Here is a 72,089-nt window from a genome sequence, read left to right as displayed (position 1 = left end):
GATATTGTAATGAAATAAAATAAATAAATAAAGCCACTACGGCTACTGCCGCCACGGCTCGGCCCCCTTCTGGCATCGCCGGCCTCACGGGAGGAGAAAATAAAAGAAAAAAAAAAGAAGAAGAAAAGAAAAAGAAAAAAAAATATTGAGTGAGTGGCCAATAATCTGATCTTTATGATATTGATAGGTATCGTGGATTTAATTGTGTGTCGAAAAGATTTAACTGTGTGCCAGGTTAGATTAAGTGTTCAAACATTGATTATCTGCTTGCCAAGCTTACTTAAATGTGTGCCATGCTATATTACCTGTATACCAAGCTTACTAACCTAATTACAGAGAAGACTTAACTATGAGCAGGAAGATTTAAGTATGTTTCGGGCTAAATTAAGTGTGTTCCAAGATTTTGTGCCATGCTAGATTAAGTATGTTCCAAGCTTACTTACTGTGTGTCGAGATAACTTAACTATGTGAGCCAGGCTAGATTAAGTGTTTAACATTGATTAACTACGTGCCAAGCTTACTTAAATATGTGACATGCTATATTACCTATGCACCAAGCTTACTAACCTAATTGCAGAAAAGATTTAACTATGTGTAGGGAAGATTTAGTGTGTTTCGGGCTAAATTAAGTGTGTTCCAAGATTTTATGCCATGCTAGATTAAGTGTGTTCTAAGTTTACTTATGTGTGTTCGACAAACTTAATTGTGTGCGCCAGGCTAGATTAAGTATTCACTTAACATTGATTAACTGTGTGCTAAGGTTACTTTAATGTGTGTCATGCTATATTACCTATGTACCAAGCTTACTAGCCTAATTGCAATGGTGAGTTAACTATGTTCGAGGTTATATAAACGGAGTTTCAAGCTTAATCAATTAAAATGGTGACAAATTTACTGTACCTATCAATATCATAAAGATCAGATTATTTTCCACTCACTCATTATTTTCCTTTTTATTTATTTATTTAATTTATTATTTTATTTCATTGAAATATATTTATTTATTTATTTGTTCATTCATATATATATATATACACACACACATATATATATATATATATTTATGCATTTATTTTTTTATTTATTCTTTTTTCTTTTCTTTCCTTTTCTTTTTTTTCTTTTTTCTTCTCTTCTTCCCTACTTCTTTCTCCTTTCTTTTCCTTTCTTCTCCTCCCACGAGGCCGGCAGCATCAAAAGGGGGCAGAGCTGTGGCGGCCACAGGAGATGGCCTGGCCGTGGTCGGCGGCACCTACGACAGTCGCGGCCCGGCCTCCTTTCTTCATTTATTTATTATTTTATTTTATTAAAATATATTTATTTATTATCTTATTTATTTATTTATTTGTTCATATATATATATATATATATTTATTGTTTCTTTTCTTTTTTTCTTTTTTTTTCCTTTTCTTTTTTTTCTTCTTTTTTTCTTTTTTTTTTCTTTTTTCTTCTCTTCCTCCCTTCTTCTTCTTTCTTCTCCTTTCTTCTCCTCCTGCGAGGCCGGCCCGAAAGGGGGCTGGGCCATGGCGGCTGTGGGAGGATGCCGGGCCGCAGCCAGCAGCGGCTGGCTAGCAGAGAAGTCTTCTCCTTCCGTGAGGCCGGCGGCATCGGAAAGGGGCTGGGCCGCGGCGAACGCGGGAGGGGAACGAGCCGTGGCTGCCGCCAGCCACGACGGACGCAGGAGGGGGCCAGGCTGTGGCAGGCGCCGGCCGCAAGACGCGGGAGGCTGTCGGGAATGCCCCCGCCCCATGGTGGGGAGGTGCCGAGGTGGCCGCGGGAGGGGGTTCCGGAGGGTGCCGGGCCGTGGCCGACGGCGGCCGCGGTTGGCCGTTGCGACCCCCTTTTTCTTCTTCTTCTTCGGTGGAAATAGGAGATCAAGAGGGGCAGGGGCATTTTCGGTATTTTATTAAAAAATAAAAGGCTCTCAAGGATCAAAAATTAGTGAAATCATTAGACTAAAGATTTTAGAACCGGTCAACGGAAACTTTTTGTTATACCAGGTTCTTTCGGAGAGTGGGGAATTAATTTTGCCCCATACATTTAACATTACCGGAGTGACAGTTCAAAAAATGAGTATTGCTACGTGAAACAAGTTACAACAATGACAGCGTTGTACATCAAAGTTGGGGAAAAGTCAGCTTTAAGCCTGAGATGATGCGGCTGTGTTGCAGTTTTCTCTTTCCACCGTAACATATCTAGTTTGTATGTTGGAGTTTTCAGATCCTGTGTTTCTGGCTCTTAGAAATTAGAATTGCATCCAGTCTCTAATTTCAGGTTAAAGCCCATGCTTGTACCCAAAAAGAAAAGGAGGGGAACATGGCTGATTGGTTTATCTCTTTACATCTACTCTTCTTTATTTATTTATTCACCATTACATAGAGTTATTATATCTTATGGCTTCTATTAACTGATTGTGGTATCAGCATAATGTCTTCTAAAATCTCATTGTACTATGAGAAGCTCAGCTGGCAAATCAGTATGATGATCTAATCTTCTTTTCTTTTCTTTTTTTTCTTTTGTTTTTTTTTGGTACATCAGCGACTCACATACACCATGTGTGAGTATAGTCCATAAAGTCAAAATGCAAGAAAGATTGTACAGGGTCATGTCCCTCCCAGATGACATCACCGAAGTAGTGGGCCGCATAAAAAGCTACCCAATTCGTAGCACTGTTGGCCTCCCTATACACAGTAGAGGCCCGGAAGAAAATACATTCACCTAAAAGACGGCGAATGTCATGGAGCAGCCGCATCCTCCCAGCAGACTGCTTGGGATTTTGAATCCCCTCAATCACCGTGGCGGCATCCCTCTCAAGAATAATGTAGCCCGCACCAGCACTTGTTTTGCATTCAAAACGCCCTCCCAAGCAGCTCTAACCTCGGCCCTAGCAACAATTTGATCAAAGATGCGCCGCCCCCCGCCCGCCACTAATCTGGTCTGCTAATCTCTGATGACAAACCCAGCGTCGCAGCATCAACTTGCTGTGACATTATCGTCGAAGTTTATCTTGAAAAAACCAAGGGGTGGGAGCTCTCAGGAGATGAGAATAATCGTGAATGCTACATGAGCGGAGTGAAAGCCCCTGATTTTCCTAACCAACCCAAGAGACGCCGACACAGTGATGTCGAGGACCTCCGCCGCATGAAGTAAGGCCCTATCCACCCCCACTCTCGGATGTGTATCTCTATCCTCGAAGAGATTCTATCTAGACAGTAGTGTTAAGCTAGATAAGCTGCCGTAATCCCCTGCTCTTACTGGTCGGGCCTCCGAGAGGACTCTGCCAAGAAGATTAGAAAATCCTCAATCGATGCTCATCCCCGACACAAATCAAAAGAGGCCGAAGCACACTCCCAAATCTGAGCAGCACGCTGGCAACCGAACAAGACGTGGAGTATAGACTCCTTTGCCGCCTAGCAAACCCCACAATCTGGAGTGATGCTCACCCCCTCCGAGCCAACACTCTCCTGGTGGACAGACAATCGACTTTCTAAACAAACAATGCCACCGAGGGTGAATGCGCAGCCGTCAGATCTAACCTTTTTTAAAAAATCAATATATTAATTGTTGCTAGGAGCGAGACATGTCATACATTGAAAGCACTATTGTTCTTGATACCTTCAGTGCAGAAGAATTTAGTAGTATTACTCCTAACGTAGATGCTGTTGACATTGAAATTGGTAGAATTTTTACAATCTCTTTCTTCTTGTTGATGTTGAGAAACACTTTGTGAACTAAGAAAAATCAGTTTCTCTATTTTCTAATTTTGTTGGCCGCATTCACACCCGTAGTGTGTAAGCCGCTATTGCGTCAAAAAAAAAGAAACTAGTTTTGGTGAATCAAGGGGTTAAGGTTTGTTGGTGAGCCTGTAAAATCAATGGGGATGTTTGTGAGCCAGAAAAAACAAACGGAGCAGTTTTAGTCGGTGAGCCAGGAAAAACCGACCAGGTTCGTTGTGATACTGCGAAAACAATAAGTTGGGTTGTGAGCTTGTAAAACTACTGGGCTGTAATCTTGAGATTATAGTGAACTCCCAAGAGAAGCTTAGGGAGTGGATGTAGGAGCCAGGGTTGGCTCCGAACCACTGTAAAAACCTTATGTTTGTGTTGTGATCTATCTTGCTTTACTTCTTTACAGCTTTCTTATAGATTACTCAATTATATTTACTTAAAATCAAGAAAGCTTTCTTATAGATTACTTAATTACATTTGCTTAAAAGTTTGGAACAGCCAAACCACATAAGGAATCAAAATTAAACCCATACCCGGCCTTGTTACCCATATCGTCCATCCCTTGCAAATCAGTATCTTACTAGCTAAAGGGGTGTTGAAAAGCTTGACCGGATAATCTATATTGCAAGCATGCCTAAAGCTAGTAGGTGTACCCTTTCCCTTCAGGAAGCAAGTCTTCTATTCAAATATTGGGAGGTATCCCCAGCGGCTGACACAGGCAATTCTTCTATCAATTTTATGAAATAATCCTAAAGAGAAAACAGAGTAAGCTAACATTATTTATTACATCCTCAAAGCACTGCTGCTCATAACTGCTGTACTCATAATCCCTCAGCTGCATCCTCCGGCACCAAACCCAATCATTTCCCTGGCAACGTCATAAACCACGTCGAACGTCCTCTGCTGCATGTTCCCAACTATGGAAAGCCCATCCTCATCGACGCTGGCGAATGCGAGGCAACCCTGCGAGGGGCTCGCGAAAAGGAGGATCCCCGAGGCATCGACGTTAAACGTGACACCAGCACTGAACTGCAGAGCGTACCGCAGGCACTCTAATTCTGCTATACCCAGTGAAGTTGTAGCAGGTGTCCAGTATCTCAAACGCGGCCATTGGCGAATACTATCGACGTGTTGCATGAATCATATAAAGTTTTGTTTACCAAGTCAAATTTTGACGTGGAAGTTAATTTCTAGGAACTTGTAGACCCTTTGTCATGTAAAAGTGTTTTCACGAAGTGATTATTTTAAAAACCCTTCCGTGATGCTTTTTCTTTGATAATGATGCTGCACCTAACTTCATTTGCTCCGATGACTAGACGCATAGAACAGCCAAAACATCGAAACCAAATGAGGACGAGCTCAAATCAAGATCCAGTTTTTATCATGCCAAAGATAAATTAGCACGACTATAATCATGCTATTTTTTTCTTGAATAATTAAGTAGAGGCACCATTTCGTCCTACACTAGGCTGGTTCTCTTTTTGTTCTGTTTTCTTACCATGAACTCTTAATTTCTTTTTCTTCTCTCCAGCTTGCTTGATCAATCAGTTTATCTATCATGCTCCCAACCATTGTGTTCGACCAATTAACTACAAGCATTGCCGCCAAACCCAATTCTCATATTTGGAATGTCATAAACCACATTAAACCGCTTCTGCTGCGCGTTGCCGATGATGCCAAAGTCTCTCGGATCGCCATTGGGGGCGAACGCCAGGCACGCCTGCGACACGCTGGGCACGTACAGTATGCCGGAGAAGTCGACGTTAAGGGTAGTCCCGCCTCCAAACACCAGCGCCACCGTCGGCACCGTCACCGTGTCATAGCCGGTGAAATCATAGCATGTGTCCAGTATCGACAGACGCGGCGCCATCTTGTACCTGGTCATCTGCTTACGGAACGCCAACCGAAGGGCGGCGTAGGCCGATGGAGGCAATCTGTTGATCACCGTGCCGGAATCAAGCACCGTCCCGGCAGTAGAGAACAACTTCGAAGATATTGGAAGCTGCTTACCGCCGACTTTGATTGCCACGAGATCAAGGAAGTAGAATGAAGGCAAATTGGAGAATGTCCGCAACGGCGTGAACTGGACGTTCGACAGTGGACGACTGCCTAGTGTCAGATAGCCTGGCTTGCTCGATGTGGATGGAATGCAGTAAGAGAAGACACCGCCATACTTCGGCGACGACTGCGATACTAGCGATACTGGTCTACGCCCTAAACCGAGCAGACTGGCAGCCCTACCGAAGAGCCCCTTGCTCTGATCGCCGCAGCCGAACAAGAAATTCGGCAGCACGTCGGAGGGCGTCAGTGTGAGGGTGTCGCTGCCGAAGAAGCCCTTCGACTGGGATTTATCGCCGTATTCGATTTTGTAGCGGCACCTGCTGCCGGCCGAGCAGTTGCGAGAGTCGAGCTTTTTGCAACTGGGGGAGCTACAGGAGATGTTGGAATAGGTGGAGGATTGAGATGGGTCGAAGAGTGGATCCTGTTGGGGGTAGCAGTTACGACCACTGCACGGCTTGCACTGGATCCATGTGATGTCGCTGCCGGTGTCGAAGATCACCGTGAAGTCGTTCTTAGGGGTGCCGAAACCGACTTTGACGACGTAATTGCCGGTCCCGATCGAGCCGCCGGAGTTGGCGGGGATAGTTGCGGCGAGCGAGGCACGAGTGCCGTTGGAGGCGATGGAGATCTGGCGTTGGAGCCAGTTGACTCGATCTTGGTCCTGGTTTAGGAGTTTGACGTCGGCTGGCTTCCGGCTGGGGCTCAGCGGCGAGCATGGGCCGTGCCGGTGCACTACTCTCATCATGGACGGGTTTGAATCTGTGGAATTATAATTTTCAACAGATTTAGCAAAGAGACAATGTCATAGGCTAATGGAGCGCCTACAAAAGGTTTCCATATCCTTACGTCATCTACCTACCGTGACATGAAGATCTTCTATATACATTTATATATACTATGTGCGTTCTGAAACAGGGGACCGAGTGGCTTTGACTTGGTTGGTCAGGAACCACACAATCCCCAATCCCCTCCCATTCCCAAAAAAAGCAAATTAGGCATCAAGACCAGTGAAACTGGCATGTCCTTTCCGTCTTTTATCGAAGTATTTCAGAACATCAATTCTTTGTCGAGGAACTCTTTTGAGAAATTTTGAAACACAAAATGTGTATTAGTGTGTATAACCTGCAAATTATGTCTAAAGTACTTAATTTGAGCTAAAAGAATATGCAACCTCTTTATTTATTATGTTTTCTGAAGGAGGTGGCAGAACTGAATTTTCAACTGAAACTTTTGAGAAATTTTCAAAGGTCGGCCAGAATTCACCATCAGGGCACCAGGTACATGCCACGTTAATATCTTTGTCATGCATAAACGATACATTAGTATATTCTCCCCAGTCTTTTTGGGAAGAATGTGTTAAAACCATCTGTAAATAGGATCATGAACCAATCATGAAAGGGAAGCGTACCTGGATCCATGAGTAATCTGAACGATCAAAGCTTCCTTTGTTTCTCCCTCTTGGCCCCTGTTCAAACACCCGATGATGGAGACCGATTCCGTGTTTTCATTCTAGGCAGAGGGTGAGACCCGTTATGTTATCCTACCATCAAGGATAATGCTTCCACTTCTCAAGGAGACAGTTACGGTAATCCTCGTAACTGACCACGATGTGGTCATGTGGGTCAAAACCCAACATTCTCCCACTTGGCCCATATGACCATACTTTGGTTAGAATGATATAAATATTAGGCGCGCATCATTCTAATCCATAGTCAGTTGGGTCATCATAATACCATAATTAAACAACTTACTAATGCGAGTCAAGGCGGTTCCACATCAATATAATGACATAGTTCCTTCCAAGTACTACAACACTAGCAAATTATTTAACCACAGTCCATAAATGAGAAGTATCTTTAATGGTCAAATATTATGTCTTTGTCAGAGACAATTCCTGTAATCATACATTCAAACCCATACATGTACATATATTTGAAGAACAGGAAAATCAGAAACATAATCAATTATATCTAAGTGTCAAAGAAATAAACATAATACAATCCTCAATTAATATCATAGATTACAACTAAGACCCATTCTTTCAACATGCTCTTTAAAAGTCTTCGGTTGTAAACCTTTTGTCAAAGGATTGGCAATCATGAGCTCTGTCCTCATATTTTCTATAGACACATTTTATTTCTGAACTTCCTCCTTGACAACAAAATATTTAAGCTCAATGTGCTTGGCACCATTAGAATATTTGTCGTTTCTGGAGAAATGGACGGCTGCAGTATTATCACCAAAGATTCTCAGCGGCCTTGCAATAGAGTCAACAATCCCAAGTCCCGAGATAAAGTTACGCAGCCACAAACTATGAACCGTGGCCTTAAAGCATGCCACAAATTCTGCTTCCATGGTGGATGAAGCAGTGCTTGTCTGTTTGGCACTTTTTCATGAGATTGCTCCTCCAGCTAATAGGAACAAAAAACCAAATGTTGACTTTCTACTATCCACACATCCAGCAAAGTCTGAATCCGAATAGCCAATCACCTCAAGGTTATCTGACTTTCTATATGTAAGCATGTAATTCTTTGTTCCTTGCAAGTATCTCATCACCTTCTTTGCAGCTTTCCAGTGATCCATCCCTGGATTACTTTGGTATCTTCCTAGCATTCCAACTGCAAAACTGATGTCCGGTCTGGTACAGGTCTGAGCGTACATCAAGCTACCGACTGCAGAAGCATAAGGTATATTTTCCATCTGCTTACGTTCCAATTCATTCTGTGGGCATTGCATGAGACTAAATTTATCCCCTTTCTGAATTGGAACAACACTGGCTGAACAGTTCTCCATACCAAATCTCTCTAGAACTCTGTCTATATATGCCTTTTGAGACAACCCTAACAATCCACGTGATCGATCACGAAATATTTCAATGCCTATCACGTAGGTTGCCTCATTCATATCTTTCATTTCAAAGTTCCTTGAGAGAAAAACCTTAGTTTCATAAAATAAGCCAAGATCACTACTGGCAAGCAATATGTCATCAACATATAAGACCAAAAAGATAAACTTGCTCCCACTAACCTTCAGGTATATACACCGATCAACAGTATTTTCCTTAAAACCGAAGGAAGTGATGGTATCATTGAACTTGCGATACCATTGTCGGGAAGCTTGTTTAAGACCATATATTGACTTCTTTAATTTGCAAACCATGTGTTCTTTTTTCTTTAATGGGAAACCTTCGGGCTGGTCCATATAGACTTCTTCATCTAAACTCCCATTCAGAAAAGCAGTTTTTACATCCATTTGGTGCAACTCTAAATCATAATGTGCAACCAAAGCCATAATGATTCTAAATGAGTCTTTTTTAGATACAGGAGAAAAGGTCTCTTTATAATCAATGCCTCCTTTCTGAATGAAACCTTTGGCCACCAGTCTAGCTTTATGTCGTTCAACATTACCCTTTGAGTCGAGCTTGGTCTTAAAGACCTACTTACACCCAACTGTCTTACAACCTTCGGGCAAATCAATGACATCCCAGACTTCATTCTGATCCATTGATTTCAACTCATCTTTCATGGCATCGATCCATTTAGTAGAATCAATACTTTCTATGGCTTGTTTAAAAGAAACCGGATCTTTTCTTGTCCCTATATCAAAATCAAATTCTTGTAGATAAACCATATAATCATTTGGAATGGCAGATCTTCTTTCTCTTTGAGATCTCCTTAATGTCATCCCTTGTGGTTCTTCTACAACTTGTTCAGTGGTGATAACTTCATTATGGAGTGTTTGATCATTAATTTGTTGTTCATTGTTATTAAACTGTGTGACAACTGTAGGAATAACAATTTTCTTCGAAGTCATGGGTAAAGGGACTTGCACCCTAACTTCTTGAATTTTCACATTTTGTGGTTTATCACTCCCACTGGTTTCACCATTCTCAATGAATTTGACATTACCGGTCTCTATAATTCTTGTACTATGGTTAGGACAGTAAATCCTATACCCTTTGGATTTTTCGGGATAACCTATAAAGTATCCACTAATCGTTCTAAAATCCAATTTCTTTTCATGTGGATTATAAATTCTGGCCTCCGCTAGACAACCCCAAACATGCAGGTGTCTTAAACTCATTTTCCTTCCTGTCCATAACTCAAAGGGAGTTTTTGGAACTACCTTACTAGGAACCCGGTTTAATATGTATACAGCGGTCTTAAGGGCTTCCATCCACAATGATATGGGTAACGGAAAATTACTTAACATACTCCTAACCATATCCATAAGTGTACGATTACGCCTTTCAGCTACTCCATTCTGCTGTGGCGTTTCCGGCATAGTGTGTTGGGCACGTATACCATGCTTTTCTAAGAGTTTAGCAAATGGGCCAGGGTGTTGTCCTGTTTCATCATACCTACCATAATATTCACCACCTCTATCAGACCTGACAATTTTCACCTTTCTATCTAATTGTCTTTCAACCTCAGTAATGTATACCTCTAGGACATCCACTGCCTGAGATTTTTCATGCAACAAATAGACATAACCATAACGTGAAAAATCATCAATAAAGGTGATAAAATACTTCTCTCCACCAAATGATGGGGAGTCAAAAGGCCCACAAATGTCTGTATGGATAATTTCAAGAAGTTCTTTACTTCTTGTGGCAACTTTCTTTGTGTGTTTGGTTTGCTTTCCCTTAATGCAATCCACACACATACCGAGATCAGTAAAGTCTAAGTTTGACAAAATCCCATCCTTTACTAATCTCTCTAACCTTTCTTTGGATATATGACCCAATCTTTTATGCCACAAGTTAGAAGATTTTTCATTTATCAGGTTTCGTTTAATTCCAATATTACGATGCAAGGTCATAAGAGTTTCAGCAAAATGATTATCAAGATTTACTTTATATAAGCCATCACACAAAACACCAGAACCAAGGAAGATATTGTCTTTGAAAAGACGCAAACTACCATTCCCAGTTTTAAAGAAATATCCTTCAACATCAAGTTTAGAAACAGAAATTAAATCTCTAGAAATAGAAGGAACATAAAGAGTCTGAAGCAAATCTAAATGACAACCAGTATTTAAAAACAAACGATAGGTTCCAACAGCTGTTACAGGAACTCTAACCCCATTTTCCAAAACGATAAAACTCTCATTTGGATCTTGCATCTGGGTTGTAAGGAATCCCTGCATCGTATTTGAAACATGAACATTAGAACCTGAGTCAAACCACCAAGTATTAGAAGGAACTTCAGTAAGGTTTGATTCAAAATATACATAAGCCAAAAGCTCACCTTTCTTTTCAAACCATGCCTTGCATTTATGGCAGTCCTTCTGAAAGTGTCCCAATTTCTTGCAAAAATGGCATCTATCTTTGTTTTGTTTCTTCTTATGAACCTCGGTATCAAGATGAGGCTCTTTACCCTTGGATGGTCCACTCTTCATGCCCTTTCTTGGCTTCTTCCATTTTTTCTTGGCTCCATGACTTACAAGATTGACAGAATGATGTCCTTGTTGCTTAAGTCTTGTCTCCTCTTTAACAAGCATACTGGTCAATTCATTCACATTCCACTTATCCTTAATAGTGTTATAGTGAATTTGAAATGATCCAAATTGAGGAGGCAAGGAGTTCAAAATAAATTGAACTAAAAAGGATTCATTCACATCCATCCCAAGAGCCTTCAGCTTAGCAGCTATATTTGTCATTTCAAGGATATGCTCATGCATCCCACAAGTACCATCAAATTTCATGGTGGTAAGCTTAGCCATTAATGTCCCAACCAGAGACTTATCAGCAGATCGAAAATGTTCTTCCACAGTTTTCAATAATGCTTGAGCACTGTCACATTCAGGAAGCGTTGACTTGATATTATTCGCTATACTCATCCGCATAAACATAATGCTCAATCTGTTCGATCTTTTCCAAGTCTTATAAAAAGACCTTTCTTCCGAGCTGCTCAAATCAGTAATGTCAGCCGATTTCTCAAATCGGAGTGCTAAATTAAGATCCAGAACACCTAGGTGAAACTGGACTTGTTCATTCCACTCTGAGAAATTAGTTCCATTAAAGATCGTAACAGATGAAGCTTGTGAATGAAGCGAATCAGGAATAGATACTGCAATAAGAAAATTATCAATAAGAAAATGCTTACAACATTAACACTTTGAGTTAGCAATAATGATGAATAACATAAACAATATTACCATAATACACCTTTGGGTTGTAATTATGAAACACTAAATTACTATTATGGTGATTCCCAATTCACCTAGGAATAATTAATGATATAGGTCCAAAATTCAAATAGGTCTATTGCCTTTGAGCATCCAATACCTATTAAATCAAGGATACTCATTAATTATCCTAACTCAGCAAATCAATCATTTGAAAGTGGTGCACCTTTGGGCCAATCCATAATATCTCATGATTGAAAAACTGTAAGTCATAATTTGCAAAGTCATTATCTTAATACCTGGGATAAGAGTATTTGATAACTTGATGTCTATTAAACATTCTAGTTGGGTTACTTTGGTAACTACCAAACCATTTCATAATATAGACATCAAATTAAAATAATGACATTGCACATGATTGACAATTCATAATATGACATTAAAATAAAACTTGTATTTAAAATTTTACTAATCTACACAATTAGTACATGTGTCATATCATGCTATCAAGTATACAAAAAATGTAGAATAAAAGATAGAAAATTTTATCACATTACCCTACAAGGACCTCTGCATAAATAATATATTCTACAGGGACTACATTAACATATTTTGAGGACCTCTGCATAAATGATATGCTTTACAGGGACTAAATCAAAATATTTTGTTTCTTATAGCCCTGGAAGGATGTCTGCATAAATAAAATATTTTACAGGGTCTTAACAGAAACAATTTCATCTTTTAACAGCCCTCTAAGGACTTCAGTATAAATAAAATATTTGATAGGGACTTAATAGAAACATTTTTCATCTTTTAATAGCCCTCTAAGACTTCAGTATTAATAAAATGTTTCACAGGGACTTAACAGAAACATTTTCATTCTTTTAACATTCCCGGAAGGGCTGTATTCATAAATAAAATGTTTCACAGGGGCTTAACTGAAAATTTTCCTTTTATTGGCCAAACGAATTCGGGTTTCGGGTTGAAACCCAAAAACCCGGACCCGTTATGCCTGTTATGCCCCTTTTAAATGCAGCGGGTTAACGATTACGGGTTCGGGTCGAAACTCAAAACCCGGACCCGTTATGCATAAATTAATTTTTTTTTTTTAAAAGAACTGAAGACGGGTCGGGCCGACCCGTCTTCCTCCTCTTTTAGCGGCAGGCTAGGGTTCCGCCGAACCCAGCCCGCCTGCCTCCGGTCGCCGGGCGGCTAGCGCCCGCCTGCCTCCGGTGGACTCGCCGCCCGATGGCGAGCCCACCGGCGGTCGCACGCCAGCAGGAGCAACGCCGGCGGGTTGGGGTTCCGCCGAACCCAACCCGTCGGCCTTTAGGAGCGGCGATCGGCGTTCATGTCGCCTGCTGCCGGATGAACGCCGCCCGACGGCGACTACCCGGGCGATCGAGCCACCCGAGACTACCCTGCTGGAATCCGCCGCCCGACGGCGATCATCCCGTAAGAGTTTTTCTTTCCCTTTTTTTTTTTATTGGGTGGGAGTGAGGCCATGGCCGGCGGCTACGCCGGATTCTTTGTTGGCTCTCGGCGCCATATGCCGGCCAGATCCGGCATTGGGATGGGATGGAAACCATGGCCGAGAGTCGACGCGGATCCGGCATTGGCATTGATGGACTGTCACAAAGGGGCTTTTTTACCATGATCTTGTTCTACCCTATACTGTGATCTGGTTCTAGAATGAACCAGGCTCTGATACCACATGTTAAAACCATCTGTAAATAGGATCATGAACCAATCATGAAAGGGAAGCGTACCTGGATCCATGAGTAATCTGAACGATCAAAGCTTCCTTTGTTTCTCCCTTTTGGCCCCTGTTCAAACACCCGGTGATGGAGACCGATTCCGTGTTTTCATTCTAGGCAGAGGGTGAGACCCGTTATGTTATCCTACCATCAAGGATAATGCTTCCACTTCTCAAGGAGACAGTTACGGTAATCCTCGTAACTGACCACGATTGTGGTCATGTGGGTCAAAACCCAACAGAATGTTCTACCCAATCTTTCTCTTTAACAAGGAAAGCCAAGTGTAAATGATAAGATATATTTTACACCAACCTCTCGGTGAGGAGCAAACTGAGCTCGGCAGCAAAGAGCGAACACCAACCACGTATCGATTTTCCGTCTCCCTTCCATAGACTCGCGGCGCCTGGAGAAAAGTAAAAGCCAGAAGAAAAAAGGCACAACAAGAGCAGAGTGAGGAGTGGAGAAGAGCCACGACAGAGTTTATACTCTCTAAATTTGCTGCGCACTTGGAAGGAAGGATAGGACTGATTTATATAGATACAGATGCCCCCCTTTGCGCGTTAATTAACGCGTTAGGAGATTTGTGCAAGTCTCTCTTACGACCACACAAGTCTTTCGTTTTAAATGCTTCTGTACGCGTCCGCACTGGAGAACAGAAACAGAGCTGGCCACTTTGGCTCCCCAAAATGGTGGAAATTAAGGAGATGTTTTACGTCCTGGAACGCACCAGTTGGACGAGTAGTTGACGTACGAAATCAGTGGTGTTGACTGCAAGTCAAATATAATGATCCTTTGGGGAAGATAAGTTATTACCGTATTATATAATGGATTCGGTCACCAATCCTTGCAGAAATCTTAGCTTTGAATGGAAACTTTTTCTCAATTCAGACAACTTTAACGGTGAGGAATTTGCTGAATAGAAAAAGAACTAACTCTTCTATTTTTGAGCATGATGAATAGAAAGTAGGGGAAACTAATGACCGGTACATTTTTTGACTGGTCTCTAACATTTAATCTCTGTTGACTGGTTGTTTAACAACCAATCCAGCAATATTTCAATATTTCATTATAAGACGAAAATGCCCCCATCCTACCGATCTCTCATTCTCACCTCTTCCATTCCCACCAAAGAAGAGAAAAAAAAGGGGGTCGGGCCAGCCGTGGCCACCACCGGCTACGGCTCACCCCCTCCCAAGCCTTTTCCACGGTCGTGCTGCCGGGAATGCCTCCGCCTCCGCCCCCTCCCGTGGCCGCACCGCCAGAAATGCCCCCGCCCCCCACAAGCCCCATCCTGCGGCCGTTGCCGGCCTAGGCCCGCCCTCCTCCAGCGTCCTCCGTGGCCCGGTCTCTTTCCGGCGCCGCTAGCCTCGCAGGAGGAGACGTGTTCTTCGCTGGCCAGTCGCGGCCGCTGGCGGCGGCAGCCCAGCCTCCTCCTGGGCCCCCTCCCACGACCCGACCCCCTTCCGGCGCTGCCGGCTCGCGGGAGGAGAAGAAAGAAGAAGGGAAGAAGAGAAGAAAAAAAAGAAAAAGAAAAGAAAAAAAAGAAGAAAAGTAAAGAAAAAGAAGAAAAGAAAAAAAAGAAAAAGAAATATATATATATACACACACATACACGAATGAATGAATGAATAAATAAATAAATAATATACTATAATAAAAATATATATAAATAAATAAATAAAGCCACCATGGCTGCGGCCCCTCCTGCGGCCCCTCCTGCGGCCGCCACGGCCCGGCCCCTTTCTGGTGCCATCGGCTTGCGGGAGAACAAGAAAGAAAAAAGAAGAAGAAGGGAATAAGAGAAAAAAAAGAAAATGAAAAAAAGAAGAAAAGGAAAGAAAAAGAAGAAAAGAAAAAAAATGAAAAGAAAAAAAAAGAAAGAAAAGAAAAATAAATAAATAAATAAATGCATAAATAAATATGAATGAACGAATAAATAAATAAATAAATAATTTATGAATGAACAAATAAATAAATAAATAAATAATATTGTAATGAAATAAATAATTATAAATAAATAAATAAATAAGTAAAGCCGCCGGAGCCGGGCCCCCTCCCGTAGCCCCCTCCTGCAGCCGCCACGGCCCGAGCCCCTTCCGGCGCCGCCGGCTTGCAGGAGGAGCAGAAAGAAGAAAGAAGAAGAAGGAAAGAAGGGAAGAAAAAAAAAGAAGAAAAATGAAAGAAAAAGAAGAAAAAAAGAAAGAAAAGAAAAATAAATAAATAAATATTATATATATGAATAAATGAATAAATAAATAAATAATATATTTTAATGAAATAAAATAATATAAATAAATAACTAAATAAAGCTGCCGCGGTCGGGCCTCCTCCCGTGGTTGCCACGGCCCGGCTCCTTCTAGCGCTACCGGCCACACGGGAGGAGAAAATAGAAGAAAAGAAAAAAAAAGAAAGAAAAGAAAATAATAACTGAGTGGCAAATAATCTGATCTTTATGATATTGATAGGTACAGTGGATTTCTCACCATTATAATTAGTTAAGTAAGCTTGTAACTCAATTCATATAGCCTCGAATACAGTTAACTCACCGTTGCAATTAGGTTAGTAAACTTGGTATGCAAGTAATATAGCATGGCACATATTGAAGTAAGCTTGGCATCAGTTAATCAATGTTTGAATACTTAATTTAGCCTGGCACACAGTTAAATAAGTTTGGAACACACTTAATATAGCCTGGCATACAATTAAATCATCTTGAAACACAGTTAAATCTTTTTTGCACACAGTTAAGTGTTTTCTGCATACAATTAAGTTGTTTTGCCACACAGTTAAGTTAAGAAAGCTTAATATTGCAAAAAGATTTAACTGTGTGGAATATTATAAAGCAATTAAAATTCTTTTTCTCTGCCCAATGTGAAATGTATTTTCCTCGGTTCCTTTTTTTTGGATGGGATTCTCTCTCCCATTCTTCTACTGACAATAGAATAACAAGAAACCTGTGTACCTAAAGGAGAAATATGCTGTGAATTTACATCGAATAACTAATTAGAAAATTTTCTGGCTTCCATCTGATCTGCACATTATCTTTGATTTATCCTAACATATTTGCTCTCCATTTTGTGAAAATACCAGTAACAGAATATATGGTTAAATCTATGATACAAGTTCATCTAGAAATTAAGGAAAGAAACGTTAAAAGGCTTTTTATTTTCTTTTCTGTTTTAACAATAAAGCCTTTATCTTTGACTAGTTGGCGATGACGTTGCATGTGGTGATTTGCTCGACTGCTTTATTTATTTGAACACTATAAAAATCAGTATATTTGCTTATATTCTTAATTCATAAGAAATGAGAATACATAAAAAATCCTCGTGGCATGTATCAAGGATATTTTTTGTATTATATAATAAGTGATCTTGAATTCTCATGGCATAACAATTTACTCGTGGATACTCTAGGAACATACCAAGCATGGTAAACTTAGATCACCAAGGATTGGATTATCACAGGATAAAGATTACAGTGATCTTAGATCATCGTGGTAATCCTATTTGGGTCACCAAACACTCCATTTTAATGTATATAAAGTTCAAAACACACTTGCAGCAACCGAACACTCTCACGGCCTTCAAAAACAAAGCATGAAGATCCTTCTGCCCATTGTCCAACCTAAAGGAATTGTATAAATTTTATTATTATAAAACCTACTATGTGTTGTACAAGTTTCTAAATGACATGTAAGCATGAGTTCGGGAGAAGAAGCCATTCTTTAAACAATAAGATTTATTTAAAATAAAAGTAGATAAAACAAATTTAATTCCTCTAGTATATATTATATTGGCCTGCCGGCAATGTATAAAAAATTGATCTTGTAAGGGCCCAATGCCTAATAATCTCTCTCATAAGAAAGGAAAAGATACACAAATTAGGAGATGACGCACAACAAACGCACGACAATCATACTGTCACCCTTTTACTAGCATACGGGCCCACCCAGGAGTAAGGTGCAATCCAGGCATTCCCATAAATAGTTAAGCATAATGGTGAACATACTAATTTATTTTTAAGATTATGGGTCTTAATAAAGTGCTACCAGCCAATTTCAAAACTAAAATCACATTATTCCACCACAAGGAAATCAAGCATTGTGGACGCTTTTGTAAGTATATACTGATACTTATAAGCATCGGTATTTTTATTATCGACATTTTATAAAATGCCGCAAAAGCATCGGCAATGTAAGCGTCGAAATTTCTCTTGCCGACTCATTTTAAAAGCGTCGGTAATTGCCGATGCTTTGCTTATTAGCGTCATGCATTACCGATGCTTATTAGCGCCATGCATTACAGATGCTTTTATCTGTCGGAAAGGGGCTAGGCCGCGGCGAACGCGGGAGGGGAACGAGCCAAGGCTGGCGCCAGCCGCAACGGACGCAGGAGGGGGCCAGGCCGTGGCAGGCGCTGGCCGCAGGATGCGAGATGCTGTCGGAAATGCCCTCGCCCCATGGTGGGGAGGTGCTGCGGCGGCCGCGGGAGGGGGTTCGGGAGAGGGCCGGGCCGTGGCCGGCAGCGGCCGTGGTTGGCCGTTGCGACTCCCTTTTTCTTCTTCTTCTTCGGTGGACATAGGAGATCAGGAGGGGCAGGGGCATTTTTGGTATTTTATTAAAAAATAAAAGGCTCTCAAGGATCGGAAATTAGTGAAGTCATTGGACTAGGAAACTTTTTGTTACACCAGATTCTTTCGGAGAGTGGGGAATTAATTTCGCCCATACGGAGTGACAATTCAAAAAATGAGTATTGCTGCGTGAAACAAGTTACAACAATGACAGCGTTGTACATCAAAGTTGGGGAAAATTCAGCTTTAAGCCTGAGATGATGCGGCTGTGTTGCAGTTTTCTTTCCACCGTAACATATCTAGTTTGTATGTTGGAGTTTTCAGATCCTGTGTTTCTGGCTCTTAGAAATTAGAATTGCATCCAGACTCTAATTTCAGCTTAAAGCCCATCCTTGTACCCAAAAAGAAAAGGAGGGGAACATGGCTGATTGGTTTATCTCTTTACATATACTCTTCTTTATTTCTTTATTCACCATTACATAGAGTTATTATATCTTATGGCTTCTATTAACTGATGTTAGATATATGCCCTAGAAGCCAATCTGCCTGACACATTATTAATTCTAGGACATAATTTTATACTTGACTATTTATTATTGAATAAATAAAATGCATCTTTTTCATTCATATTGTTTATGTGTCTATGAATCGTCCAAGAATCGTCCAAGAATTAATAAGATAATGATGCATATTCTTAAGAGTAAGAATTTGAGCCATGAATCATTGATGATTAAATTGTGAATGCTCCTGATCAATGGATCATCACGAGGACTGTGATCGATCTGATGAGATCAGTGCACACATTGCTTTCCTTATGGATGGACGAGACTCGAGTCCACGGTGTGGCGACACTGAAGTAATAGTGCAGGTGCTTGTTAAGAACAAGGGTACTGAGCGTGACCAAGATAAGAAGTCACTTGGATGTCTATCCATCCGTCAGTGACTTGCTTGATGTTGCAGTAGTGTGACTGGTCCTTTGACCTGCGGTGCTTCGGCTACTCACAGAGATGTTATTGTAGTTTGACTGCACGTATATATGGTCTCTAGACATACGGGTCCATGCAGTGTAGATTGGCTGCAATAGGTTCACTGTAGGAGTAGGGTTTGCACCTATATGAAACCTATCGACCTTGATAGATAACGAGAGATTCTATGTGATTTATAAGACTGAGTTCGTAAGACCTCGGCCGGGGCAGTATGCATAGTGGAGAAAGAGTTCTCCACTCTCGAACTTAAGTCGAAAATCTTGACATATGACAGACGATGGGGTTTGACGAGTTGTCCATGACCTCCATCCTGTAGGGATCCATGATAGTAGGACTGTATCATACGATAACTGCATCTAGAGATTCATCATTCCATTCTGCTGGGTAGCCACTACATGCTGCTAGGTGTCACTGGTGGATGGTGAGACTCACAGAAAATATCTCGATGATCGATAAACCCTGATGAGTTGAGTTGGAACTGTTCCAACCCATTGAAAGGAGTTTTCAATGATATTATGATAGAGATCACAATATATCTCACTACCAGTCATAATAGAATCTATGGGGTCACACACACTAGAGGTATTGACTGCTCCGATGATTGAAAAGTGATTATGAATCACGAGTAATCAATTCGATTGATAATCAATAGAAGAAGGAACAATGGAAATTGATTAATTGGACTTAAATACAAATCCTACTTCGAGTAGGATTTCTAGAGTTCTAATTGGATTAGGACTGGGAGTCCTACTTCAAGTAGGATTCCTTCAATCCTAATTAGATTAGGATTTTGAATTCAATTTGGATTCTTATTTGGAATAGGATTCCTAGAAGTCCTAATTGGATTAGGACTACGGATTCAAAGTCGAGTCCTAATTGGATTAGGACTAAAATTAAATAGATCCTAATTGGATTAGGACTTCTTTAGTTCTAATTAATTATTAATCTAATGAACTATGATGACTCCTAATTTGATTAGGATTGAAGGGTTCAATTGACTCATGGTTCAATCAAATCCTAATTGGATTAGGATTTGAAGGGAAACAAGTGCACCCAATCCTCTTTAGAAGAGGATTGAACCACCTAGGGTTAGACCCCACGCCCCACTTGATTAGATCAAGTGGGGGCATGCGTGATGAAGGATTAGGAAGAGGTGTTGGCCGAAATCAAAGAGAAAAGAAGAGGGGCGTGCACCCCTCCTCTTGGTTCTTAAAAGGAAAATAATGAAGCTCCTAAAAGGTAGGAGCTCCATATGCCTTTATAAGGACCAAAAGGCCAAACCCTAGAGGCAATTCTTCCTCTCCTCTTCCTTGTTTCATGAGCCTCCCTCTCCCTTTTTCCTTGGTTCATCCGCAAGCAAGGAGAAGAAAAGAAGAAGGCCTTGGCGGCCTCCTCCTCCTCCTTTCCTCCTTCCAACGCAGGGAAAAGAAAGAAGGCTGCAGGGGCTTTGATCCTTCTCTAGTCTTCATCCTTCTTCTTCCTCCTCCCAAGCACAATCAAGGGTTGATTCAAAAGGAGGACATCAGCCATCTAAAGTAGTCTCTGCAAGGGAGCTAGTACCCTGGGGAGACAAGGAAGCTTTGATCGGATCTCTACTTCGTGTAGATATCCGTAGAGGCCGAATGTGTGAACGGCTTCAAGCAAACCTTCATCCTAAACCACGAACTTCAGTTTGCGGTGATCATCTACCCACACAAGGTGAAGATCTGATCTTCATAATTAGTTTAAAAGTTTTAATTCTAATCTATCTACGAACGGTTTTTGAATAACGTTCATATGATGAACGTCGATCCCGCTTGTGCCTCTTCCGCTGCCATCTGAATTTATTTAAATTTCTGCGGCATGGGCGGGTTCCCAATAGTGGTATCAGAGCCTAGGCTTCATAGATTAAGGTTAGAATTAATTATAAACGGGCATGATAGACCTGAAATTTAAAAGGATATGTATGCTGAAATTTTCTGCATGCAGAATTTTTCAGGATTGCTGATTTTTGCATGCTGATTTTTATGTGATAAATTAATGATTCTAATTGTATTGTTAATGGGATTACAAAGTTTAGAATCATGTTTAGCATGATCAGCAACCCATGTCAAAAGATAATCAATTAGATTTCAGATCTGAAAAGTATAATTGCTGCATGTGGTGATGATCATAGGATTCAAACCCTTTTGGTATCAAATGTAATGACCTGCGATGTGATCTGTAATGTTATGAAATTTTTTAGATGCTTGCATGCATCTTATTTGATGTTTTGAGAGGCCTGTATGCCTCCTAAAAGGGGATGTAATTTATTATTATTTTTATTTTATATCTGGTTGTATTTCTGTGATGTGATGTACGTCAACGATCAAGTCGAAGATAGTGCATGAGATGAACGGCGATCTGAGCGGTTGATGGCGATTGGATCAAGAGTTGATCAAAGATCAAATCAAGGAGGCTTGAAACCAATTCAAGAGTTGAAGAAAAGTTGATCGATTGACGTGCATATGCTTGTAATATGACCTAATTAGAATCCATGATCATCACCTATTTAAATTCAGTTTTTATTTATTGCTGCAATTATAACTGTCTGTGATGTGCTATTTGCATGTGATGCGAATGTGAGTGGGGTAGATAGGTTTACATATGATGCAAACTAGTAGAGCAATCCCAATGAGACCTAAACTAAAACCTTCTCAATCAAGTCGAGAGTAAACCAATATGAGCAAGTCATAATAGATTAATTGATCTAATTGGTGTCTAGGAAAGCATTAAAGGTAGTTACTTAATTAGGACCTTACTCTCTAAGTAAGGGGAGCCTCCCACCTGCTTACCTGGCTAATTGTTCGATTACCTTTTATGAAGAGCTCAAGTTGCAAACATTAAGACCTGATTAACCGATATTAAGTCGATAGGTCTTCCACCGTAGTAGAGTTGCTAAGGTCTTTCTAATGTTGACTTGTCTCGGCTGGACATAGTGGGCAAGTTGCAACGGGGGGCTGGACCTTTCTATAGACATGTGATGTTGTAGGGATAAAGATGGGGTTGGGCACCAATAACTGTTAGGTGAGGACCCAATAACAACTTTATTTCTATAGTTATACGGTGGGTCTGACTTAACTAAGGAATGAGACCAATAACTGTTAGGTGAGGTCTTCATAACTTAGAGACCAAGTAGCACTACAACATGCTTGAGAAGCATTGTACAAAAGTTGTACACTCATCCATTTATGTGTCACCAATAACTGTTAGGTGAGGTGGTATGTAAATCGGTGGGACCGCAGTACCCACTAGAAATCCTAGTCGTGTAGGATTTCCGTTTTTCTACCAGGGGAGTGTGAGGAATTCGTAAAAATAGTGGGAGGTACATTTGTTCTAAAAGATTCTAGAACAGATTAGGATCAAGTACAAAAAGTCTAACTAGAATCTTTACTCTCTGCAGATCATAATGTCAGCCTGAAATCCTTTGACCCGTATTCTTGAGACCAACCAATTGACCGGTACCAATTACAGAGACTGGCTTACAAATCTTAAAATTGTTCTGAGTTGCGAGAAAATAGGCTATGTGCTCGACAATGATATCCCCACATTACCAGCACGTCCGACCACTGATCAGCATGTGACGCATGAAAAGTGGACAGACGATGACACTAGGATCAAGTGCTACATCATGGCATCCATGTCCAATGAACTCCAATGCCAGCATGAGAATATGAAGACTGCTAGGGACATACTGACACACCTGCAAGAGTTGTATGGTGAGCAGAGTCGCACAGCTCGTTTTAAAGTATCCAAGAGGCTCTTCAAAGCAAAGATGCGCGAGGGGCAGTCTGTCCATGATCACGGTCTGACTATGATCAAGGACCTGGAGGAGCTTGAGAAGCTCGGTATGAACATGCACAAGAAATTACAAGTAGATTTGATCCTTCAATCCCTTCCTGATTCATTTGGACAGTTTATAGTAAACTACCACATGAATAAGATTGAATGCACTAAGACTGAACTGTTAAATATGTTGGTAACTGCTGAGGGAGCCTTGAAAGGTTCAAGGGGCAATGTGAAGGAAAAAATCTCCCGAGTTGTCCGATAAAATCGAACGCCAGGCATGAAAAATCAGTTTTAAAATTTTTATTTATTTTATTTATAACAATTATAAATATTTAATTTAATTTTTTTATGTAAAAATTACCTCAAGCCCGCAGCGGAAGTTGGTCGAGGTAATCTGGATCTGGATCCGGATCTAGATCCCTGAAGGTAGCTCTGCGAGGCCCGGATCTGCAAGCCCTCTACTTCGCATGCACGTCAAACTTCGCAAGAAGGTTGGATGATGTCTTTACTCGTGCAAAACAATCTTTTGCTAAAAGAACCCTTGAAAGAAAAGAAATCCAGAAAAAGGACCTTCCCTTTTCTCTTTCTTTCTTTCTTCTCTTTCTTTCTTTCTTCGGTTTCTTTTCTCCCGTTTCTTCCCAGCACGCCTGGGCCACAGACGCCCGTCTCTTGATCCTGATCACAGAGGGAATGGAAGGGAGGAGAGAACACTGGATCTGGGCCGAACTCCAAACCACCAGAGAGAAAGGACTCCTTCCTCTCTCTTCTTCTTCTTCTTCACAGAATCAAATCTCCTTCTCTGTCTGACAATTTCTTCTCAAGAAAATTCTCTTCCTCTCTTCTTCTAAGAGGATACGGTGGCCTACAAATAGGCCAACGCTGAGAGGAGTTAAGAGGCGTTATTGGCCAAGCATTAAAGAATTCATTCATGATGAATTTCATAACGTTTGTTTCAAAAACAAACGGTGGAAAAAACTAGTGAATCCATGAAAACGTGCCAGATTTCGAAAATCTAAATGAATCAGAATGTAGCCGGTTCAAAACCGAACATTTCGGTCCAGACGGCAAGCCGAACGGAGTCCGGATGGTGGCACGGTGTGGCGTTGAACCAAGGACGGAGAAGACTCTGTTTTTGCTCCCAGGCGTTTCTTTTCCATCGCGGCTCATAAGCATCTCTTAAGGGTCCATGAGCTTAAGGGTCCATGGGTCCACAGGAGTTTAAAACAAGTCAGCCGTTCACCATTCAAATGGGATTAGCCAAATAGAAAATGGGTTAGCCCATTTTGTAATAAAGCAAGCCTATTTGGTTCTAAACCAAATTGACAGCCCATTTGAATGATTTTTGACCTGGAAAAATTCCACATGAGTCCGACTCATGGAGGATTCAATTGGGTCCAGTTTCGGCTCGATCCAAATCCGACTTAAATCAGAATAAATACGAAATTAAATTCCAATTAAATCGTGATCGAGCCCAATTGCACTAATTTAGACCCAATCAAATCCAATCTCAACAATTGAGTCCTGATCAAGTTCAATTACATTAATTGAAACTTGATTGACCTGAAATACAGACTTAATTAGTTGTTCATCCATGAAATTTAGCATGTACCTCATGTTCAGTGCTAGCTGAACATAGACAGAACCAAATTCCAAATAACCCACAATTTAATTCTTAATTAAATTGGGTCAAGACCTTCCTACTTAGTTTGACTAATGTGCGTGACTCCGATAGGTTCGAACACTAAGCCGGTAGTACATGGACTACTCCATGCACTAATCGAGGTGACCATCTAGCAATGATACCCGATGTTCGGATAGGTCGAATATGCAAAGCAACATTCAAGAACCTAGACGTATGGTTGTTGCATAATTCATCCCTATGACCATCGATGCTCAAGATGACCTCAGAGTGGACTGTCGACCTCCGGGTCCGGTCATCCATAGTGTATTTCAAATAATCAAATCAAGTGACCTATCACTTGGTTTACCCTGGCCAAGGTTTTACTGAATTGAAATACAGTGAGACATCAACTCCTAAAATCTGGAGCGGTCAATCCCATCTTGACTCATTCACAGACTTCGCGAGTACTTGACTGCACCCAGCATCCTTCCGATCCCTGAATTAGAAATTCAGGTCATCCAGTGCCTAAGTACAGTGAGTTGCTTGCAAGTCACCGTGACAGTCTCAAGTCTAAGGGGTACTTATGCCCATATGCTTTGCGAGCTAACTCCCGACAGTGGAGTGCTACGCAGGTGAGTCACTGTTCAGTGATGATGTACTCCTACATCTCACCTGTATGCCATACAGTGTCTCCACACTCCTTGGTTTAAGAGGACAACCAACTAAATGACACACAACGACCTATACTTGACATAGCTGTCGTCCAATTGACAGCTCATCATTTGGTCGCGAACTGATTTAAGGACTAAATGATAAAACTTCTTTTATCCACTAAATTAGTCCTAAGGACTTCATCACAATACACAGGAGTTCAATTTGAAGATGTAACACTTGTGATGAATAGAAAATTGCCAGAATAAATTTTTATTCATTTTAATAAAATATATACATAATCCAATTTCTTACAATTAAAAATTGGCTTTGGGACACAATTCCCAACAACTCCCACTTGGACTAAAGCCAATTTGTACAGTATCTTATACCCATCTTCGATTTGTGATAATCGAACTCCTTTACAGAAAGTGCTTTAGTGAATGGGTCAGCTAGGTTCTCCTTTCCATCGATCTTCTGAAGATTAACGTCACCTCGTTCCACGATCTCTCGTACAAGGTGGTAGCGACGCAGAATGTGCTTGGTCCTGTGGTGAGACTTTGGCTCCTTTGCTTGTGCAATGGCTCCAGTATTGTCACAATACAAAAGAACTGGACCGTTGATTGAGGGAGCAACACCAAGTTGATTTACAAACTTCTTGATCCAAACAGCTTCCTTTGCCGCATCTGATGCAGCAACATACTCTGCTTCGCATACGAAATCGGCTACTGAATGCTGCTTGGAACTTTTCCAGCAGACTGCTCCTCCATTCAGGGTAAACACAAATCCTGACATACTCTTACTGTCATCATAGTCTGACTGAAAACTAGAGTCTGTAAACCCCACAAGTTTTAAGTCAGATTCTCCATAGATTAACCATTGGTCCTTAGTATTTCTCAAATACTTAAGGATAGTTTTCACCACCTTCCAATGGTTCTCACCCGGATCAGACTGATACCTACTCGCTACTGCTAGTGAGTAAGCAACATCCGGTCTTGTACATGTCATGGCGTACATGATAGAACCTACTGCAGAAGCATATGGGATTCTACTCATACGCTCTCTCTCCTCGGAAGTTGTCGGACAATCTTTCTTAGAGAGAGAAATTCCTTGGCCTATCGGAAGATAGCCCTTCTTGGAACTCTCCATGTTGAACCGCTTCAACATAGTATCGATGTACGTGGATTGGGACAATCCAAGCAATCTCTTAGATCTATCTCTATAGATCTTCATCCCTAGAATGTAGGATGCTTCTCCCAGATCCTTCATGGAGAACTGTGATGACAGCCAGAGTTTTACATTTTGTAATGCAGGGATGTCATTCCCAATTAGGAGAATGTCATCCACATACAAGACAAGGAATGTGATCACTGAACCGTTAGCCCACTTGTAGACACAAGGTTCTTCTTCGTTCTTAATGAAGCCATACGTTTTGATAGTTTTATCGAAATGTATGTTCCAACTTCGAGAAGCTTGCTTAAGTCCATAAATGGACTTTTGTAGCTTGTATACTTTGGACTCGTCTGTGGATGTGAAACCCTCGGGTTGTATCATATACACCTCTTCTTCCAGCTCTCCATTTAGAAAAGCTGTTTTCATATCCATTTGCCAGATTTCATAATCCATATATGCTGCTATAGCAAGCATGATCCGAATAGATTTTAGCATTGCCACAGGGGAAAAAGTCTCGTCATAGTCGATACCATAACGTTGACGATACCCCTTGGCAACCAGACGGGCTTTATAGGTCTCCACCTTTCCGTCTGCGCCTCTCTTTCTTTTGAAGATCCATTTGCACCCTATGGGTTTTATCCCTTCGGGTGGATCAACTAGTGTCCATACACTATTGATTTTCATGGATTCCATTTCGGATCTCATGGCATTAAGCCATAACTCAGAGTCGGACCTCTGCATAGCATCCATATAGGTAATCGGATCCTCATTGTTCTCATCAAGCTCAATGGGATCTGCGTCTTGGACCAAGAAACCGTAGTATCTGTCCACTTGACGCGGTACTCTACCTGATCGCCTTAATGGTGCTTCTATATTGGGCTCCGGGTTTGATCTAATCGAATCCGGTTCTATGGGTTCAGTAGTTTGTGTTAAATCTTCCATCTGCTGAGCTTCATTAAGTTCAACCTTAGAGGCAACAATTCCTTCACTAAGGAATTCTTTTTCCAAAAAGGTTGCCTTAAGTCCTACGAACACCTTTTGTTCATTAGGAAGGTAGAAGTAATAACCCCTAGTTTCCTTGGGGTACCCTACAAAATAACACTTATCGGATCTAGGACCAAGTTTGTCAGTTTGAGAACATTTAACATAAGCCGGACATCCCCAAACCCTAAGGCATGAAAGTGTCGGCTTACGCCCAGTCCATATCTCATATGGAGTCTTCTCAACAGACTTACTTGGAACCTTATTTAGTATTATACACACAGACTCTAAAGCATAACCCCAAAAAAATACAGGCAGACTAGTAAACCCCATCATGGATCGAACCATGTCTAATAGAGTTCGATTCCTCCTTTCGGATACACCATTGTGCTGAGGTGTTCCTGGAGGGGTCCATTGTGAGAGAATCCCATTCTCCTTTAGATAAGTCAAGAAATCACCAAAAAGGTATTCTCCTCCTCGGTCTGACCGAAGGATCTTAATACTCTTTCCAGTCTGTTTTTCTACTTCATTACAAAATTGTTTGAACATTTCAAATGATTCCGACTTATGCTTCATCAGATAGACATACCCATACCTGGATAGCTCATCTGTGAAGGTTATGAAGTAGGCATAACCACCTTTGGCACTTACGTTCATAGGTCCACATACATCAGTATGTATGAGGCCAAGAACATCGCTGGCTCGTTCACCCTTTCCAGAAAAAGGTGACTTGGTCATCTTACCCAGAAGACAGGATTCACAAGTTGGCAATGATTCACAATCATTGATTTCTAAAATGCCCTGTTGGGCTAACCTGTTTATCCTGTTTTTATTTATGTGACCTAGCCGGCAATGCCACAAATAGGCTTCATTGACATTATCTAACTTAGGGCGTTTATTAGAGGTGTACATTACATTCACAGGTAGTGATAGAGTATAAATGCCATATTTCAATTGTCCACGAAAAATTTTAATACCATTCAAAATGATATCACAAAAATTTTCTTTTATTGATAAACAATAACTATTTTTGGCCAAAAGGCCTACAGAGATGACATTCATTAAAAATGTTGGACAATAATGACAATCATCTAATATGACTACTCTAGATTCAAAAACAAACTGAATGACTCCTAAAGCTAGGACTGGAACTGATCTTCCATCTCCAACGTTCAGGAATCTCTCGTCATTCTTGAATCTTCTACTAACTTGAAGTCCCTGCAATGAATTGTAAATATTAATTGGACTTCCGGTATCCAATACCCAAGTAGTAGAATCATAAATTGAAAAATTACAAGGTGTTATCATATAATTACCTTGTGCAGCAACTGTTTGCTGCTTTTTCTTCTTAGGCCTGTTTGGATTAAGGACGCTATATAAGCCGGACAGTTCCGCTTCCAATGACCCATCTTCTTACAGAAGAAGCACTCTGCCTTGCTCTTATCGGCTTTATGCTTCTTAGTCTGGCTGGGCTTAGAGACCCCAGCATGAGCTTTCTGCACCTTCTTCTTCTTTCCTTTCTTAAAGGAAGAAAGTCTTGCAGAAGTCCCACCTACCACATTCACCGACTCCTTTTTGAGTTGGTGATCCTTCTCATAGGTCTGCAGTAAACCTAGCAAACCATGATAGGATACTTCAGGTTTAGTCATTCTATAATGACTAAGGAAGGTCAGGTAGGACTTGGGAAGTGAATTCAAAATGGCATCCTTGCCCAATTGCTCGTGCAAAGGAAAGCCAAGTTTACTTAGGCGATCGATTTGTTCGACCATGTACAATACATGATCGGTGACCGATGCCCCTTCCCTCATGCGGGCATTGAATATAGCGCAGGAGGTCTTATGTCGTTCAACATCATCAGGTGTGCCGAAAGACTCCTTCAACATTTGAAGGATTTCCACTGGCTGCGCTTCCTCGAATTTACGACTAAACTCGTCATTCATCGAGGCCCTCATGATGCAACGCACTGTAGTGCGATCATTGAGCCACTTCTGATAAGCGTCTCTGATTGCACGTGGTGCATTGGTTGCAGGTTCCTCAGGTGCAGGATCCGATATCACATACAGGATCCGCTCATGCTCTAATACTATTTTCATCTTTCGATACCAGCTATCGAAGTTAGGTCCATTAAGCTTATCATTGTCTAATAGTGTTCGGAGGGATAATGAGTTAGCCATATTTGAAAAATAAAGGAAAAATCCAACTAATTAGTATATGATTTATTTAATCCTAAAGACTTGGACTTTAGTCTAAAGTTTTCTCCCACTATTTTAATCGAATTAATAGCCTCTACCTTTAATTCGAGGAATTACTTTAATTTCCTAGTGGGTACTAGAATCCGTATAGACTGCATACGGGCCCGAGGAAGGCTCGGCCAACCCATGTGCATCTAAGGGTAGGTACATTACCAATTATTTCTCTAAACAATTTCTAGCAATCAATTTTGCCCCAAGTGGTAATCAGTAGGCGGAGGCCTCCACTGAAAATCCTGGTTAGGTCCAACCATTAATGAACTAACTCAATGACACTACCTAATGTATGATCAGGCCCGAGGAAGGCTCGGCCAACCTAATCACAATTAGATAGCTCAAAAAGCTATCATATAACGAAAGATAATTCCAGTATTCAGAGGAACACCAGACGGAAGCGTCCTGCATGTTCAACTGTAATATTGGACCCATTATCATTCACCTTAATGGGAGGCTATGATCTAGTTATCTATATAACTTTATCATTTTAGGACCTAATAATTTAGAGGATTTTAATTGATATGTGACACTGACTGATAATACTAAATCCTCCCACTGACTTCACCAAATCATATAGAGGACTAGCTCTTATTGGTCTATTAGACACCTAAATCAGTCACACTGATTTCCCTTAATGGCATGGGTGAGTGCCAAGTCTCAAGGTACCTTAATCAAAACTTGATTGACCAAATTGGCCAGGTAAGAGAGATCATGGGAGGGTTACGCCATTAACCTCTTTCCTAGACACCAACTATGTTGGCCAGGTAAGAGGTAGCCCCAATTAAAAACCATGATCAAATGCCGACTTACCTTAGACACCAATTGGTTTATCAAGTTGATTTAGGTTATCCTTAGGAACTCGGGCTCGACCACTGAGCCACAATCAGATCCAATTGAAATGTTTGGATATAATAAACTACAACTATTGAGTTTATCATTTTATAAAGCTTGATTTAGTCTAGTTCAACTATTGATTAGATTAAATCATGTTTCTTAAGTTAGTCCATTTCAATTTGATTTCATGATTAGGTCTAACCTAGTCAACTAATCTGATTGTGCTAACCCATGCCCCAAAACCCATGTTCAAATTTAAATTTTAATTCGAATTTCAAATTTTGAATTTTAAATCTTTATTTGAAATTCAAATTTTAAATTTTAAATTCAACATTTAATTCTTTATTAAATGCATTATGATCATGGATTCAAGGTGTCAATTTATTCCAAATATAAAAAATTTATATTTAAACTTTGTGGTCATAATAAATTTAAAACTAAAATTTCATAAACATCAATTATGCATAATTTCACAAAAATAAACTATTTATTTTATGATACAAATTAATCTCAATTTTGTGCTAGGACAACCTTTTCACTATAAGGGATTATCCTTATAGCAGGACAACCTTATAATTCAGCACAAGATTGATATTTTATCAATAAATCTAGATCTAATCTAAATTTAAAAATTAAATCATGCATAATTCTAGATATTATAGGCCAATTCCAACGGCCAACCTGGCTCTGATACCAGTTGAAGGAAAAAATCTTCCGAGTTGTCCAATAAAATCAAACGCCAGGCATGAAAAATCAGTTTTAAAATTTTTATTTATTTTATTTATAACAATTATAAATATTTAATTTAATTTTTTTATGTAAAAATTACCTCAAGCCCGCAGCGGAAGTTGGTCGAGGTAATCTGGATCTGGATCCGGATCTAGATCCCTGAAGGTAGCTCTGCGAGGCCCGGATCTGCAAGCCCTCTACTTCGCACGCACGTCAAACTTCGCAAGAAGGTTGGATGATGTCTTTACTCGTGCAAAACAATCTTTTGCTAAAAGGACCCTTGAAAGAAAAGAAATCCAGAAAAAGGACCTTCCCTTTTCTCTTTCTTTCTTTCTTCTCTTTCTTTCTTTCTTCGGTTTCTTTTCTCCCGTTTCTTCACAGCACGCCTGGGCCACAGACGCCCGTCTCTTGATCCTGATCACAGAGGGAATGGAAGGGAGGAGAGAACACTGGATCTGGGCCGAACTCCAAACCACCAGAGAGAAAGGACTCCTTCCTCTCTCTTCTTCTTCTTCTTCACAGAATCAAATCTCCTTCTCTGTCTGACAATTTCTTCTCAAGAAAATTCTCTTCCTCTCTTCTTCTAAGAGGATACGGTGGCCTACAAATAGGCCAACGCTGAGAGGAGTTAAGAGGCGTTATTGGCCAAGCATTAAAGAATTCATTCATGATGAATTTCATAACGTTTGTTTCAAAAACAAACGGTGGAAAAAACTAGTGAATCCATGAAAACGTGCCAGATTTCGAAAATCTAAATGAATCGGAATGTAGCCGGTTCAAAATCGAGCATTTCGGTCCAGACGGCAAGCCGAACGGAGTCCGGATGGTGGCACGGTGTGGCGTTGAACCAAGGACGGAGAAGACTCTATTTTTGCTCCCAGGCGTTTCTTTTCCATCGCGGCTCATAAGCATCTCTTAAGGGTCCATGAGCTTAAGGGTCCATGGGTCCACAGGAGTTTAAAACAAGTCAGCCGTTCACCATTCAAATGGGATTAGCCAAATAGAAAATGGGTTAGCCCATTTTGTAATAAAGCAAGCCTATTTGGTTCTAAACCAAATTGACAGCCCATTTGAATGATTTTTGACCTGGAAAAATTCCACATGAGTCCGACTCATGGAGGATTCAATTGGGTCCAGTTTCGGCTCGATCCAAATCCGACTTAAATCAGAATAAATACGAAATTAAATTCCAATTAAATCGTGATCGAGCCCAATTGCACTAATTTAGACCCAATCAATTCCAATCTCAACAATTGAGTCCTGATCAAGTTCAATTACATTAATTGAAACTTGATTGACTTGAAATACAGACTTAATTAGTTGTTCATCCATGAAATTTAGCATGTACCTCATGTTCAGTGCTAGCTGAACATAGACAGAACCAAATTCCAAATAACCCACAATTTAATTCTTAATTAAATTGGGTCAAGACCTTCCTACTTAGTTTGACTAATGTGCGTGACTCCGATAGGTTCGAACACTAAGCCGGTAGTACATGGACTACTCCATGCACTAATCGAGGTGACCATCTAGCAATGATACCCGATGTTCGGATAGGTCGAATATGCAAAGCAACATTCAAGAACCTAGACGTATGGTTGTTGCATAATTCATCCCTATGACCATCGATGCTCAAGATGACCTCAGAGTGGACTGTCGACCTCCGGGTCCGGTCATCCATAGTGTATTTCAAATAATCAAATCAAGTGACCTATCACTTGGTTTACCCTGGCCAAGGTTTTACTGAATTGAAATACAGTGAGACATCAACTCCTAAAATCTGGAGCAGTCAATCCCATCTTGACTCATTCACAGACTTCGCGAGTACTTGACTGCACCCAGCATCCTTCCGATCCCTGAATTAGAAATTCAGGTCATCCAGTGCCTAAGTACAGTGAGTTGCTTGCAAGTCACCGTGACAGTCTCAAGTCTAAGGGGTACTTATGCCCATATGCTTTGCGAGCTAACTCCTGACAGTGGAGTGCTACGCAGGTGAGTCACTGTTCAGTGATGATGTACTCCTACATCTCACCTGTATGCCATACAGTGTCTCCACACTCTTTGGTTTAAGAGGACAACCAACTAAATGACACACAACGACCTATACTTGACATAGCTGTCGTCCAATTGACAGCTCATCATTTGGTCGCGAACTGGTTTAAGGACTAAATGATAAAACTTCTTTTATCCACTAAATTAGTCCTAAGGACTTCATCACAATACACAGGAGTTCAATTTGAAGATGTAACACTTGTGATGAATAGAAAATTGCCAGAATAAATTTTTATTCATTTTAATAAAATATATACATAATCCAATTTCTTACAATTAAAAATTGGCTTTGGGACACAATTCCCAACACAATGTCCTTGCTGCTGAGTTGACTTCTGGTTCCAAGAGAAAGTCTACTTGGAAGAAAAAAAAGCCTGCAAAGAAGCAAAAGAAAGACAAGAAGCCAAAGAAGGAAGTTCAAAAGAAAAAGGCTAATGACAAAGGAAAATGTTTCCACTGCAATGTCGATGGCCACTGGAAAAAGAACTGTCCTTCATACCTCGAGAGCCTAAGAACAAGAAGGCAGACACACCTTCAGAAGGTATGTTAGACTTGCTCGTGATTGAAACTAACCTTACGGTTTTCTCTACTTTGAGTTAGGTTATAGATTCTGGTTCTAGTGCTCACTTGTGCACTACTATACAGGGTTTAAAGGAAAGTAGAAGGCTGGCGGAAGGTGCGGTAACCCTTCGGATTGGCAACGGGGCAAAAGTTGCTGTTGTGGCTGTGGGCACCTATCCTCTGCGACTACCGTCTGGTTTTAGTTTATTACTTAGAGACTGTTATTATGTACCTGCTGCTAGCAGAAATTTGATTTCTGTTTCATGTCTAGCACAGGAAGGTCATGTTTTTACATTTCACAAAGACTGCTGTTCTATTTATTTCAAAAATAAAATAGTCGCACGTGGTTTTATGATTGACAGTCTCTATCATTTGCATATGGATGTATCTGTAAATGTGTTTGAGCAAGAAGTGAGTGCCAAAGGATCCAAGAGATTCAGGGATGAGATAAACCAAAAATATTTGTGGCACCTCAGACTTGGCCATATTGAAGAGGACAGAATGAACAAAATGGATAAAGATGGGCTTCTCGGCTCAATGACATTCGAGTCATATCTAGTTTGCGAGTCCTGTCTTCAAGAAAAAATGGCTAGATTGCTCTTTGTAGGATATGGAGAGAGGACAACTGAAATACTTATCCTAGTACATACAGATGTATGTGGCTCATTCGATGTGCAAGCTAGGAGACGTTATTCGTACTTCATTATCTTTACCGATGATTATTTACGGTATGGATATGTGTATCTTATGAGACATAAATCTGAATCTTTTGAAAAGTTCAAAGAGTTCAGAAATGAAGTAGAAAAACAAACTGGAAAACTTCTTAAGGCTCTTCGATCAGATCGAGGAGGAGAATACCTTAGTGGAAAATTTCGAAACTATCTCAAGGAGAATGGCATAGTCTCACAATAGACTCCTTCGGGTACACCTCAACTCAACGGGGTGTCAGAGAGGAAAAATCGGACTCTATTGGATATGGTCCGGTCCATGATGAGCTTCACTGATTTATCTTTGTTTCTTTGGGGAGATGCCTTACTTACCGCAGTATATCTACTGAATAGAGTTCCCTCTAAATCCATTCCTACCATACCGTATGAGATATGGCATGGTAAGAAACCAAGTCTTGGTCATCTCAAGATTTGGAGATGTCCGGCCCACGTCAAGCGACTACAGGCGGACAAACTAGAGGCTAGGACCATAAGTGCTCGTTTTATAGGATATCCTAAAGAGTCATTAGGATACAATTTTTACGTCTCAGAGGATCACAATATTTTTGTGAGCCGACATGCCATCTTCTTGAAAAATAGTTTATCCTTGATAGAGGCAGTGGGAGGAAAATTGAGCTTGAAGAGAAAGTCTCTGAAAAGCAACGAGTCATGGATCCTATAGAACCCATTCATACAGAGCAAGTACACATTCCACCTCGCAGATCTAGTAGGGTCTCCCATCCTCCTGATAGATACTTAGGTATGCTTGAAGAGGATACTAAAGAAATATTTCTCGTGGAAGATAGGGAACACATAGAGGATCCCAAAATCTACAACGAGGCGATATCAGATATCGATTCCGAGAAATGGCTGGAAGCTATGAAGTTAGAGTTAGACTCCATGCATTCCAACCATATCTGGACCTTAGTGGATCCATCAGAAGGTATTGTACCTATTGGATGTAAGTGGATCTATAAAAAAAAGATAGGTTCGGATGAAAAGGTAGAGACTTGTAAAGCAAGGCTAGTGACAAAAGGGTATAGTCAGCGTGAAGGCATTGATTATCAGAAAACCTTTTTACCTGTAGCCATGCTGAAATCCATCCGAACATTGCTTGCCATTGCAGCATTTCATGATTATGAAATTTGGCAGATGGAAGTGAAAACAGCTTTCATGAATGGACATCTTGATGAAGATATCTATATGGAACAGCCTTTGGGTTTCACTTCCAGTGATAGAGATCACAATGTCTGCAAGCTGCAAAGGTCCATTTATGGACTAAAGCAAGCATCTCGGAGTTGGAATACTTGTTTCGATGATGCAATCAAAACATTTGATTTCATCAAGAACAAAGAGGAACCGTGTGTCTATAAGAAGGTTAGTGGGAGTGCTATCGTATTCCTCATACTATACGTGGATGACATCCTCCTGATAGGGAATGATATTCCAATGCTAACCTCAGTCAAGGTCTGGTTGTCAAAAGAATTCTCCATGAAAGACCTTGGGGAAGCATCCTATATTTTGGGGATAAAATTCTATAGAGATAGATCTAAAAGGATGCTTGGCCTATCACAGAAGATGTACATAGAGAAAATGCTGAAAAGGTTCAGCATGGAAAACTCCAAAAGGAGTCTCTTACCCGGCATGGAATTCATCTCTCCAAGAAGATGTGCCCCAACACATCTAAAGAGATTCAACGCATGAGCAAGATCCCTTATGCATCGGCAATAGGGAGCCTCATGTATGCCATGCTGTGTACACGACCTGATATAGCCCTTGCTGTGAGTGTCACTAGCAGATATCAGTCGAAGCCAGGTGAAGAGCACTGGACAGCTGTGAAGAATATTCTTAAGTACTTAAGAAGAACTAAAGATTTATTCTTGGTCTTTGGAGGAACATCAGAGTTAAAGGTAGAAGGGTACACAGATTCAGACTCATGATTGATATCGATGATAGAAAGTCAACATCTGGATATGTGTTCTTGTGCAATGGTGGTATGGTGAATTGGAAAAGTTCTAAACAACCGATCATTGCTGATTCTACTATGTAAGCTGAATACATCACCGCCTCTGAAGCTGTTAAAGAAGGCTTCTGGTTCAAAAAATTTATTGCAGAATTGGACGTGATGACATCAGATGCCATAACACTCTACTGCGATAATAATGGTGCTATAGCTTTTGCTAAGGAGCCAAGGTCTCATCAGAAGTCCAAGTATATAGAGCGGCGCTTCCACCTCATACGCGACTATGTTGAGAAGAAGTATGTCGAAGTGCAGAGAGTAGAATCCGCGGACTATTGCGATCTCTATCATAATATTATTGAAAAAACTTTTCAATGGGTTGGAATAGTTCCAACTAAACTCATTAGGATTTATCGATCATCGAGATATTCCCTATGAGTCTCACCATCCACCACCCAGCAGCATGTAGTGGCCACCCAGCAGCATGGAATAATGAACCTCTAGGTGCAGTTATCGTATGATACAATCCTATTATCGTGGATCCCTACAGGACGGAGGTCACGGACAACTCATCAAACCCCATCGTCCGTCATATGTCAAGATTTATTCGACTTAAGTTCGAGAGTGGAAAACTCTTTCTCCACTATGCATACTGCCTCGGCCGAGGTCTTATGAACTCAGTCTTATAAATCACATAGGATCTCTCCTTATCTATCATGATCGATAGATTCCATATAGGTGCATACCCTACTCCTACAGTGAACCTATTGCAGCCAATCTACACTGCATGGACCCGTATGTCTAGAGATCATGTATACGTGCAGTCAAACTACAATAACCTCACTGTGAGTAGCCAAAGCACCGCAGGTCAAAGGACCAGTCACACTACCGCAACATCAAGCAAGTCACTGACGAGTGGATAGACATCCAAGTGGCTTCTTGTCTTGGTCACGCTTAGTACCCTTGTTCTTAACAAGCACCTGCACTATTACTTCAATGTCGCCACACTGTGGACTCGAGTCTCGTCCATCCATAAGAAAAGCAATGTGTACACTAATCGGATTGATCACCATCTCGTGATGATCCATTGATTAGGAGCATTCAGAAATTAATCACCAATGATGCATGGCTCAAATTCTTAACTCTTAAGAATATGCATCATCATCTTATTAATTATTGGACGATTCATAGACACATAAACAATATGAATGAAAAAGATGCCTTTTATTTATTCAATAATAAATAGTCAAGTACAAAGTATGTCCCAAAATTAACAATGTGTCAGCCAGATTGGCTTCTAGGGTATATATCTAACACGGACAACGTGGCGGATCCGTTCACTAAGCAGCTGAGTCAGCAAAAGACTGAAGCCCACCTTAAAAAGATGGGACTAAGATATATAACTGATTGGCTTTAGTGCAAGTGGGAGATTGTTAGATGTATGCCCTAGAAGCCAATCTGGCTGACACATTATTAATTCTAGAACATAATTTTGTACTTGACTATTTATTATTGAATAAATAAAAGGCATCTTTTTCATTCATATTGTTTATATGTCTATGAATCGTTCAAGAATTAATAAGATGATGATGCATATTCTTAAGAGTTAAGAATTTGAGCCATGCATCATTGATGATTAAATTCTGAATGCTCCTGATCAATGGATCATCACGAGGATGGTGATCGATCCGATGAGATCAGTGCACACATTGCTTTCCTTATGGATGGACGAGACTCGAGTCCACGGTGTGGCGACACTGAAGTAATAGTGCAGGTGCTTGTTAAGAATAATGGTACTGAGTGTGACCAAGACAAGAAGTCACTTGAATGTCTATCCACTCGTCAGTGACTTGCTTGATGTTGCAGTAGTGTGACTAGTCCTTTGACCTGCGGTGCTTCGGCTACACATAGAGAGGTTATTGTAGTTTGACTATACGTATACATGGTCTCTAGACATACGGATCCATACAGTGTAGATTGGTTGCAATAGGTTCACTGTAAGAGTAGGGTATGCACCTATATGGAACTTATCGACCTTGGTAGATAAGGAGAGATCCTATATGATTTATAAGACTGAGTTCATAAGACCTCGGCCGGGGCAGTATGCACAGTGGAGAAAGAGTTTTCCACTCTCGAACTTAAGTCGAATAAATCTTGACATATGACAGACGACAGACGATGGGGTTTGACGAGTTGTTCATGACCTCCGTCCTGTAGGGATCCATGATAGTAGGACTGTATCATACGATAACTGCATCTAGAGATTCATCATTTTATGCTGCTGGGTAGCCACTACATACTGCTAGGTGTCACTGGTGGATGGTGAGACTCACAGAAAATATCTCGATGATCGATAAACCTGATGAGTTGAGTTGGAACTGTTCCAATCCATTAAAAGGAGTTTTCAATGATATTGTGATAGAGATCGCAATATATCTCACTATCAGTCATAATAGAACCTATGGGGTCACACACATTAGAGGTATTGACCGATCCGATGGTTGAAAAGTAATTATGAATCACGAGTAATCAATTCGATTGATAATCAATAGAAAAAGGAACAATGGAAATTGATTAATTGGACTTAAATACAAATCCTACTTCGAGTAGGATTCCTAGAGTCCTACTTGGAGAAGGACTGGGAGTCCTACTTGGAGAAGGATTCCTACAATCCTAATTAGATTAGGATTTTGAATTCAATTTGGATTCTTATTTAGAATAGGATTCCTAGAAGTCCTAATTGGATTAGGACTACGGATTCAAAGTCGAGTCCTAATTGGATTAGGACTAAAATTAAATAGATCCTAATTGGATTAGGACTTCTTTAGTTCTAATTAATTATTAATCTAATGAACTATGATGACTCCTAATTTGATTAGGATTGAAGGGTTCAATTGACTCATGGTTCAATCAAATCCTAATTGGATTAGGATTTGAAGGGAAACAAGTGCACCCAATCCTCTTTAGAAGAGGATTGAACCACCTAGGGTTAGACCCCATGCCCCACTTGATTAGATCAAGTGGGGGCATGCATGATGAAGGGTTAGGAAGAGGTGTTGGCCGAAATCAAAGAGAAAAGAAGAGGGGCGTGCACCCCTCCTCTTGGTTCTTAAAAGGAAAATAATGAAGTTCCTAAAAGGTAGGAGCTCCATATGCCTTTATAAGGACCAAAAGGCCAAACCCTAGAGGCAATTCTTCCTCTCCTCTTCCTTGAGCCGTGAGCCTCCCTCTCCCTTTTTCCTTGGTTCATCCGCAAGCAAGGAGAAGAAAAGAAGAAGGCCTTGGCGGCCTCCGCCTCCTCCTTTCCTCCTTCCAATGCAGGGAAAAGAAAGAAGGCTGCAGGGGCTTTGATCCTTCTCTGATCTTCATCCTTCTTGTTCCTCCTCCCAAGCACAATCAAGGGTTGATTCAAAGGGAGGACATCTGCCATCTAAAGTAGTCTCTGCAAAGAAGCTAGCACCCCGGGGAGACAAGGAAGCTTTGATCGGATCTCTACTTCGTGTGGATACCCGTAGAGACCGAACGTGTGAACGGCTTCAAGCGAACCTTCATCCTAAACCACGAACTTTAGTTTGCGGTGATCATCTACCCGCATAAGGTGAAGATCTGATCTTCATAATTAGTTTAAAAGTTTTAATTCTAATATGTCTACGAATGGTTTTTGAATAACGTTCATATGATGAACGTCGATCCCGCTTGTGCCTCTTCCGCTGCCATCTGAATTTATTTAAATTTCTGCAGCATGGGCGGGTTTCCAACAACTGATTGTGGTATCAGCATAATGGCTTCTAAAATCTCATTGTACTATGAGAAGCTTAGCTGGCAAATCAGTATGATGATCTAATCTTCTTTTCTTTTTTTCTTTTCTTTTCTTTTTTTTTTGGTACATCAGCGACTTACATACACCATGTGTGAGTATAGTCCATATAGTCAAAATGCCAGAAAGATTGTGCAGAGTCATGTCCCTCCCAGATGACATCACCAGAGTGGTGGGCCGCATAAAAAGCTACCCAACCTGTAGCACTGTTGGCCTCCCTATACACAGTAGAGGTCCGGAAGGCAGAACATTCACCTAAAAGACGGCAAATGTCATGGAGCAGTTGCATCCTCCCAGCAGACTGCCTGGGATTTTGAATCCCCCCGATCACATTGGCGACATCCCTCTCAAGAATAATGCAGCCCGCACCAGCACTCGTTTTGCATTAAAAACGCCTTCCCAAGCAGCTCTGACCTCGGCCCCAGCAACAGTTTGATCAAAGATGCGCCGGCCCCCACCCGCCGCTAATCTGGTCTGCAGATCTCAGATGACAAACCTGGCGTCGCAGCATCAACCCGCTGGGACATTACCGTCGAAGTTTACCTTGAGAAAACCAAGGGATGGGGGCTCTCAGGAGATGAGAATAATCCTGGATGCTACATGAGCAGAGTGAGAGCTCCAGATTTTCCTAGCCAACCCAAGAGACGCCGACACAGTGATATCGAAGACCTTCGCCGCATGAAGTAAGGCCCTATCCACCCCCACTCTCGGATGTGTATCTCTATCCTCGAAGAGATTCTATCTAGCCAGTAGTGTTAAGCTAGATAAGCTGCCCTAATCCGCTGCTCTTGCTGCTCGGGCCTCCGAGAGGACTCTGCCAAGAAGATTAGAAAATCCTCAATCGACGCTCATCCCCGGCACAAGTCAAAAGAGGCCAAAGCACACTCCCAAATCTGAGCAGCACACTGGCAACCGAACAAGACGTGGCGTATAGACTCCTTTGCCACCTAGCAAACCCCACAATCTGGAGTGATGCTCACCCCCTCCGAGCCAATACTCTCCTGGTGGACAGACAATCGACTTTCCAAACAAACAATGCCACCGAGGGTGAATACGCAGCCGTTAGATCTAACTTTATTTAAAAAATCAATATATTAATTGTTGCTAGGAGCGAGACATGTCATATATCGAAAGCACTATTGTTCTAGATACCTTCAGCGCAAAAGAATTTAGTAGCATTACTCCTAACGTAGATGCTGTTGACATTGAAATTGGTAGAACTATTACAATCTCTTCCTTCTTGTTGATGTTGAGAAACTCTTTGCGAACTAAGAGAAATCAGTTTCTCTATTTTTTAATTTTGTTGGCTGCATTCACACCCGTAGTGTGTGAGCCGCTATTGCGCCAAAAAAAAAAAAGAAACTAGTTTTAGTACTGGATTTTTAACATAAAAATATTCAATTTTTAATAGCAATAACATACGAGACACTCGTAATACACTAATATTTCATGATTTTTTCCCCCACAAATCTTTTTATGGATGCATGGTAGAATCTAGGTCTTCTAAAATAATTTCTGTCAAACAAGACGACCTTCCACTTCCCGCATAAATTAGCTTGCTGTCATGATCAGACTCATGACTCTTTATTATAATAATTTATAATCATCATCGATTCTTCGTCATAGAGTCAGTCTGACTGGACGGAATTTAAGGCGCTGAGGACGGCCTGTTCCTCCTCCAACATTAATCGCACCTTCGCAGGTAGCAAACGATCGTCCAATTTCACATTCAGATTGGCCAATTATCCACTATCTTCGACGTTATTAACTGCATCAAACTCACCAGCAACTGCATCAGCAGCATCGGATGATGATGGAGACGAATTCTCCAAGATGTATCCGATATGACTGGACTCGATTGAAGGCTTTGCGTGCAGACCTCCACATACCAAGTTTGGCAAGCACAGCGTCCAAGCGCTACCCCCTCATGCATATGGTCGAACACTAACACCAGCACCCACAGGCTACAGGGGGGCCATGCAGCGACTGGAAGTCTTGGACGATGAGCTACGCTTTTTGCGCCATGGCAACTTCTGAAAAATAATTCCTTAGTTGGCCCTGGGTCTCATCGAATCCTTATGTCGAAGTTGGATCTGACCCAAAAATCAAGCAGAAAGTCATTAAAACTCAAAGCACAGCAGCGAAACGGATTAGTACTTTAAAGGGAGAGAGAAAGAGAGAGAGGAGAACTCAATGGATTCCCGAGTCTCCTCGTTCAAAACTCCTACACCTACAAGAGAGCCACTGGGAATCAACAATAGGCATGGTAGCTGAAAGGTCTATTACTGACTGGCATAAAGATAACAGTTTCCGTAAAACAACAGCAACAACAAAGATATATAGCAGTAGTAAGTTTGTCCACGTTATTCTATTACATCTGCGCATCACTCCTGCGCTTCATTATTCTTGTTTTTTGATTACCAGATTGGCTCATCAATCAGAAGTCATAACTACCATATCCATCCGTCAGCTGCAGCCTCCGGCTCCGAACCCAATCATTCCCCTTGTCAGGATCAAGCGCTACCATTACACCAAAATCCGCAGGTGTTAGTGAAGGCGCAACTTTATTTCCTTAAACTAGCGCAGGGGCCCATAGCGCCACGAGTCGACTCCGACCAAGCCTCGCCCAACTCCAGACTCCGACAGGGCCTCGCCAGTGGGTTCAGGGACCCCCTAGTGGTATAACCCACCCTACTCCTCCAGCGCATCCACGTTGGCAGGCGGCGGGACTGACTCGGCCCTCCAGGCCTCTGCCAACGTTGACTCGGCCCCTCAGGCCTCCGCCAACAATCCCCTCCCAACGTGATGCCTGGGTTTCGAACTCGAGACCTATGGCTCTGATACCAATTGTCAGGATCAAGTGCTACCATTACACCAAAATCCGCAGGTGTTAGTGAAGGCGCAACTTTATTTCCTTAAACTAGCGCAGGGGCCCATAGCGCCACGAGTCGACTCCGACTAAGCCTCGCCCAACTCCGGACTCCGACAGGGCCTCGCCAGTAGGTTCAGGGACCCCCTAGTGGTATAACCCACCCTACTCCTCCAGCGCATCCACGTTGGCAGGCGGCGGGACTGACTCGGCCCTCCAGGCCTCTGCCAACATTGACTCGGCCCCTCAGGCCTCCGCCAACACCCCTGGCAACATCATAAACAATGTCGTACGTCCGCTGCACCGTGTTGCCAATGATGGAGATCGAGCTCGGATCGCTGTTTCCAAAAAACGCTAGACAAGCTTGCGAGATGCTCGCAGGATGAAGTATGCCCGAAGGATCGACATCGAGCGTCACTCCGCCGCTAAATCTTAGACCATCTGAAGGCAATGATATCGAACCAACCCCAGTAAAATTATAGCAAGTATCCAACATTGGCAGTGGAGGCGCCATGGAATAGTTTGCCATCTGCCGCCTGAATTCATCACGAAGTGCAGAGTAGCCCGACGATGGAAGGTAGGTGATCACCGTGCCGGAGTCGATGATAGTTCCGGTATCTGTGAAGGTGCTCGGCGGTATCGATAAATTCTTTCCTCCAACACTTAGTCCTATTAGCTCAACATAGTAGAAGGAGGGTTTCGCCGGATTGGTGAGCATCGGCGTAAATCTGACGTTGGGGGCCGGCCCGCTGGCTCCCAGTGTCAGATACCCGGTCGAGCTGACCCTCGGCGGGAGGCAGTAGGAGAAGACTCCGCCATATTCCTGTGCTGCTTGCGATGCCAATGACACCTCGCCACGGCCGAGGCCTACCAGCCCGGCGACGCTACCGAAGAGGCCTTTGTTCTTCTCCCCGCACCCGAATTCGAAGTTTGTCAGCACGTTAGAGGGCGTCAAGGTGAGGGTCTCCTACGCAAGGAAGCCAACAGTTATTGGCATAGGTAGACGATTGGGATGGGTCGAAGAGCGTCTCATTCTGGGAGTAGCACCCGCCGGCGCATGGCCTGCATTGGATCCACGAGATGTCGCTGCCGGTGTCGAAGATCACCGAGAAACTCTTTTTGGGAGTGCCGAAGCCCACCGTCACGATGTAGTCTGAGGTGCTGAACGAGATGCCGTGACGCCGGTCGATTTATCCTTCCTGGAAGCAGCGGATATCCGGTTGTGGAGGGAAATGACCCGGGCTTGGTCATGGTGGAGGATCTGCCTGTGGTTCAGCTTTTGCCTGGTGTTGATGATGGGCGAGCAGGGGCCGTGCCGGTGAACGACCGTCAGCTTGTTACCAGAGGATGCTGCAAGAGTTTGTGCAGAAATGCCAGAAGGGTCACTACTTGTCACGCCCCGAGCTCAAGGCGCAGCAGACGCCGCACGCCCGCACGGCAGGCCGCACAGGCATGCAAAGCATCAAAATATATCGGAGCAAATACAGATGTTCAAAACTTATTTAAGGGTAAATCACATATGCTTAAAATTAACATAAATAATTACAGTCATTCAAAAGCAGTCTTACAAAATTCCAAAATAACATTTGCTAACATAATTCAAATATCCAAACTAAACTAACTAAAATACCAATAACTGAAAAATCATCGGAACATCTAACGCACTCCCCAATCCTGTGGGGATTATACGTTGGACCTGTCGACTTATAATTTGTGAGGAACCGGTTTCGATACCGCGCCACCGGTGATTAGAATAGTGGTTTCTGGACACCGACTGCCATCGGTGGATAAATATAGTGGATTTGGCACTTTTGTGTAACACCGGCTGCCATCGGTGGATAAATATAGCGGATTTGGTACTTTTGTGCAACACCGGCTGCCATCGGTGGATAAAAATAGTGGATTTGGTACCTTGTGCAACCCATGCCACTGGGTTACGTGGCCATAGCCTGTTTGTGTTGGGATTCTGGTATCAGAGTTTTTGGAAAAATGATAATAAGTTTTGAAAATAGTAAAATGATGTTATTTATGATTTATTCCAGACATTATCCTGTATTTTGATCTGATATGCTCTGACCCCACTTTGGGATATTTTGTTGCTTACTGGGCTAGTGTAGCTCATTATTTTATTTTCTCTGTTTTTCAGATCCAGAGGATTGGGGAGTGCGCTAGATTTTTCGATGATTTTTCAGTTATTGGCATTTTAGTTAGTTTAGTTTGGACATTTGAATTATGTTAGCAAATGTTATTTTGAAATTTTGTAAGACTGCTTTTGAACAACTTAAATATTTATGTCAGTTTTGAACATCTGTATTTGCTCCGATATGTTCCGATGCCTTGCACGCCTGTGCGGCCGCCGTGCGGGCGTGCGGCATCTGCCGCGTTCCGGGCTCAGGGCGTGACAGATTTGGTGGTATCAGAGCTCAGGTTTCAGATTCCTAGGGATTGTGTTTGAAATAGTCAGATGGAGCTTAAGTTTTAGGATCTTTAGGATTCATCGGAAAGTTTGAGAGATGGGTAGACATTAGGCCATTAGACGAAGGTATTTATTTGCTTTTGTTATTGATAAATTTGAGTTATTTTATCAGAATTTTGAAATGCTAAAATTAGAATTCAACCTAATTATGGTCGTAACCAAAGTGTGAATAAGCTATTTTAAGAGAGTTTTTCTTGATGGAGTAATTTGTATTTGAGGTTATGATTAAATAAGATTTTGATAAAATTAAGTGAAGGAATATTAGTCATAGGATATTATTGTGCAACGTAATTATTTTAGAAGTTTAACTTGATATCAGGCACTGTGGATATTGCCTCTAGTTCAAGTTAATTATTTTGGTGGCAAGTTGAGGTTCCTTTATAAAAAGTTGTTTAAAGTTTGGACAAGAAAATAATTTATAATATTCATTGAAATATTCTTCGAGGATTGAAATTTGTATGTAGATCATGTATGAAACTCTTGTGTAGATAGAAAATATACTTGGGGATGAGACTTAAGAATTTTTATTTGGCTCTACTTGAGACTTGAAACAATTAAGAGTGATATTTTGATGAAAAGTCAATTAGTAAATATTGAAAATATTGGTGGATTAAAATGTTTTTGGGTTGGTCGAAAATAGGACTTGTTTGATTTGGAAAAGTTCTTGATGCTTTTCCTTGTTAAAAAAAAAAAAGATCGTTGGAAAGTATAGTACTTTTGATTTTGATCGATATGGATATCATTGTGTTATTAGTAGATTCTCTAAGTCTCGTAGATTTACAAGATCCCGAAATGTTTGCAGTACTGCAAATAAAAATATTACTTATTTGAGGAGTTGATCTCAATGTAAAATCATAGAGCTTATATCTTGGTGGAATTTCTTGTAAATCTTTGAACCAGATTATTAGATTCTTGTAAGTTAAATATTTATAAATCGAGGCCATGAGTTGATTATGGATTTTGTATCACCATATGAGAAATGCAAGTGGGATTTCATGAGAGGCCCAAATAAGTTTAGCCTAAAAAAAAAGATTCAGAATGATTAAGTAAGCTCCTGATTAAGTTAATCTAGAATCTTTTAATTATCGAAGCTTAGAATAAATATCAACTTGTATAATGGAATTGTCAAGGAAAACTAGAATTGGCTTAGTTCAAATTTGGATCTAGAATATGATTAGTTGATTATATGATGGTACAAATACGACAACTATCTCAAGGGTTAATCACGACCTATGTTGACCCCCTAATGGATTTTGATGAATACAAAACACTAGAGTATAATTCCCTTTATATTGACAATTTACTTGAGCATTTCAGGTGTTTAACTAAGAATATTGTTAAGTATTGTCAAGGCATGTTCCCGTATTTTTCGGTGGATTTATTGAAGATTTTTGAGATGAAGAAAACGGATCAGGGGCTGCCGAGACGTCTCCGGCTTGTTCCAGAGACGTCTCCGGCACGCAGAGAAGAAGCTGGGACGTCTGGAGACGCCCCCAGCACTTGCCGAGGCGTCTCGCAGGGTCGGAGTCGACTCCCGGCTTTCCAGAGTCGACTCTCTCAGAGACGGCAGAAAGGCCGTTTTCAAGGGATGCGCGCGAGTCGTCTCCGAAGGACGCGGAGCCGACTCTCTCAGGGATTCCAGAGGATCCGTTTTTCGTTGAGAAAACGTCGGAGCCGTCTCCGACGTCGCGGAGTCGTCCCCACGCATAAAGCACAAAAATCCCGAGACGTCCCCCGAGGCATGCGAGCCGGCTCTCTGAAAAAAACAGAAAAATAAGAAATCGGGCTGTTCTTCTTCGGAGTCGTCCCCAGAAAGCGTCGAGTCGACTCCGACATTGTCGAAGGATTTTTTATACAGCCGAGACGTCTCTCGTTCAAGCGGAGACGTCTCCGGAATGCCTGGAACGCGACTGACACATTTTTGCAGGTTTTGTTTGAAATCCTAACGGCTCTATTTTTGTTTCTAATGGATCTATTGCTTGCAGAAGTATAAAAAGGAGTTTTTAAGTGCATGAAAAACACTTCTCACCGACCTAACACAAAAGCATTCAAGAGAGAAGAAAGAGAGAGAGTCTCAAGGGAGTTGGTGCTTTCAAGAGGAGAAATCAAGTGCATTCAAGCCTTCTTCATCTGATTTCGTGCTCATCCACTCACTCCCACTCGGCAATCAAAGCTCGCATTCAAGCCGACGTGATCCACATCGGAAGAACCACCATCATCCAAGCTCTCAACGGCAAAGAGGGTTCTTCCGATTTTGTTGTTCTTTATTGATTTATTTGCTTTCATAGAAGCTTTTAAATTCTTGTAAAACTCTTAAACATTGTGCTTGTTCCAGTCAAGGAACTTGGAACAAGGGTTAGGCGTCCCAAGCCTAGTTTAAATTGGGGAATTGTAGGGTTCGTTGTTAGCCCGGGTTAAAATAACGAGTTGGGTAGTTCACTCAAAAAACTATCGGACTGTAATCGCCGATTATAGTGAAAAATTTCCAAAGGTGTTTGGGGAGTGGATGTAGGAGCAGTGGAAGCTCCGAACCACTATAAACCTCTGTGTTTGCGATTGACTGTGCTTACCGCTTTAATTTTATTCTTGCACCTACACTTGTGTGTATTGTTTAATTAGACTAAAAATTTTAAAACACCCAATTCACCCCCCCTCTTGGGTGACCATCTCTGGGCAACAAGTGGTATCAGAGCAGGTGCTCTGTGTATTCTTGAAGACCTAACCGTCTTTGCCAAAGATCAAGATGGCATCACCCTTCAACAATGTTCCTGCTGAGGGGCAGGCTACCAATAGACCTCCACTTTTCAATGGGACAAATTATTCCTATTGGAAAACTAGAATGAGAATTTTTGTTCAAGCACAAGATTATGCCTTGTGGAGGGCTATAATCAAAGGACCAAATAAACCATCTCACATAGTTAATGGCGTTCAGGTTTCCAAACCTGAGGAGGATTGGGATGAGAATGATAGCAAAATGGTTCAACTCAATGCTAGAGCCATGAATACATTGTATTGTGCTCTAGATGTAAATGAGTTTAATAGAGTCTCCACCTGTAGTTCCGCCAAGAAAATATGGGATAGGCTTGAAGTTACCCACGAGGGTACTAATCAAGTCAAGGAGTCTAAAGTGAACATTCTAGTTCACAAATATAAATTATTTAAGATGGAACCCAACGAAACTATTTCATGCATGTTCACACGCTTCACTGATATAATTAATGGTCTAAAGAATTTGGATAAATCTTACACTAATTCAGAACTTGTGAGGAAAATTCTCAGGTCCTTGCCAAAAACTTGGGAAGCGAAGGTCACGGCGATTGTAGAAGCCAAAGACCTCAACACCTTGGCACTTGAAGAACTATTGGGCTCATTGATGACGCATGAGCTCACAATGAAGCAACATGAAGAAGATGTGCTAAAGAAGAAGACAATCGCCCTCAAGGTCATTTCAAGTAATTGTGAAGAAGAAAGCAGTGAAAGTGAAGAGGGAAGTGAAGATGAAGACTTGGCCTTAATAGTAAGGAAGTTCAAAAAATTCATAAGAAGAAAGAAGGCCTTCCCAAGAAAGAAGTTTGGAGGAAGAAATGATTGGGAAAAGGAAAAAGAAAAAGAAAGAGACCCAATCATATGTTATGATTGCAAGAGACCGGGACACATCCGCTCCGAATGCCCTCAACAGAAGAAGCACTATGGAAAGAAGAAGAAGAAGGCGTTGAAAGCGACTTGGGATGATAGTGACACATCCTCCTCCGAGGAAGAGAAGGAAGAGACTGCCAACTTGTGTTTCATGGCATTCGACGACGATGAGGTATGTCAAAGCTCAATTACAGATTTTACTTTAGAAGAATTATATGAAGCTTTCCAAGAACTCATGAATGATTGTAGTATGTTAGGAGTAAAGAATAAAGAACTAAAGGCCTCCAATCAAAAACTGAAGGATGACATTAAAAACCTATTGATTGAAAAGGAAAATTATGAAAATGATAGCATTATTGACCTAAAGGATAAAATTTCAGAACTTAGCATTGAGTATGAAATTGTAAATACCCTCATTAGGGAATGAAATCTAAGAGTCAAATTCCTACTCAATAGTAATACTTCACTTGCACAAAATGTCAAATCTCTTAAAAATGATAAGGAAGTATTAGCTAAAGAAAATTTGGACCTTAAGGATGAGCTACACAAGTATAAACCAATTGTACAGAAATTTACACATAGCTCGGAAAAATTAAATCTTATTCTATCCAATCAAAGAGCTGTTTTTAATAAAGCCGGATTAGGATACAAAACTAGCAAACAACAAAAATATCTAAAGAACTTTTTTGTAAAAGCAAAAGATGTTAAAACTGAAAAACCTACATGCTTTTGTTGTGAGAAAAATGGACATAAAGCTTATTCTTGCATTCAAAGAAAGATTCAAACTAATAAGAACACATTTGTAAAGGATAAAAACACAACCAAAATATGGGTTCCTAAGGGAACCAACTACACTAACTAAGAAGGACCCAAGAAAACTTGGGTACCTAAGAGCTTCACATGATTATTTTGTAGGTATGCCTTGCAACCGGGAGCAAAAAGAGAATGTGGTATCTTGATAGCGGTTGCTCAAGGCATATGACCGGTGACAAGAGCCACTTCGCCACCTTGAAATCAAAAGAAGGAGGAGTAGTCACATTTTGAGACAATGCTAAAGGCCAAATCATTGGCGTTGGTAAAATCTCTATATCACCCTCCTCATTTATTGACAATGTACTGTTAGTTAATGGATTAAAACATAATTTACTAAGTATAAGTCAATTTTGTGACAAGGGCTTTAAAGTGTCATTTGAATCTTCCCTGTGCATAATTAGTAGTCCAATTGACAATGGGATCATACTTATGGGACATAGGCTTGGAAATGTTTACATGGTAGATCTTGATGATCTCACCATGAAAGATGGCCAATGTCTTGTAGCCATGGATGCCAAGGTCAATGAGACTAGCTGGTTATGGCATCGTAGGTTAGGACATGCTAGCATGGATTTAATTTCTAAATTGATTAGAAAAGATTTAGTTAAAGAACTACCAAAAATAGATTTTGAAAAGAACAAAATTTGTGCTGGATGTCAACTAGGGAAACAAACAAGAAGCTCTTTCAAACCTAAGAATATAGTTTCAACATCAAAACCCTTAGAACTAATTCACATGGATTTATTTGGACCCACTAGAACTGCTAGTCTAAGGGGTAAGAAGTTTGGTCTTGTAATTGTTGATGATTTTTCACGTTTTACATGGGTTTCATTCCTTGCCCACAAAGATGAGTCCTTTTCCGCTTTCATCAAGTTTCATAATAGGATTTCAAATGAACTTAACCTTAAACTAAAAGCAATTAGGAGTGATCATGGTATTGAGTTTGAAAATCAGCATTTTGAAAAATTTTGTGAAGAAAACGGTATCAATCACAATTTTTTGGCCCTTAGGACACCCCAACAAAATGGGATGGTAGAAAGGAAGAATCGCACACTAGCAGATATGGCTCATACCATGTTGTGCAAATCGGATCTACCAAAGTATTTTTGGGCTGATGCAATCAATATTGCTTGCCATATTTTAAATCGTGCTTTAGTTAGATCTATTTTAAAGAAAACACCTTATGAGTTGTTGAAAAATAAGAAGCCCAATATAAGTTATTTTCATGTTTTCGGTTGTCGCTGCTTTATTTTAAACAATGGAAAGGACAATCTATGTAAATTTAGTGCTAAATCAGATGAGGGGATCTTTTTATGTTATTCCTCATCTAGTAGAGCATATAGGGTCTTCAACAAGAGAACTCTCGTTGATGAAGAATTCATTCATGTTGTTTTTGATGAAGCTAATGGAGATTCTTCTAGAAAAGAAGAAGATGGTGATACAGGTATACTTGAAGACAGAATGAAGGAGTTCTCCATACAAGACAAACAACATGAGGATGAAATCAAGGAAGATACAATTCAGCAAAATGAAGAAGATCAACCCCAAGCAAGAAATCAAGATCTTCCGAGGGAATGGAGGTATGCACATGGTCATCCAAGGGATCTAATCCTTGGTGACCCTTCACAAGGGGTAAGGACAAAATCCTCTTTAAGAAATACTAGTAATTATCTTGCATTCGTTTCACAAATAGAGCCTAAATCACTAGAGGAAGCCGAAAAAGATGAAAATTGGATAAATGCTATGCAAGAGGAATTAAACCAATTTGAAAGAAATCAAGTTTGGACTCTAATGAAAAGACCCCCTAATGTTTCAATTATAGGCACTAAGTGGGTATATAGAAATAAACTAGATGAAGATGGAGTAGTGATAAGAAACAAAGCTAGGTTGGTAGCCAAAGGCTACAATCAGGAAGAAGGCATAGATTTTGATGAAACCTTCGCTCCTGTTGCTAGGTTAGAAGCTATTAGACTACTTTTGGCATATGCATGCTTCATGGATTTCAAACTCTATCAAATGGATGTAAAAAGTGCATTTTAAATGGTTATATAATGGAGGAAGTTTATGTAGAACAACCTCCAGGTTTTGAAAACCACTTACATCCAGATTATGTTTTTAAATTGCATAAAGCATTGTATGGACTTAAGCAAGCCCCTAGGGCTTGGTATGAAAGATCAAGTAATTTTCTAATTGAAAATGAGTTTAAAAGAGGAAATGTAGATAAAACACTCTTCATTAAAAGAAAAGAGAATGACTTATTGCTTGTGCAAATTTATGTGGATGATATAATTTTTGGTGCTACTAATGATAGTCTTTGTCAAGAGTTTGCTAAGCTTATGCAGGGAGAATTCGAAATGAGCATGATGGGTGAGCTCAACTTCTTCCTTGGGCTACAAATAAAATAATCAGAGGAAGACATCTTCATCAGCCAGTCCAAGTACATCAAGGAAATGTTGGAGAAGTTCAAGATGAAGGATGCAAAGGAAATCAGCACACCCATGGGCTCAAGTTGCAAGCTTGACAAAGATGAAAAAGGTAAATGTGTAGACTGCAAATTGTACAGAGGTATGATAGGGTCTTTACTTTACCTTACTGCTAGTAGACCAGACATATTATTTAGTGTTTGCATGTGTGCTAGATACCAAGCATGTCCTAAGGAATCACACTTACAAGCTGTTAAAAGAATATTCAAATACCTAGTAGGGACATCTAATGCAGGTTTATGGTATTCTAAACAATCTGATTTAAATTTAATTGCTTATTCCGATGCTGATTTTGCCGGGTGCAAACTCGACAGAAAAAGCACAAGTGGCACCTGTCAATTCTTGGGTGCTAACTTGGTTTCTTGGTTTAGCAAGAAACAGAATTCAGTTGCCTTGTCCACAGCTGAGGCTGAGTACATTGCAGCCGGAAGCTGTTGTGCCCAAGTTCTTTGGATTAAGCAACAACTTGAAGATTTTGGTATCAAAATGGACAATATTCCAATTAGATGTGATAAGACAAGTGCAATCAATTTAACAAAAAATCCTGTCCAACACTCTAAATCAAAACACATAGAGATTAGGCATCACTTTATAAGAGATCATGTGTTGAAAAATGATGTATTGATTGAGTATGTATGCACTGAAAATCAATTGGTCGATATCTTTACAAAGCCCCTTTGTAAAGATAGGTTCAATTTTTTAAGGAATGCCTTGTGCTTGTATGATCCTAGCAAGTAGATTGAATTTGTAATGCAAGCATGATTTGACTTCAATGCTATAGCTTAAATAATTTAACTCCTCAAACATATGCAATGCTTTGTATGCTTTAGAGGTACATATGAATGCTACTCAAACTCATAATACACTTCAAGGTCACATATAGCAAACCTAGTGCCTAATAAGTGAAAATATGAATCTATCAAATTAGATGACGAATTGTTTGACTTTCTAGAGGATAGTTATCCCCCTTGGACTCTTCATAGAGATATTTTTAGAGCCTATTCCATAGGCATTCGAAATTTGATAAAACATTTCTCATTTCAATACTGATAATTCAAAAATCATTGTCAAGCTTTTATAGGATGAATTATTAAGGGGGAGGATCACAAGCAAGCTCACTTAATAATCGCCAAAAGAAATTAAACTGATCATTGAGGTTGAATAAAACGAATTGGGAGAAGATTGGAAACATTCTGAAATTTTTTTTCAGTGCCAGAGACGTCTCTGGCGAATCGCAGAGATGTCCCCCCGGCGAGACGTCTCGCATTAGTCGCGGAGACGTCTCGGGGACAGAATGAAATTTTTTTTTAAAAACAGGCCGAAACAGCTCGAGCCGTCCCGAGCTGTTTTCCATCGTCCCCAACAAAACCCTAAACCCTCGCATCCATCTTCTCTCCACCACCAATCGAACCAAAATCACTGCACATTTCCCTAGATTTCCGGTCGATGGCACCTAAGAAAGCTAGGCGTAGTGGTGGGAGGCGTCCTAGGGTGGCGAACGACGAGGAACGGCGGGAAGAGCCCTCCGCGCCGTCTCCTCCGGTTGCTCCGCCAACCGTGACTCCCTCCTGTGCGAATCGCACAGTAACAACAGGTAGGCATATAGATTTTCAATTCTTAGCGGGTGAGGGGTTCTCTATTGGAGAGAGACTCCGTGCCCAAGGTTGGGAACACCTATGTTCCCTAAACGTGTCTACCTACCCTGGCTTAGTGAGAGAAGTTTTTGGTAATTTGGCCTTAGGGAGCTCGGGGTACACAGGGTATGTCCGAGGCACATTTGTAGAAGTTAATGAGGATATCTTGTCTAGTTTATTGCAAATACCTAAGTACGGTGAGGCTCCGACCTCACATCCTCAAAGAGAGATTGCTCTAAACTTAATTCTAGGTAGAGAGAACTGCGGTCCTCTTGACATTGTTAAGTCCTAAGACCTCAATGCTGAAATGAGATTGCTTTTGAGCATAATCAACAGGGTCTTGTTCCCAAAAACCGGTCGCTTCGACTTCGTTTCGAAGCGAGATTCGGCCATTATGCACCACATCCTGTTAGGGATTCCCCTAAATCTTCCTAGGCTCATGTTAAACTACATTTCAATCTGTCATAGGTACTCCAGGTTCAGCATCCCGTATGGGATGGTCTTTACCCTACTTTTCAAGCATTTTAAGGTTCCTATCCCTGAAAATGAGCCAGAGAGACCCTTGAGAAACACTGACTTCTATAACGAGAGCACACTACATAGGATGGAGTTTTACAAGAAAGACGGGTCTTGGGTTAAGGTTTGTAAAAGAAAATCCCAAACTGTAGAGCCTGAGATCCATCATCAGGAGCCTGTCCACCTCTCTCCTCCACATAGCCCTATACCCTTTACTGATCATATGGAGAGCTTTCCTTTTCCTGATGTACCTTCTAGCTCGGATGGACCATCCACTTCCATGCCTCCTCCTCCAGTTGTTGGATCGGCTCTCTTGTCGGATGAGCAGATGCACACCTTAGCATCCATGGTGTGCCAGCAAATGAGGGAAGAAATTAGGTCAGTGGTTTCTGCTGAGATAGCTCCTATCCGCACTTCACATGAAACACTTTTAGAAGAGTTGAAAGCAATTAGAACTCAAATGGAAGCTATAGGGTCAGAGTTGGTTTGTGTGGCATCAAACCAAACTAGAAGATCATGTGAAATACAAGCTGAATTGAAGATCATATCGGATAGTCTTCAAGAGCTGACGAGCCCTGAAGGCAATTTGGGCAGTGTGGCTGCCCAGCTTAGAGGGAGGATTGATAGAGCATCCCATGAAATTGAAGCATTAATGAGAGCACTCAATCAGTCTCAGGGAGATAACTTTAGAAGATTAATGCTAGCAATTCATAGGTTTGTGGAAGCTGCTACTGCGGCTCTTGAGGGTGCTGGCCAGTGAGGCACATTTTGTGGACATCTAGGGTTCATCTTTTTGTAAAGCCCTAGGCTTATATGAAACTCTTTCTTTTGTGTTTGCAATCAATCCTTGTAATGGCATCAAATGTTGTAATGCTATATGAATGCCATATCCTTTCTTTTTGAATCTTGGAGTATGTTTTTTTTTTAATATTGTGATGTGCTATGGATGTTAAAATGTCATAATATACCTTGAATGTTCAAACTTGACAATGTGCAACCATTTCACTATTTTGCCAACTTGACAATGCATATAAAACAGGAGGAGCACAACTTGTAATAATTGAATTTAAATGGTCTGAAATGAATTTCAAAACAAAGGGGGAGTAAAATTCACCTTCCCAAATCATTGAATGTTTCATGTTAATTAGATATAAATGCTGAATTCTAATCTAAAAAGCAACATGGATGCTAAAATCTTATTTGCAAATCTGAAAAAGGAAGTAGAACCATTCAAATAGGCATCGCGTTTTGGGGGAATAGGCAAAATTTGTCCCCTTCATTGTTGATGACAAAAAGGGGGAGTAGAACCAATATGGAATGTTTAATTAGAATCAACAAAATGAAAAGATAAAATTGAAGAATATTGGCTTAATTGTCTTTAGCATCAATATTTCATCAATTTACACTTTAACTTGATTCAAATCTAAAAGTGATAGATGATATGCCAAAATTGCTCAAAGAGCTACTAAGATCAATGCTTATGCATAAGTATAGAACTGACAATTGACTATACTGAATTATGCATACTGTATCTAGCTCTAACCAAAACATAATACTTGTACATCTGATCAAATACTGTGCATATGTTTAATTTTAAATTTTGCATATACTCAGTGTTTTGTCATCATCAAAAAGGAGGAGATTGTTGACCCCTAATGGATTTTGATGAATACAAAACACTAGAGTATAATTTCCTTTATATTGACAATTTACTTGAGCATTTCAGGTGTTTAACTAAGAATATTGTTAAGTATTGTCAAGGCATGTTTCCGTATTTTTTGGTGGATTTATTGAAGATTTTTGAGATGAAGAAAATGGATCAGGGGCAGCCGAGACGTCTCCGGCTTGTTCCAGAGACGTCTCCGGCACGCAGAGAAGAAGCTGGGACGTCTGGAGACGTCCCCAGCACTTGCTGAGGCGTCTTGCAGGGTCGGAGTCGACTCCCGGCTTTCAGAGTCGACTCTCTCAGAGACGGCAGAAAGGCCGTTTTCAAGGGATGCGCGCGAGTCGTCTCCGAAGGACGCGGAGCCGACTCTCTCAGGGATTCCAGAGGATCCGTTTTTCGTTGAGAAAATGTCGGAGCCGTCTCCGACGTCGCGGAGTCGTCCCCACGCATAAAGCACAAAAATCCCGAGACGTCCCCCGAGGCATGCGAGCCGGCTCTCTTAGAAAAATAGAAAAACAAGAAATCAGGCTATTCTTCTTCAGAGTCGTCCCCAGAAAGCGCCGAGTCGACTTCGACATTGTCGAAGGATTTTTTATACAGCCGAGACGTCTCTCGTTCAAGCGGAGACGTCTCCGAAATGCCTGGAACGCGACTGACACATTTTTGCAGGTTTTGTTTGAAATCCTAACGGCTCTATTTTTGTTTCTAACGGATCTATTACTTGCAGAAGTATAAAAAGGAGTTTTTAAGTGCATGAAAAACACTTCTCACCGACCTAACACAAAAGCATTCAAGAGAGAAGAAAGAGAGGGAGTCTCAAGGGAGTTGGTGCTTTCAAGAGGAGAAATCAAGTGCATTCAAGCCTTCTTCATCTGATTTCGTGCTCATCCACTCACTCCCACTCGGCAATCAAAGCTCGCATTCAAGCCGACGTGATCCACATCGGAAGAACCATCATCATCCAAGCTCTCAACGGCAAAGAGGGTTCTTCCGGTTTTGTTGTTCTTTATTGATTTATTTGCTTTCATAGAAGCTTTTAAATTCTTGTAAAACTCTTAAACATTGTGCTTGTTCCAGTCAAGGGACTTGGAACAAGGGTTAGGCGTCCCAAGCCTAGTTTAAATTGGGGGATTGTAGGGTTCGTTGTTAGCCCGGGTTAAAACAACGAGTTGGGTAGTTCACTCGAAAAACTATCGGACTGTAATCGCCGATTATAGTGAAAAATTTCCAAAGGTGTTTGGGGAGTGGATGTAGAAGCAGTGGAAGCTCCGAACCACTATAAACCTCTGTGTTTGCGATTGACTGTGCTTACCGCTTTAATTTTATTCTTGCACCTACACTTGTGTGTATTGTTTAATTAGACTAAAAGTTTTAAAACATCCAATTCACCCCCCTCTTGGGTGACCATCTCTGGGCAACAACCTAGTGTACTTGGGAAGCAAGGATAAAATTTTGCTTGGATATTATAAAGAAAAATGTTAATGATCTGGGATCATTGAGAAATTTTGGAGAATATTGATCAGAGTTGCACAGCGAAAGTATGATGGCCTGAGTCAATTTAAACTGGTCAAAAATATTGAATGTGTTTTGGTAACATGTTATTATGAAAGACTATGTTGTTCAATAATGAAAGATTTTGTTAATAAGGGAAGGTGAATACTATTGATTCTCAGGTCAATCATGATATGATTATGTTATCTCTTGGATATACTTTGCTATTTTTGGATATGCTAAGAAAAATTTGAGGATATCATGATCAGGATTGGTTGATTATTGATTAAATATGGTCTAATTTGTTAAGTATCGGAATAAACCATGCATTATTTGCTTCCATCTTATGATTTATAAGTTTAAGTTAAAAGTTTTGTGGCATGTTGAATCATGGTATCAATACTTTGCCTTCTCAGACTTGCTTTTGTGATTGGATGCAAATCATTTTTGAGATAGACCGTTGCTATCTAATGATGATCAGTACATGTTTATTTTGTGAATTACATTACTAGCCATATAATGATTTGATTCTAAGGTTGGTCATTATCCTTTGAGGGATCAGCACACTACCATGATAAGTGTATGAGATCTATTTTATTTAAAGTTCTATCCCAAACACAACTAATTTTAATCAATCCTGTTGTGAATCGATCCTGATCCGATCTCGAGTGAACATGCATCAAGATGATAATCTCAATATGAGATTTTAGTCAGTCACTTATCTAGTGTTAATCTTGCGAGTTTTATGAAATTTTTGATAGTTGATCCAAAGCTATCTATCACACTGATTTTGATCGAGGAGAATGAGATCTTAGATTTATATTACTCAATGGGCTGAGCATCTGAAAGACCTAGATCTCTTAAATTTCGAGTATGAAATTTTTTTAAGGAGGAGAGAATATGAGATACGGGCTGAAGTCGGCAGCCCCGGCCGACTTCAGCCCCGTCTTCCTTCTTTGGAAGGGGCAGAACAGAGGATCGCGAACGCGATCCTCTCTGGCTCCTTTGGGAGCGATCGGGGCGAGGTCGCTGCGGACATCCCGCGACACCATCCCTCCAGCCGATCCGCGGCCAATCCGGCCGAGGACTACGCTCGACCGCCGCGATTCATGCGGCGGAGAGTGGTTACCAAAGGGCTATAAAGCCCTTTCTCCTCCTCCTAGATCACCCGAGCCCTCCCTCTCCTCCGTCTCCTCCTCCTCCTCTTCCCTCCTTCCCTCCTCCTCCTCTCCTTGGTGACCGGCGTGCCCTCCGGGCCGAACGTTGTCCGAAACCCCGTCGCGAGTCTCCCCTGTTTTGAAATCTTCTTCCTGTCGGAAAGCCCCACCGCCGTCGCCGCCACTTGACCGTCGGACTAAGCCATCTGCGGCCGGAATCCGCTGCCTCCATCGACCACCGGTAAGCCCCTTCTTTGGCTCTTCGTTCCGTTGCCATTTACCCTTGATTTCTCCTTTGTTTCGGCCCACAAACCGAGATCATCTCGGTTGCTCTCCTCCCCGTTAGCCACCGCAACGGCCGCCGGCCGCTATGGCGGCCGACTGGCCGTTGACCGAGGGGTGGCCTCTGGCCACCCAAGCCCGCCACCCCGCAGGCCCTCTTTCTCTTCCGTCCCTCCTTCTTCCCTGTCCATGGGGGGTTTGGGGAAGGAGGAGGCCCATCACGGGCCAAACTGGGCCCTGTCCATTTCAGGCCCAACTTGGGCCCAGTCCAGCCCGGTTAGGCCCAGTTGGGCCATACCCTATATGGGCCCAACTTGGGCCTATTTAAAACCCAAATTCGAAATCCGAAATCCGAAACCCAGTTCAGACCCGAAATCCGAACCCGAAACCCAGTTCAACTCCGACTCGAAATCCAGCTCATGCCCGAACCAGAAATTCGAAACCCAGTTCATGCCCGAACCCAAAATTCGAAACCCAGTTCAGACCCGAAACTCGAAATCCGAAACCCAAAACCTGAAACCCAGTTCAGACCCGAAACCCGAACCCGAAACCCAGTTCAACTCCGAACTCGAACCCGAAACCCAAAATCCAGTTCATGCCCGAACTAGAAATTTGAAACCCAGTTCATGCCCGAACCCAAAATTCGAAACCCAGTTCAGATCCGAACCCGAAACTCGAAATCCAGTTCAGACCCGAAACTCGAAATCCAAAATCCGAAACCCGAAACCTAAACCCGTTTGGCCAATAAATGGAATTTTGCAGTTAAGCCCTTGACAGTGTATTATTCCACAAAAAAGTCTTCCGCAATTTATGTTTGATCCCTATAAGAAAATTAGATTGCATAAATGATCCTTTTAAAGGCCAACTTTGGAGGCCCTATTGGGCCGGGTCTTTGCGGGCCCGTTGGGCCGTGCTCGATGTGGGCCTTATCGGGCCATGTCCATTATGAGCCAACTCTAGGCCCTGTTGGGCCGCGTCCAATAGTATTATTTTTGGTTTTGCTTAGCTCTGAAATAAACACAAAGATTAATTAAATTTAAACAGGTGAACCTGATCTGCTTATCTGAAGTAGGAGTTAAGCGAGAAGAGGTAAGTAACTTAATACTTCGAGTGTGATTTCCAAATTATTTGATAAATAGATTAAATTCTGAAATATGTTTTGTATTTAGTAAAATGGGTCTGGCATGTTAAATTTTATTTGAAAATTATGCTTTGAAATCCGTAAACTATGACCGGAAAATTTATGAAATCTGTTTATATATATATATATGTATTCTCAGCATGGCTATAATCTGTTCTATTCTGTTCTGGCCCCGCCAATGGGGATTATACATTGGACCTGTCGACTTGTAATCTGTGAGAAACCGGTTTCGACACCGCGCCACCGGTGATTAGAATAGTGGTTTCTGGACACCGTTGCCACCGGTGACTAACAATAGTGGTTTCTGGCACTTTGTGCAACCCATGCCACTGGGTTACGTGGCCGTAGCCTATCATGTTGAGATTCTGGTATCAGAGTTTTTGAAAAAAAAATGATAATAAGTTTTGAAAACTATAAAATGATGTAATTTATGATTTATTCCTGACATTATTCTGTATTTTGATCTGATATGCTCTGACCCCACTTTGGGGTATTTTGTTGCTTGCTGGGCTAGTGTAGCTCATTATTCTGTTTTCTCCGTTTTTCAGATCCAGAGGCTTGATCTCACGGGATTGAGGAGTGCGCTAGATTTTTCGATGATTTTTCAGTTATTGGCATTTCAGTTAGATTAGTTTGGACATTTGAATTATGTTAGCAAATGTTATTTTGGAATTTTGTAAGACTGCTTTTGAACAACTTAAATATTTATGTCAGTTTTGAACATCTGTATTTGCTTCGATATGTTCCGATGCCTTGCACGCCTGTGCGGCCGCCGTGCGGGCATGCGGCCTCTGCCGCGCTCCGGGCTCGGGGCGTGACAAATCTACTAATAATTATTTTAGAAAAATGCACTTTGAAGCATTAAGTTACTTACCTCTTCTCGCTTAACTCCTACTTCAGATAAGCAGATCAGGTTCACCTGTTTAAATTTAATTAATCTCAGTGTTAATTTCAGAGCTAAGTAAAACAAAAAATAATACTATTGGACGCGGCCCAACAGGACCCAGAAATGGGCATGGCCCGATAGGGCCCACATCGAACACGGCCCAATGGGCCTGCATAGACCCGGCCCAATAGAGCCCCCAAAGTTGGCCTCTAAAAGGATCATTTATCTAATAAAATTCATTGCAGGGACCAATACTTAATTACAGGGTACTGTTCTATAATAAAACTTGAGTGAAGGGACTAAATAAATATATTTGAGGACCTTTAGGTAATAAATCTTTCCTATAGGGGTCAAACATAAATTGTAGAAGGTTCTTTTGTGAAATAATATACTGTCTAGGGCTTAACTGCAAAATTTCATTTATTGGCCAAATGGATTCGAGTTTCGGGTTCCGGATTTCGGGTTTCGGATTTCGGGTTTCGGGTCTGAACTGGATTTCGAGTTTCGAGTTTTCTCTCTTTTTTTTTGGGTTTCGGGTTCGAATCGGGCCCAAGTTGGGCCCACGGTGAACAGGGCCCATGCTTGGCACCGTTCGGCCCGTAAGGGCCCTCATCTTCCCCAAACCCCCACAGACAGGGGAAGGGGGAAAAACAGGAGACGAAGCGTGCCGGCGGGGTGGCCGGCCTGGGTGGCCGGAGGCCATCCCCCGGTCAATGGCCACTGCGGCCGACGGCCGTTTCGGTGGCCGGGGTTGAGAGCGGCCGGCGGCCATTACGGTGGCCGGGATCGAGAACAACCGAGCATGGTCTCAGTTTATGGGGTCAAAACAGGGGAAGAACGCAAGGATATCTGGCAATGGAACGAAGAGCCAAAGAAGGGGCTTATCGGCGGTCGACGGAGGCGGTGGATCTCGGCCGTAGGTGGCTCAGTCTGGTGGTCAAGCGGCAGCAACGGTGATGGGGTTTTCTGACGGCCAAAATAGATCGAAAAAATAGGGGACTCGGGTGGTGATGGTGGTTGGCCGAGGCGGCAGGCTGAGCACTTGGGAAGCAAGAGTAGAGGGAGGAGAAGAAGGGAGAAGAGGAAGAGGAGGACATGAAGGAGAGGGAGGAGGGCTCGGGTGATCTCCGAAGGAGGAACGGGGGTTTTATCGCCCCATTTCTATGGCTCTCCGCCGCAGGAATTGCGGCGGAGGCGAAATCAGCGGCCGTGCGCGCGGCTGCGAGTTGGATGCGGGACGATCGCGGTGCAGCCGCGGGATGCCCGCGGCGTCTTTGCGCCCGAAGAAGATGGAGGGGATCGCGTCTACGATCCCCTGCTACGCCCCTTCCAAAAGGGGCGTTGGGCTGAAGTCAGCTGGGACTGCTGGCTTCAGCCCAGTATCTCACATTCTCTCCCCCTTAAAAAAATTTCGTCCTCGAAATTTGAAAGATATAAGCCTTTCAAATTAGAAATGCTCAGCCTATTGAGTAATACAAATCCAAGATCTTATTCTCATCGATCAAAATCAGTGTGATAGATAGCTTTAGATCAATTATCAAAAATTTCATAAGTGACTAACTAAAATCTCAAATTGAAATTATCATCTTGATGCACGTTCATTTGGGATCGGATCAATTCTCAACCATATTGATTAAAATTAATTATATTTGGGATAGAACTTGAAGTAAAATGAATTCGATGCCCATATTATGGTAGTGAGCTGATCCCATAATAGATAATAACCAACCTTAGAGTCAAATTATTATATGGCTAGGAATGTAATTCACAAAATGAACATGTATTGATGATCATTAGTTAGCAACGGTCTATCTCAAAAATGATTTGCATCAAATCACAAAAGCAGGTCTGAGAAGGCAAAGTATTGGTACCATGATTCAATATGCCACAAAGCTTTTAACTTAAACTTATAAATCATAAGATGGGAGCAAATAATGCATGGTTTATTCAGATACCTAACAAATTAGATCATATTTGGTCAACAATCAACTAACCGTGTCAAGATACGCTCAGATTATTATTATTATTATTATTATTTAGCATACCAAAAAATAGCAAAGTCTATCCAAGAGGTAATATAATCATATCATGATTGACCAGAGAATCAATAGTATTCACCTTCTCTTATTAACAAAATCATTCATTATTGAACAACATAGTCTTTCATCATAACATGTTACCAAAACACAGTCAATATTTTTGGCCAGTTTAAATTTACTCAGTCCATCATACTTTCGCTGCACAACTCTGATTAATATTCTCCAAAATTTCTTAATGATCCCAGATCATCAACATTTTTTTTTTTAATATCCAAGCAAAATTTTATCCTTGCTTTTCAAGTACACTAGGTCATGATTAACCCTTGAGATAGTTGCCGTATTTGATCCATCATATGATCAAATAATTATATTCTAGATCCAATATAAACTAAACCAACTCTAGATTTTCTTGACAATAAACAATTTGCTATTGTCTTCTCTTTTAAGAATATCAATTCTACGCCCCGATGAATTAAAAGATTCTAGATTAACTTACTCATGAGCATATTCAACCATCTCAAATCTTTTCTTTTTGAACAACCCAAAAATATTTTAATCCACCAATATTCTCAGAATTTATTAATTGACTTTCTATCAAAATACCAATTTTGATTGTAAACTGAAAAGATATAAAATTTTAAGTCTCAAGTAGAGCCAAAAAAAGAACTCTTAAGTCTCATCCCCAAATATATTTTCCTTCTATATAAGACTTTCATGCATGATCCACATACAGATTTCAATCCTCGAAGAATATTTCAACGAATATTATAAAATATTTTCTAGTCCAAACTTTAAACAACTTTTTATAAATGAACCTTAACTTGCCACCAAAATAATTAACTTCAACTAGAAGCAATATCCACAATGCCTGATATCAAGTTAAACTTCTAAAATAATTATGTTGCACAATAATATCCATGACTAATATTCCTTCACTTAACTTAGTCAAAATCTAATTAATCATAACTTGAAATACAAATTGCTCTACCAAGAAAACTCTCATAGTAGCTTATTCACACTTTTGTTACGACCATAATTAGGTTGCATTAATTTTAGCATTTCAAAATTCAGATAAAATAACATAAATTTATCAATAGCAAAAGCAAATAATTCGTCTAATGGCCTAATGTCTACCAATCTCTCAAACTTTCCAACGAATCCTAAAGATCCTAAAACTTAAGTCCCATCCGACTATTTCAAACACAATCCCTAGGAATCTGAAACCTGAGCTCTGATACCACAAAATCTGTCACACTCCGAGCTCGAGGCGCGACAGACGCCGTACGCCCGCACGGCGGGCCGCACAGGCGTGCAAGGCATCGAAACATATCGGAGCAAATACAGATGTTCAAAACTTATTTAAGGGTAATTCATAGATGCTTAAAATTGACATAAATAATTAGAGTCATTCAAAAGCAGTCTTACAAAATTCCAAAATAACATTTGCTAACATTATTCAAATATCAAAACTAAACTAACTAAAATGCCAATAACTGAAAAATCATCAGAACATCTAACGCACTCCCCAATCCTGTACGATCAAGCCCCTGGATCTGAAAAACAGAGAAGATAAAATAATGAGCTACACTAGCCCAGTAAGCAACAAAATATCCCAAAGTGGGGTCAGAGCATATCAGATCAAAATATAGGATAATATCTGGAATAAATCATAAATAACATTATTTTACTGTTTTCAAAACTTATTATCATTTTTCCAAAAACTCTGATACCAGAATCCCAACACAAACAGGCTATGGCCACGTCATCCAGTGGCATGGGTTGCACAAGGTGCCAAATCCACTATTTTTATCCACTGATGGCAGCCGATGTTGCACAAAAGTACCAAATCCACTATATTTATCTACCGATGGCAGCTGGTGTTGCACAAAAGTGCCAAATCCACTATATTTAACCACCGATGGCAGTCGGTGTCCAGAAACCACTATTCTAATCACCGGTGGCGAGGTGTCAAAATCGGTTCCTCACAAATTATAAGTCGACAGGTCCAACATATAATCCCCATTGGCGAGGCCAGAACAGAACAGAACAGATCATAGCCATGCTGAGAATGCATATACATAAAAACAGATTTCATAAATTATCCAGTTATAGTTTACGGATTTCAGAGCATATAACATAATTTTTAAATAAAATTTAACATGCCAGACCCATTTTACTAAATACAAAATATATTTCGAAATTTAATCTACTAATAATTATTTTAGAAAAATGCACTTTGAAGCATTAAGTTACTTACCTCTTCTCGCTTAACTCCTACTTCAGATAAGCAGCTCAGGTTCACCTGTTTAAATTTAATTAATCTCAGTGTTAATTTCAGAGTTAAGTAAAACCAAAAATAATACTATTGGACGCAGCCCAACAGAGCCCAGAGTTGGCCCATAATGGGCATGGCCCGATAGGGCCCACATAGACCCTGCCCAATAGGGCCCCCAAAGTTGGCCTCTAAAAGGATCATTTATCCAATAAAATTCATTGTAGAGACCAATACTTAATTATAGGGTATTGTTCTATAATAAAACTTGAGTGAAGGGACTAAATAAATATATTTGAGGACTTTTAGGTAATAAATCTTTCCTATAGGGGTCAAACATAAATTGCAGAAGTTCTTTTGTGAAATAATACACTGTCTAGGGTTTAACTGCAAAATTTCATTTATTGGCCAAATGGGTTCGAGTTTCGGGTTCCGGGTTTCGGATCTGAACTGGATTTCGAGTTTCGGATTTTCTCTCTTTTTTTTTTGGGTTTTGGGTTCGAACCGGGCCCAAGTTGGGCCCACGATGAACAGGGCCCATGCTTGGCACCGTTCGGCCCATAAGGGCCCTCATCTTCTCCAAACCCCCACAGACAGGGGAAGGGGGAAAAACGGGAGAGGAAGCGTGCCGACGGGGTGGCCGGCCTGGGTGGCCGGAGGCCATCCCCCGGTCAACGGCCAGCCGGCCGCAGTGGCGGACGGCGGCCGTTGCGGTGGCCGGGGTCGAGAGCATCCGGCGGCCATTGCGGTGGCCGGGATCGAGAACAACCGAGCATGGTCTCGGTTTATGGGGCCGAAACAGGGGAAGAACGCAAGGATATCTGGCAACGGAACGGAGAGCCAAAGAAGGGGCTTATCGGTGGTCGACGGAGGCGGTGGATCTCGGCCGGGGGTGGCTCAGTCTGGCGGTGAAGCGGCAGCAACGGTGATGGGGTTTTCCGACGGCCAAAATAGATCGAAAAAATAGGGGACTCGGGTGGTGATGGTGGTTGGCCGAGGCGGCACGCTGAGCACTTGGGAAGCAAGAGTAGAGGGAGGAGAAGAAGGGAGGAGAGGAAGAGGAAGAGATGGAGGAGAGGGAGGAGGGCTCGGGTGATCTCCGAAGGAGGAGGAACGGGTGTTTTATCGCCCCATTTCTATGGCTCTCCGCTGCAGGAATTGCGGCGGAGGCGAAATCAGCGGCCGTGCGCGCGGCCGCGAGGTGGACGCGGGACGACCGCGGTGCAGCCGCGGGATGCCCGCGGCGTCTTTGCGCCCGAAGAAGATGGAGGGGATCGCGTCTGCGATCCCCTGCTACGCCCTTTCCAAAAGGGGCGTTGGGCTGAAGCCAGCTGGGACTGCCGACTTCAGCCCAGTATCTCACACTACTAAGCAGGCATCTTATAATTTGAAGTACATGTAACCGATGATTAGCATGCAATAGCTCAACTACAAATGTTTCATCTATTTAACTAGGAACGAGATAACGGATGATTAGCATGCAACAGCTCAAATATATATTTGACATAATTTAGCTATTCAGGAATTACTATGGTTCCGACTTCTTTTAGTCTCATTGCATATTCTTCCAATTTCAGTCAAACTCTAGCTAGGTTCGGATAAATGAGCATGCTTGTGGACTTAGAAATCCAGGTACATAGAATCAGTAATTTTAGTCATACTTAGTGCTAAGCCCGGTCCGGCCTGTCCGACGAGCAGGTCTAGCGGTGACCATTGCCAAAGTGTCTTCATGAGATATTCCCAAATTTCCTTTGCTTTAGATTTTAATTTGATGATGATTCCCAAAAAAAACAAAGGTATCCAAATGATTCTTTCATTCTTCCCGACATATAGTCCATGCATACCCACCAACATACACTATAATTTGGAGAAAACTGTCCGTATATTCATAGAGACACTGTCTGTTGTTATTAATATTATAATTCATGAATAATATAACTATCCATAATATTCGTAATTCGTGCATTATCTTTGCTTTTAGGAAACGCTTGCTATCTTTAGACTTGCACTTGGTCCGCGGGTAAAACAGCGCGTCAGAAAGTTTACGACAAACTAGCACTTTCAACAGTCAAGTGGAATAAATATGAATTTTAAATCCTAAAATAATATAAAAATTCTAAATCTTGCCATAATCACTTGCAGTGTCAAACATATCATTTTAACCTACGATGGAGATTTGTATTTAAATATTATTTCAATCCACCCAACGACAGAAATATAGATCGAGACCGTATATAGTTCCTGTCATAGAATGCTCACCATAAAACATAATAAATAAATAAATAAAAGTTATCGTACAAACCCTTGCTGTTTACACAAAACATACTGAAAGAGAGGTTAAACATTATTCTACTCATTATCTTAGACCTTGATATATCAGCGTCAACTATGATTGAATATCATAAAGAGCGTCTAAGTAACTCCCATAGATACAACCTTATCCCAGCCCTCAATTATAATTTATTATGCTCACCGACACAAATGACCTAATATTAAGGTTATTTCATGCACTCGTTCGACTTTAGTTTGCTTTTCCAAAGCAAGAGGAGGCTAGCTCGGATTGTTATAAAACAAAGTACTGAAGGGTGACGAGTCAAAAGCCAAAACCAATCAATTAACTGCTAGCGTGAAGAGAGTGTTAACCTTTGGGAAGCCACCTCATGTTTCATTGATAAATGAAACGATAAAAGGCAAAAAGCAGAAACACAAGTAGAGGTGTGCAAAAAAACTGATCAAACTGTAAAACCGAGCCAACCCGTTATTTCGATTCGGTTTGGATCAGTCAGTTTGGTTTTGGTTTGCAAATTTTTAAATTAGAAAAATCAGTTCGATATTAGTCTAAATTTTAAAAATCGTATATACATATATGCATACATATAAGTTTATCTTTTCCTGCATTCTTCTTTCGTTATTTTTTCGAGAGGAATTCTACTTTCAAAAAAATTCAGGTGCATATTGGATGTTTATACTTCCCTACTTTCTATGGTCACAGCAAGTTTCCTAAGAATGATTAGGTTGACACCTAATACTAAGATGTTCTGAAGTTTCCCATCTTGTGACAGCTAATTCCGGATTATTCTTGGTTTGTATTACAGTGTGAATCAAATGGTGAATCTGCCTGCCTCCTCTTACTTTTTCTTAAAAAAAAATAAAAAACTACCATGACACGCTGTTAGATCCATCACCAGAGACGCACTTGGTCTTCTTTACTAAGGTCTCCTTGGACAGACCAATCACCATCCTTCTGGTTTTATGCCATGGAAAAGTTTTAGGCTGTAAGAAGAATACCCTTCGATTACCAGTCCCCTTGGCTGCGTACGACCGTAAAGAGATGAGCATGACCTCCATCCATTTCATTTCAATAGGATGGCAGAAACTGGCTACGTGTCTGAGAATTTCAATGGATATAGAATTGAGACTAATATTCAGCTAACATTACTAAAGACTCCTCAAAAAAGTTACTACAGACTCAGAAAGGAGCAATACTACATGTGGAGCAGGCCATGACAATGAGTGATGTACACCAAAAGATGACTGGCGGAGCTCCGTCCAATTTATGCCTATGTGATAATGAAATGAGGTAATTCCTTCTAATTCGCAGTTGCGAGCTATATTGCTTTTGAACCAAGGCTATTCAAATAATATAGGGGAAACTAATGACCGGCCTATTTTTTGACCGGTTTCTAACGTTTAATCCCTGTTGACTAGTTGTTTAACAATTGATCTAGCTATATTTCAACATTCCAACATTAGACGAAAATGCCCTACAGAAGAAAAGAGAGAGCGCACAACACAGGAGAAGACCGAATGCACGGAAAGAGCGGAAAATCTAAAGTTTGGCACGCCCTACAGAAGAAGAAATATGTTTTTTTTTTCTTTTCTTTCTTAGGTATGATTTTTCACACGGAGATTTAACAAATTGGATTTCTATCTAAGAGTTGTATTGGATGCTATAGAGAGTTGTAGTATTAATTGTTAGAGATCTCATTACGTTCTTGGGTTCATCACACTGGGTGGTTTGGGTGAGATCATTGTTGCTCTTAGGGAGGTGATATTGAAGTTTGTTTAATTTGTTGAGGGCTCAAGTTTTGGGCATAAACTTGAGTATTGTAAACTCTATATTTATTATAGTTGATTAATTGGATATTTGCGCCGTGATTTTTTTCTCTACATTGGAGGGTTTTTCGCATAAATTTGGTGTGTATTCTTTCTGCTCTTTAGGTGTTTGATATATTGCCTGTGAGAATATTGCTTCTAGTTGATTTGGTAATTTTGGCTTAGTTTACTCCATAATATCTCTATTTTGGCCCCAATAAGTGGTATCAGAGCCGAGGTTGTGTGAGTGTGGAGATATTGTAGGAGTAGATAGAGATTTTTTCGGGTACCATGATGAAACTTAGTGCTTCTAATTATTATATCTGAAAGCCTATGATGGAGGATATTCTTTACTGTAAGCCAAAAGACATTAGTGATAGTGACTGGAAGAAGATGCACAGAAAAGCTATTGGTATCAAATAATGGATTGATCTCAGTGTGTTCCATCGTGTATCTCAAGAGATAGATACCTATAGTCTTTGGATGAGGGTAGAGGGTCTCTATGAGAGGAAGACAGCCTAAAACAAAGCCTTGCAATTAGGAGGCTTGTGAATTTGAAACTGAAAGAGGAAAGATCTATTGCCAAGCATTTGAGTGAGTTACAAGACTTTGGTAAATTAGTTGACCACAATGAAGATGGTGCTAGATGATGAGTTGCAGGCATTATTGCTATTGAGTTCAGCATTGGGCCAGATGGTGAATTTCCAGAAATTGACCATTATTTTTGCTGAGTGATTGTTGATTCCCTATTTGATTTTGATGAGCCCAAAATACTTAAGTATATTTTATATTATTCTAATGAATTCAAGTGAGTGTTTCAGGTAAATTACTTTTAAACTTGTAAGAATGCCTTAGAATATAGTTCAGGGTATTTAAGTTGAGTTTTACTCATGTTTGGAACCATTAAAGTCACTACCAAAAAACACGCGTATAGTGACGGAAATTTCCGTCACTATACCATGTTTTCGGTCACTAATACGGAATTTGTGACCGGAGCTTCCGTCACTAAATTGGTTACAAAAACACGCGTCACTAAATTCTCAGTGACGACGCCGATTCCCGTCACGAAACTCCGTGACAGAATCACCGTCACTAAACCATTACAAGTCCAAAAATTAAATATTTAAGAAATAATGTATTTTCCGTCACTAACCAGTCATTGAGTTAGTGACGAAGATAACTTGGTCACTGATTTTGTCACAGAATTCGGTCACAAATTTGGTCACAAATCTGTCACAACCTTCGGTGACAAATTTAGTCATCACAGACATAGTCACAAATTTTGTCACTAAATTTGTTATTAATTTCGTCACTGATCTAGTGACAAGGTTACCGTCAATAATTTGTCACAACTCACTGAGGAGAATCAATTTTTAGTAACCAAAATTCTGTCACTAAATTTATGGCTGCTCGTCACAATACTTGGTAAACAATTCAGTAACCAAATTTAGTCACTGATCACATTCCAATAACCTGGTACATTTGGTACATTGATTGGCTCATAATAATAATAATAATATCATTAATAGTAAAGGCATTCAACATTACGCAAAAAATTTTTAACATGTCATTCAAAATAGGCATCAACATATCCTAAATCCATCAAAATCAAAGTACAAAAAGTATGTCATAACAGAGATTTCATTCCTCCTATGAATGCAAAGACCTATCCTAGGATTGCTCTCTTGAGGGCATCCTTGCTCAGGACAAAACCCTTGGCCAGCATGCTGCTCACCACATCCTCTGCCTTCCTCACTGTAGACTCAGTTGACGAGAGCTTCCCTTCCTTCTGCAGCACCAGAAAAAAAAGAAGATGGGAAGACAAAAACAGTGAAACCTTTTGAATTAATATAAGTAGGTTGAAATTACATAACTAGAACTGGAAAAACAAAACAAAAGAACCAACAATTACAAGCCTGATAATCTCACTAAATGGTTCCCAATCCCTAAGACAGTAATATATAAAAGGTCGTTATCTCTGACATGTTCCTTCTTGTTGAAACATAACATGCGAGCAAGACCTATAATCCCAAAAATGAAAGACACAGGAAAAATATTGGTCCACCAGTTCAGAACTTTTGTTTCTAAAAATTATCACCACAACCTACTGGTACAATTATAAAGTAACACTCGAATGATGAAACGCTAATGAACGTGGCCCACACGGCTTTGTTTTTTCATTCATTCTTTTTTCAAGGAGAAAACCACCACGTATACAAAATTAAAAGCAAAAAGTCACAATATGGCTTTCAGGTCATGCAGAA

General features: G+C 41.0%; 2 protein-coding genes across 2 annotated transcripts; both read right to left on the bottom strand.

Moving 5' to 3' along the window:
• Nucleotides 1-5,075: 5,075 nt before the first annotated feature.
• On the bottom strand, nucleotides 5,076-14,144 carry LOC120105355 (aspartyl protease family protein At5g10770-like). Its single transcript, XM_039117721.2, has 2 exons — nucleotides 13,985-14,144; nucleotides 5,076-6,545 (listed from the first exon to the last, which is right to left on the bottom strand). The coding sequence occupies exon 2, from the start codon at nucleotides 6,529-6,531 to the stop codon at nucleotides 5,311-5,313; it is 1,221 nt and encodes a 406-aa protein (XP_038973649.1). The 5' UTR covers nucleotides 6,532-6,545; nucleotides 13,985-14,144; the 3' UTR covers nucleotides 5,076-5,310.
• Nucleotides 14,145-42,111: 27,967 nt separating this feature from the next.
• On the bottom strand, nucleotides 42,112-55,144 carry LOC120105348 (aspartyl protease family protein At5g10770-like). Its single transcript, XM_088714183.1, has 4 exons — nucleotides 55,048-55,144; nucleotides 44,413-44,588; nucleotides 43,447-44,205; nucleotides 42,112-42,234 (listed from the first exon to the last, which is right to left on the bottom strand). The coding sequence occupies exons 1-4, from the start codon at nucleotides 55,142-55,144 to the stop codon at nucleotides 42,112-42,114; spliced, it is 1,155 nt and encodes a 384-aa protein (XP_088570309.1).
• Between the last annotated feature and the right edge of the window lie 16,945 nt (nucleotides 55,145-72,089).

Source organism: Phoenix dactylifera, chromosome 2, assembly GCF_051530095.1.
Source record: "Phoenix dactylifera cultivar Ajwa chromosome 2, Ajwa_hap1_PhDact_Kaust_v1.1, whole genome shotgun sequence".
In the NCBI taxonomy this organism is placed as follows: domain Eukaryota; kingdom Viridiplantae; phylum Streptophyta; class Magnoliopsida; order Arecales; family Arecaceae; genus Phoenix; species Phoenix dactylifera.
This window is presented reverse-complemented; position numbering and strand designations above follow the sequence as displayed.

Coding starts and splice junctions, on each gene's coding strand:
- LOC120105348 (XM_088714183.1), bottom strand. CDS start 55,144: ATGGATGCTAAGGTGTGCATCTGCTCATCCGACAAGAGAGCCGATCCA. Junction 44,206..44,412: donor ATAAATCGACCGGCGTCACG/GCATCTCGTTCA, acceptor TTCCTTGCGTAG/GAGACCCTCACCTTGACGCC. Junction 42,235..43,446: donor GCAGAGGCCTGGAGGGCCGA/GTCAGTCCCGCC, acceptor CTGCACGCAAAG/CCTTCAATCGAGTCCAGTCA.
- LOC120105355 (XM_039117721.2), bottom strand. CDS start 6,531: ATGATGAGAGTAGTGCACCGGCACGGCCCATGCTCGCCGCTGAGCCCC.